This window comes from Chenopodium quinoa, unplaced genomic scaffold, assembly GCF_001683475.1.
Source record: "Chenopodium quinoa cultivar QQ74 unplaced genomic scaffold, ASM168347v1, whole genome shotgun sequence".
NCBI classification, from domain to species: domain Eukaryota; kingdom Viridiplantae; phylum Streptophyta; class Magnoliopsida; order Caryophyllales; family Amaranthaceae; genus Chenopodium; species Chenopodium quinoa.
The window spans coordinates 2,012,033-2,084,121 of record NW_018742651.1 but is presented as its reverse complement, the minus strand read 5'-3'; the positions used below and the strand labels follow the sequence as shown (position 1 = coordinate 2,084,121).

The 72,089-nt window shown below is 36.0% G+C and overlaps 4 protein-coding genes across 4 annotated transcripts; 2 read left to right on the top strand and 2 right to left on the bottom strand.

Moving 5' to 3' along the window:
* The first annotated feature begins 24,548 nt into the window (after positions 1 to 24,548).
* LOC110722106 (guanylate kinase 2, chloroplastic/mitochondrial-like) lies at positions 24,549 to 29,837 on the top strand. The gene is made up of 2 exons (XM_021901346.1): positions 24,549 to 25,685; positions 29,400 to 29,837. Exon 1 carries the CDS (start codon positions 24,739 to 24,741, stop codon positions 25,648 to 25,650), a length of 912 nt encoding a protein of 303 aa, XP_021757038.1. The 5' UTR covers positions 24,549 to 24,738; the 3' UTR covers positions 25,651 to 25,685; positions 29,400 to 29,837.
* A 2,478-nt stretch (positions 29,838 to 32,315) lies between these two features.
* LOC110722105 lies at positions 32,316 to 35,665 on the top strand. The gene is made up of 2 exons (XM_021901344.1): positions 32,316 to 34,692; positions 34,903 to 35,665. Exons 1-2 carry the CDS (start codon positions 32,644 to 32,646, stop codon positions 35,326 to 35,328), a joined length of 2,475 nt encoding a protein of 824 aa, XP_021757036.1. The 5' UTR covers positions 32,316 to 32,643; the 3' UTR covers positions 35,329 to 35,665.
* Positions 35,666 to 36,119: 454 nt separating this feature from the next.
* On the bottom strand, positions 36,120 to 54,825 carry LOC110722104 (probable L-gulonolactone oxidase 4). Its single transcript, XM_021901343.1, has 5 exons — positions 54,457 to 54,825; positions 39,767 to 40,189; positions 39,263 to 39,518; positions 38,743 to 38,844; positions 36,120 to 37,122 (listed from the first exon to the last, which is right to left on the bottom strand). The coding sequence occupies exons 1-5, from the start codon at positions 54,715 to 54,717 to the stop codon at positions 36,386 to 36,388; spliced, it is 1,779 nt and encodes a 592-aa protein (XP_021757035.1). The 5' UTR covers positions 54,718 to 54,825; the 3' UTR covers positions 36,120 to 36,385.
* A 657-nt stretch (positions 54,826 to 55,482) lies between these two features.
* On the bottom strand, positions 55,483 to 62,184 carry LOC110722103 (L-gulonolactone oxidase 2-like). Its single transcript, XM_021901342.1, has 5 exons — positions 61,822 to 62,184; positions 58,869 to 59,291; positions 58,276 to 58,531; positions 56,958 to 57,059; positions 55,483 to 56,421 (listed from the first exon to the last, which is right to left on the bottom strand). The coding sequence occupies exons 1-5, from the start codon at positions 62,110 to 62,112 to the stop codon at positions 55,688 to 55,690; spliced, it is 1,806 nt and encodes a 601-aa protein (XP_021757034.1). The 5' UTR covers positions 62,113 to 62,184; the 3' UTR covers positions 55,483 to 55,687.
* Between the last annotated feature and the right edge of the window lie 9,905 nt (positions 62,185 to 72,089).

The window sequence follows — 72,089 nt, the reverse complement described above, 5'->3', positions numbered from 1 at the left end:
ACCACTTTGATCTAGTCGAAGGGCTTTGATTTTCTTGCCAAGATAATTTTCCACTTCACTCTAAAATTCTTTGAATTCCTCAAATGATTCTTATTTGTTCGACATTAGGTAGCACTACAAGAAGACATCCAAAATCTATCGCAAAAAATAACAAAAACGATTGTCGCAAAAATTAGGCAATTCAAACATTTGGACTCCTGCGTATCCCTTTAAAAAGACTCCGGGAAAGAAGAAAGATAGCTTAGCTAAAAAAGGCTAAGGAAGCTTGAAAAAGGTATGGTAGTGATCTCACTCCACGCATTGCACACTCTTTTCGTCCAACAATCAATATCATAAGGAATCCTGTTACAACCAACTGCCATAATGGGTTTGTTGTAGTCAGATATATCGCAAAAAACCATTTATATGACAGTTTGATTGTCGTAAAAATTTATTAAGATGGTTTTACTAATTTCAACGACAGTTTATGTTTTGTCGCTACAATTATTTACGACAGTTTAAAACCTTCGCAACTTACAACAGAGAACAAAAAATGTCGTAAATTATGAACTTACCGAACACTGGCCATCGCAAAAAAAAAGTTAAAAAAAAGAAAGAAAAATCAACGCCCTTCCATTTCCCCATTACCCTCTAGCCCTACCTTTACCCAGGCGGCCTCCCTGCCCCCATTCCTACCCCACCAACTTTCCATTTCCCACCACCATGGACAACCCCTACACCTTAAACAAAAAAATACAAAAATACAACCTTTATATCTATAAATCAAATCTAGAAATCAAACAAAAAATAACCCAGCGTATTATACAAAGAAAAATGAAAATATAAAACAAAAAAACATAAATATAACAAGCATGAAATACAAATATACATCAACTAATAAAAGAACCCCAATAAAAGTGAACAAAAAGTTAATGAAAAACCAGAATTTTTCGGAAAAAGTACCAAATTCACACAAAAAATCCATGGTAAATCAAACGCAAAAAAACCCATAAAATATTCATCATTTAAATTGAAAAAAAGTAAATGAAAGTTAACATCTAAACAATAATAACCTTTAAATAAAGAAAATTCACCCCCATAAATCAAAGTTAACTTTGAATAATTGAAAATAAACACAAATAACTAAGGGCTTGTTTGGCATTGCTTTTGGTTTTCAGTTTTCTGATTTTTTGAAAACAAAAAACCAAAAACATGAAACAAGAAAAAGTTGTTTCCACTTTTCTGTTGTCAGTTTTCAAAATTATCATGTTTTTAATAAGGTTGAATAATTTTTAATTCATTTTATTACATGTATCATATGATTTTTAAAAACAAAAAACCAAAAAACTATTAAACCACAAAAATAATAAAATAAACAGCAATATAAACACAAAATAATGAAAATGAAACTAAAAAAAAAAATAAAAAGTAAACAAAAGCCACATCAATAAAAATGAAAAGTACAAAAAAAAAAAAACATACCTTCAAAAATTTCCTCTTCTTTAGCTTTTTCATGGTTAAATTCGACCATACAATACACTAGTAGAAAAAACCAAATTGGAAGCGGTTCAAACCCCCAAAAGGGAAGCGGTTTTGAACCGCTCCGGTTTAGAGGGCTTCCCTTTAGGCTTTGGAAAAGGAAGCAGTTCAAACCGCTTCCCTTTTAGAGTGAAAGGGAAGCGGTTTTGGCGCCAAACCGCTTCCCTTTTGGATTTTTGGCACCATTATGGTAAGGGAAAAGGGAAGCGATTTTGGCGCCAAACCGCTTCCCTTTTTTTTAATATATTATTTATAATAATAATAATATAATAATCATATTAGTGACCTGTGACAATAATAATAATATTACTGGTTAATAATAATATATATTAATTATTATTAGTATTAATATTATTATTAATTAGTAATATTAATTAATAATAATATTAATATATTATTAATTAATATTAAATACAACAAAAATACAAATAACATTTAGTTATCATAAATATCAAAATGAGTAACATCATTAACATATTTAATTATAAGTATTATGTCATTACACCAAAATATATAAAGATAAGACTCACAAATACTTCGTACTAATTAATTATAAGTAATTAACGTTAATATTACATTGACATAATAATATATATTTACAAACATAACTAATAGAATAATGTACGTTCACAAGTAATCTAAACTAGCTCGATCTCACTAGATGCCATCAAATGTCACGAAAAAAGCCCACATGTCGCGAATTTCATTGATTTCTTTGCTTGTTAACGGGCCTTCCCTTTGAATCTTGCAAACCTTTGAAAAAAAAAATCAACCAACCATTATTATATATCAGTATATCATGCGTATGAAATGAAAAAGTTTTTTTAAAAAATGTTTCTTTACACCAATATAGCAATTTACTAAGTTTTAGGACGCCTTACATCCAAAATGACCCATATAAGGCTTATACGACTTTTACTTTGCCCATTTTCTACATTTCTTATCAAATGAAGTGTTTCTCATAACATGTCAATAATACCTAATATTAAGTGTCTAATGTTTGAAATCACACCAATATATAGCAATTAACTAAGTTTTAGGACGCTTTACATCCAAAATGCCCATATAAGGCCTATACGACTTCTACTTTGCCAATTTTCTACATTTCTTATCAAATGAAGTGTTTTTTTCTCATAACAAATCAATATTACCTATTCTTAAGTGTCTAATGTTTGAAATCACATTAATATAGCAATTAACAAAGTTTTAGGAGGCCTTACATCCAAAATGGCCCATATAAGGCTTATACGACTTCTACTTTGCCCATTTTCTACATTTCTTATCAAATGGAGTGTTTCTTTCTCATAACATGTCAATATTACCTAGTCTTAAGTGTCTAATGTTTGAAATCACACCAATATAGCAATTTACTAAGTTTTAGGACGCCTGGCCCATATAAGGCCTATACGACTTTTTCTTTGCCCATTTTCTACATTTCTTATCAAATGAAGTGTTTCTTTCCCATAACATGTAAATATTATCTAGTCATAAGTGTATAATGTTTGAAATCACACCATTATACGCATTTCCATCGCATAAGGCACAAAGAATATTAAAATGACTTATTAACCAATTTTAGCAAAAAATACGCACCAAGTTCACATAAAATAACCAGAGTCACGAAAGGCTCACACATTCACAAAAATCACCACGACCACACCCCGGCGGCGATGCGGCAGCTGCCTCCGCCATTCCCTGGTGGCGCTGCAGCAGTTGCCTCGACTTCTGCCATGGCTGCTGCTACAGTTGCTTGGGAAGGCCTGCCATGGCTGCTGCTGCAGCTGCGGGAATGCTGCTACAGCTGCAACTGCTTGGGTAGGTGCCTGGGCTGCTGTTGCAGCTGCCATAGGCAGCCCTGCCTTGGCTGCTGCAACAGCTGCCTGGGCAGGTGCCTGGGCTGCTGTAGCAGTTGCCTGGGCAGGTGTCTCAGGTGCAGCTGCCTGGGGTGAAGCTGTCTCAGGTGCAGCTGTCTCGGGTGCAGCTGCCTCGGGGTCAGTATATAGTTGGGCTACTGCCTCGGGTTTTCTCTTTCCCATTTATGTGTTCGGTGCAATAATGGAAGATAGTATGGATCGAACGAAAAAAATAATAAAATAAGCCGATACATCATCAATGTGTTGATCTTCCGTGCAACTATTGACTATGTCAAGCATAAACCTCATCACGTATAACGCACAGTCAACTCCGTTGTCTTGTTGCGCACACTAAAATACCATGTGTTAATGATATCATGCATAGCCATTATCGATGTGAAGTTTATTAAACAATTCACTATGTCAAGGCATTAGCTTTGCATATTTCAACGTAGGACCCGTAAACGAATGACAATTTAGCTTCTTTATAACACTGTAGGAAAATAAGTTCAAAGTTAGAAATATAACTAGTTAATAACTTAGGTGGGGACATTTAACAAGGGGTTGCAATTTGTACCTATTCAGTAGGTTCTTCACTAGAAGCTTTCGCGGTGGACTCACACGAGTCGAATCAAAATGGTAGATTGTGTTATTGGAAACACAAATCACTAAAAGAGTCCAATGAGCACTACATATATATTAACTAAATAACAATCCATTAATGATTAGACGTCAACATAATTACTAAGCAATCAACAAAATTATGACATATTTAGACGTACTCCTCAAAGCATGGCGCTAATATGAACTTGTCTCGCGCTCGGGTTGATTCCTTAATACTCCGCTCGAGGTAATCTTGCACATCACGCGGGTTGCATAAGCATCTGGTAACGGAGGTCTGCTTAGGGCGTAACCACCCAACTGTAGCCTCAGAATTACCTTTACTAAGAAGGTGCTCTTGTAGTGACCTTCATGAAAGCAATGTGTGGATCATTTATTAAATGCACTATCTAAATTTGAAATGCAACAACAATATAATTAGAAATAGTGCCATAAAATTACCTCGCTCTCAACAACTGGATCATCCCCGACACCTTTTGGATGACTACATGACTCCACTGGATTATTCGAGGGCAACGACAAGATCGGCAAGTTCATGTGCTTCAAAATTGCATTGAATTGACTTTGCAATTGTTCTTGCACCTCTTTGCGTATCTCCGCCTTAAGTGATTGCTTTTCCTTCTCTTTCATACGGTGTGGCGAATTAACACTTGATCTACTTCTTCCTAATCTGGTGTATTCTGGACCCATCACCTTTTCCCACCCTAGTTTTTTTCCTCCAGATCCAATAACTCGCCCAGGGTGATATGGTTTTCCAAGAGCTAAGGTGAAAGGATCGTTGTCTATGCTTGGAGTGAGCTTGCCTTCAACCACTTCCGACGTATGCTCGAGCTGTAACAACACCAAAAAATTCTAGTGCAAAGTTAGGTTGTAGTTTATATGAAAATACATAATAATAAGGTTGTAATATTATCATAAGTATCATAGATTGCCCACAAGTGCATCTGCTACGACTTTAGTATCCAGACACAAGATGACATACTTGTCGGTGCCCTTGTCCATACCATGCACAGCACACCACAAATCAATTGCACGAACTACCAAGGTGGAGACCGTGGACGACATTGGTTCGTTTATCAGATGTTGATAGATTTGATGCGGGGTATAAACCCTCTTTGATCCACTTTAGTCTACTTTCCGCAAATGTCTTACAACCCATATGATGGTTATACAATTTCTTCCCCGCATTGATTCTAGCTTGCTCACTTTTCTCTTACACATTACGAAATGTTAGCATAATTATTTGTATTGAACCATATTTATTTGTCAACTATAATTGATAGATAGATAACTACATACAAGTGCAGTAAAAATAGTTGATTTCGCCACAAACTTCTCCCACTCCTTCACCGTTATTTGTGGATATACATCCCACGGTTTCCTCTCAGGTTCCTCTGGTTCTCCATTAGCTTTCATTTTTTTCTTTAAACTTTTCCTTCTTGTCTTATGGATCCATCTTGTTCTCAAGGAACTTTTGAAGTTTTTGAACCTCTCTTGTACAAATGTGAAAAAAGATTTTCTCTTGGCCGGCTCATCAACAATGTTAAACACACTCTGGAACAATATATGAAAACGTCCTCGTTAGGCAATGACAAAATACAGAAAAATAATAAAACATAAAAAAAAGGGACCACAAGCTGTCGCCCAGGCAGCTGCCCAAGCTAGTGAAGTAGCCCAGGCCAGCTGCAGCAGCCCAGGGAGCTACAGCAGCACCTCAGGCATCTGCCCAGGCCACTGCAGCAGCCCAGGCAGCTGCCTAGGGAGCTGCAGCAGCACCCTTGCCAGTTGCCCAGGCCACTATAATAGCCCATGAAACTGCCCAGGGAGCTGCAGCAGCACCCTTGCTAGCTGCCTAGGGAGCTGTAGCAGCACCCCAGGCAGATGTCTAGGGTGCTGCAACAGCCCAGGAAGCTGCACTGGGAGCTGCAGTAGACCCGGGCATCGGCTGAACCATCCCCCTTCATTTTTTTCCTCATGCAACATTTGCCACTTGACTAACCATTTACATATAAATAGCAAATCGGAAATAAAACCACTTACCATTGTATCATCCCAAAACGTCTGAAGCAATCCTTCGGGTACCTCCGCCCAATCAAGTGTGATGGGTATTTTACGAGTAAGTATGCCAATGTGATTAGAATATTGGCGGAGCTATTGGCCATTAGGTTGATCAAACTCATCCCACTCGAGAACCATGAGAACCCCGGGTTTCTTAAAAGCTTTTGTTGCGCCCTGTCCCTTTCTCTTCATCGGTGCCTTTACCCCCCTTCCACCAACGGTGGTCTTCGCATGAGTTTTGTTTGCCTTTGTCCTTGTGAATCAGTAACAAAATCAGTGACAACATTATCCGCAATGGGGGGGCACATTCAGCTGATCTCTCATAATCATCAAGCCTACGTAGCAACTCATCGTGAGCTTGGTCTTCTAGATCACCCAAATATGTCTCCTTATTGATATCACACGCCTCATCATTAGATTGAGAATTCCCATGGTCTTCATCATCCATATTGTCATGACAATGAAGGTATTCATCATCACTGCCCATTATATATACACACCTAACATCACAAGGAAACCAAATCATTAGTCATCATTAAAGACAATCAAATTAATGGTGAGTACCCAAAATAGACAAACAGTTACCCAACTTCTTTGTTTTGAAAACAAATTCACATCTCATTCATCTAATAACTCATAATTGGTATATATAACATGTTTATAAGTACAAAATTCTCACAAGTAATTGTTTTCAAGCTGCAGAAGCTCCTAGGAGCGAATTCAAATAAAAATGGCTCAAATGAGGTCTTAACTTCCCTAATTCTAAATAGTCATTAAAAATCACATGTAATTCATCTAAAAATCATATTTTGTATATATAACATGTTTATAAGTATAAAATGCTCACAAGTAATTGTTCTCTTACAAAAACAAGCTTCTAGGAGCAAAATAAGTTCAAAATGGCCTAAATGAGTTTCTCACGTCCCTTATTCTACATATTCATTAAAAATCACATGTAATTCATCTAACAACTCATATTTCGTATATGTAACATGTTTATAAGTACAAAATTCTCACAAGTTATTGTTCTCATCCAAAAACTATCTTCTAGGAGCAAAATAAGTTCAAAATGGCCTAAATGAGTTTCTCACGTCCCTTATTCTACATAGTCATTAAAAATCACATGTAATTCATCTAAATACTCATAATTAGTATACATAAGGCCCATATAAGTCCAAAATGATCACAAGTAATTGTTTTAATGCAATAACAAGCTTCTAGGAGCGAAATAAGTTTAAAATGCCCTAAATGAGGTTCTTACTTTGATTCAAATTGAAATTGCTTACAAGTACTTGAATTCATTCCCAAACAAGATTGTAAGAGAGAATTAAGTTCAAAATGGCAAAAAATAAAGTACGTCATTCGAGTATTCCCTCGTTGTGGTCACATCGAATATAATTTGCATCATTGTCTACATCATTTGATATATCAACTCTAGGAGCAGTGAAAGGGGGAGAATCATAAAACGCATCATATTCTTCCTCGTCTTCCACATCTCCAACCCCTAAAATCCTTCGTTTTCTAGCTAAGACGACAGACCATTTTGGATTGGCAGGGTCGGTTACATATAAGACTTGCTTAGCTTGTGACGCAAGGATGAATGGTTCCAAACTATCCCGCAAATGGCCAAGGTCTACAAGAGTGAAGTCTTCATGTCTTATGCTGCGCCTATTATTATCGATACATTTACACTTAAAAAGACCTACCTTGAACTCACGGTAATCCAATTCCTATATTTCCTGAATTCGGCCGTAGTAGGATAATAGTGCGTCAATTGGTGATGTATCATTTGCACTTGCAAACTCTCTTGATGAAGCCACTAGAGTCACACCACTATTTCGAGTCGATGAGGATTTATGATCCTGACGCTCAGTCCAAAATGTATACCCATTTATGTCATAACCCTCAAATGAATGAACATCTTCCTTTGGACCATAAGCTAACCACTTTATTGTATTAGAGACACTGTCATCCAACTGACGCATCCCTCGATCACGGAACCACGTCACAAACGTCTTATTATGCAACTGCATTAGTGCCCTTTCCCCTTTTTGATGGAAATTCAACTTGTAAACTTTCCATGTGCTCTTCTAAATAAGGGTGAACCTCCGCAACATGATGAAGCACAAATAGCTAAGATTGCAAGAATTGTTCTCGAGTGGGTGAGATCCGTTTTGACACGATTGTGCCATGACCATCAAGTCTCCCTTCATGTCGGGAAATGGGAAGCCCAATATGTTCGGCAATGACAACATACTCTGCAACAAAATTACCAATCTCCTCAGCAACAACCCCTTGAATCATACTACCTTCCGAATGAGCTAGATTTCTAACTTTATCTTGCAATGTACCCATGTGTCTTTCAAAAGGGGTAGCACCATCTCATAAAGACTAGACCGCACAACTTAATCTCACGAACCAAATGAAGAATCAAATGCACCATTTTGTCAAAAAGTGACGGCGGAAAATATATCTCAAATTTGCACAAAGTAACAACAACATTCGCCTGGAGATCATCAAGTGTAAAAGGATCAAGCACTTTGCTGCATATAGTATTGAAAAACGAACAAAGACTAGTAATAGCTTCTCTAACATGCTTCGATAAAATACCACGAATTATAATGGGTAAAATACTTGCATCATCATGTGACAATCATGGGATTTCATACTTGCATCATCATGTGCCAATTTGTTCTTGTACCCGGACAGGTTGTCATATGCTGGAAAATCATTAATGGTCCACAACAAGGCTGCCCGCAATAGGAACATCTCATTCTTATGGGCATCATAAACGGAAACTCCTTTGTCCCACATAGTTCTCAAATCATCAACAAGGGGCTCAAGGTAAACATCAATGTCGTTTCCAGGTTGCCTTGGCCCCGTTATCAAAAGTGAAAGCATTACGTATTTGTATTTCATACACAACCCCGGAGGCAAGTTGTAGATCACTAAAAGTATCGGCCATGTGCTATGTTTGGTATTAAGAGTGCCAAATGGATTCATACCGTCCGTGCAAAACCCAAGCCTTAAATTTCTTACTTCATCACCAAATGTCCTAAACTTCAAATCAATGTTCTTCCATTGTGGAGAGTCGGACGGATGCTTCAACAAACCGTTTTTCTTTCTTCCCTCTGCATGTCATCTCAAGTTCTTAGCGTCTTTTGGAATTGAAAATAGACGCTTTAACCTTGGAATAATGGGAAGATACCACAACACCTTAGCAGGAGGTCCTTTCATCCCAACATTGCAGCTTATTCGCTTGTAACACGACTTACCGTAACGTGGACACTCCTCCAACTCTTCATATTCATTTTGATACAGAACACAATCATTATGACATACATGCATCTTTTTATACTCCAAACCAAATGGACACATGAGTTTCTTTGCATAATATCAGGAATTAGGAAGTTCATTTCCTTCTGGCAACATGTCACATAACGCAGTCAACAAAGAAGTGAAACTAGTATCACTCCAGTTATGCTTTGACTTAATGTTAAAAAGTGTTAGCACAACCGAGAGTTTTGTGTATTCTTTGGACCCGGGATACAAAGGCTCTTTGGCATCCTCTAATAAGGACTCAAATACATCAAATTGGTCCCCAAAGTCACCTTCAACATCATGCATCATCTTATCCAAGTGATCAACGCCACCATCCTCGATCTCATCCCTCCCCTCATCCCCATCTCTACCGTCATCAGTCCCATATTCCTCTTCCACACGAATCTCGGCACTCTTATCATGCGTATCATTCCCAACAACATTCTCTCTATACGATCCCTTTTCACCGTGCCAAACCCACACAATTGAGGCCTAAACCCATGACATTGTACATGAACCATGATAGCATCAACACTATCGACCAATGTGACATTATTACAATTCACATAAGGGCAATAAAGGGCATTGACACCCGTTCCGAGCTGATATTGTGAAGCAATATTGCAAAACTCTTGAACACCATTGAAGAATTCCAATGTATCACGTCTACCATACATCCAACCGCGATCCATTGACGTTTTAAATTGCCTTTAAGCATACCAATACATATATGATTAAGCATACCAACACATTTATGATGTTAATTAGAGTACAATCCATATGTATCATTCATATTGCATAAAAATGAATGCTCCAAAAAGGTCCTTATCACTCCAACCTAACCCATCCTTGAACGGTTAATCTCACTAGTGAATATATGTCAACTTTCCAATTTTAGGGAAAATATGGCAGCATTTCCCCCCAATTCTCCAAGTACACTATGTAGGTAATAACTTACCTACATATGCACCCAAAGAACAAAGTGGGAAAATGATAAGCCAGGATAATCCTTAAAATCGAAAAAGAGACATACATTCACTACCTAAGTGAGATCAAACGTCCAAGAACAGTCCCAACCGGGGACTATTCAAGACTTTCTCCTAATGAGAAAGACTCGAACGAGTATCTAAGCAAATGATGATGCAAATATTCAAGTCTTTGCATTTATTTGACATTCAACAATACACAAGTTCATTCATTTATATAGTGTTAATTAGAGTAACTACAAGCAAACTAATGTTACTTTACAATCCATACATTTATTCATAACAATCCATTCATAATAAATTATATTTTACTAAGCAATTTTAACAAACTAACTAGTTAACTAACAAGTAATATATTCAATAAAAGTACTTTAAAGCTACTTTAATTCACACAACATATAAATATATAACATGTACACAATTAAACAAAAAATTAACAATATGAAATAAACAAACAATTAATTAAACAATTAAGTAAAATTTGTGCTAACTAAATTTGAAACCCTAACTTTTAAGATTGGAATAAACAAACAAATTATATCAAATGCAAGTTAAAATTGAGCAACAACTCATACTAATTTGAGAGTGAGAAAGAGATGGAATGTGGAGTGAGAGAGGGAGGTGTAGTGGTGGTGCTAGCTTAGGTACTTATGGCAGCAACACCACAGCAACAACCACGGTACAACAACCCCGAAACCACAGCAACACCACATGCATCAACCCACAACAACACCACAGCAACAACCCAGCAATAACCACAACACGAAACCCCCGCAACCACCTACGACCACCAGCAACCTCGCAACCACCTACGACCACCAGCAACAACCCATCAAACACCTACGACTCACACCAGCAACAACCCAACAACCCCCGCAACCACCTACGACCACCAGCAACACCAAAAATGAGGTTTAATGAGTGGTGGTGGTGGAGTGTCATAGGACTCAATTAAGAGGAATGGAGGGAAATGCTAATTTTTTAGAATGAAAATGAGAGGAATTGAAAACAGGGGGAAGGGTTTTGTGAGGGCGGCAAATTTTTTTTAAAAAGGAAGTGGTTTGGAAGCGGTTCGGTTCAAATCGCTTCCCTTTTCTTATCTTTGGTTTTTTTTGAAGGGTTTTTTTGGGTTTTTGGAAGTGGAATTGGAAAACCACTTCCAATTTAGGTCTTCCAAATTGGTTTTTTCTACTAGTGATAAAAACTCTAGAACTAGAAATTTTATGGTCGAATTTGTCCAAATAAACTCCAACATCACGAAATTGGACCTCCAAACATGAAATTCAACCATGAAACAAAGTGGACAGAGTAGTACAAAAAGAAATACGGACTGGAAAATGAGCTTGGCAAAGTGACTGACTCAGAGTTAAGAAAGAAGCTGAAAAGAGGAGAGAGAAATTGAGAAATAGTGAAAGGAGGAGGAGAGATAAACTAAGAGAGAGGAGAAAAAACTAAGAGAGGAGATGAAACGACGGATGAAATTAGGCTAGGGTTTGGGGTGGGGCATGTGGGATTGTTGGGTTTTCAAATACCCATAATTAATATTAAAAAAATCCACGACAACCTTTATTTGTCGCAAATTACGACGGTTTTTAAAATCATCCAATTTGCGATAGTTTATAGCTGTCGTAATAATAAATAAATTACATTTATATTTAATTTCTATTACGACAATTTTTTTGGGAGAAACCTTCATAATTCAACGACAGTTTAAAAAGCCGTTGTAATATTATGATAGTTTCTGAAACCGTCGTAGAATTTAAAAATCACAATAGTTTTGTTAGCTGTCGTAGAAAATTATTTGCCTGAATTCCAGTAGTGTAGACATATCCATATCTACTATAGTCGTCCGTGAAGGTGATAAAATAGCAATAACCAATCCTTGCGGGTGCACTCATTGGCCCACATACATCTGTATATATTAGGCATAACAAGTCACCGGGCCTTTCTCCCAACTTGGAGAATGGTTGTTTTATTATCTTGCCTAATAAGCATCCTTCGCAATTTTCAAATGACTTTAAGTCAAATAAGTCAACAATACCTTCTTGTTTTCTTGATGTGTTTGATGTTAATGTGGCCAAAACGATAATGCCACAAGTATGTCCGATTCAACGGTCTTAGCTTTCTTGGCAGTATCATTAACATTATAAACTTGTTTGTCTAAAAAAACATTTGGATAAATATGTCATGCCATGAAACATATAAACAAGACTTTAAAATAACTACTTGTTATAGTCTCGTGATCAAACTACTCGGCGTCCAACGCGAAAAGATCAAAATATGTTCGATGGTTCAACAAAACATAATAAAACTAAATAAGTTCTATTTCAAGAAAAAACAATGTGATTACAAGCTCGGTGGAAGGACTATCTTCTTCATCCACTTGTATATGCACATCCACTTATGAAGCTCTTCTCACTTGGTTCTTGAAATAGGATCATAAACCGAGTCATTTATGGTATCCAATATCTATGAATTTGCTTATACCCAAGTGTTAGTTTATAACAAAGATATCTGAGGTGGAGGTTACATATCCTTTCGCCTCATCTTCTCGAAATACAATGCATTCTCTTTTGTAGTGGCATTGCCTACTATAATAGAAGCACCACATCTTCTTTATGTCTTTGAACTTTTTCTTCTTAGCTTTCAATGAAAACTTGCTAACCTTAGGAGAATCAGCTCTACAAAGCTCGTGAACAACCTCTATCAAAGAGAGTTTATCCCGTTTGGCTGTCAAGTGCATTTTCAATGCAACATATCCTGAGTGGAGAGAGCTTAGTATCATATGTGCCGCTTTTTCATCTTCCTATGGCGTACCAAGGAGCTCCATGTGCTTGAAGAGCCTTGTCATTTGAAGCACATACATGAGCTTCAAGGGGCATGCCGGGTTTAAGTCTAGCATTATAGACCTTAGTCCACACTTGGTATCTTTCCCTGGATAGGTCACCTTCCTTTAGGACCTTGATCTTTATGTTTGTAAATGACCTAGTCAAGTTATGAACATGAAAGTCCCTAGTCTTGGAAGACATTGTGACAAGCTTCTTAAGACTATTAAGAAGCATGTCCGGAAGGTATGAGGTGAATCTCCTCTTCCAATCCTTCGGAAGGGAATCCTTATCAACTGTGTGACCTTGTCACAATCCAAGGACCAAGTTTCATGAGTTTCATCACTCATGATCCCCTTCAAGAAGAAGCTCAAATTGGTAGTGTCTAGAATGTACTCCATGGAACAATTCTGAATAGCTTTTTTGGAGTTTTTCTTCCCATTCCTTGAAGTTGGTCAAATTAAGACAAATTGCCAACTTCTCCAGGAGTGTCGGGCACATGTAGTTGTTGTCAGTATTAGTTGTAGACATGATTTTACAATTGAAAGAATTTGAAATGAAAAACCATTCATAAAACCAATAAGTTTGAATTTTTAAAGCATTCGTGCAAATATCAAGCTTATTAAGCATTTTATCCACACATTAAATTTTTCCCTTTTATTATTCTTGGTTCGATAAAACGTCGCATCTAATGCTTCCATGACATTTATCTCCATTGCCACGACATCTAAGGACTCCTTACTGATATTGTTGAGTTTATTCAAAATCAACTTATATAGCTAGCTTACCTTGTATTCCTAGGACTTTGCTTTGGCTGCGTATTCCATCACTATCCTCATTAGTTCAGTATAATGTGTTATTTTGGAATGACAAAATTGACTCAATTTTACAGGGACCTGGGATTTCTATGTTGGTTGATTTAAGTGAACTCAATCAATCATCGCAACAAATCCTAAACATGCATCTAACTTATCATTCATATATCTAAGCATAAATATATATAAAAAAACATAAGTAAACGATGCATTTGGAAACTAGCATGACCCGTTGAAACTTGAGTCTTCAAATATTCAAGGGCCTTCATTGCAACTTCATGGATTTGTTTTCTTAGAAACGTCATCTTCAAGACATAACCATAAATTATGCAACTACAACTCTACAAGTAATTAAGGCTAATACTAATCTAAATATTATGGTACAAAATACGCAACGGTTCGCATAACGTATTTAGATTTACAAAAATACATAACGGATCACAGTACGTATTATCTATCCTAATCGGGTCCCACTAGTTTCCATCTTTATAAAACATGTGATAGAATATTCATTCCATTCATCCATTCAATAATAATTGTGAATGGCCCATGCATTTTAAAAAGTAAAACAAGCAACAATGCAAAACATGCGCAAACTAGTAACTAACTTAGGTGGTTAATCCAATTAACACGCCTAATTAAAACTAGTCAAATTTGTTAACCTTATGTGATTTAAACGCAATAAAATTAGCTTAAATAATTAATGAACCTCCCACTAAATTCTGCATCCAATTTAATTAATCGAATTAATTAATCCGATAAATCTAATTTTGCTAAATAATTTTGCAAGTGCCGTAAAACAGAGGCCTAGCTTCGTTTTAATTAAAACAATTAAATAAATAATTACATCGGCAAAATTGTAAATAATAAAAAATGCCAAGTGCCTTGCCACGAGCCAAAAATTGGCTAGACACCAAGCATGGCATGCATAGTCGACCGCACGCACGTGGTTTGCGCACCAAGGCAGGCTTGGCGCGTGCCACTGCTAGCCGCAACAGCTACATATCAGCTTAGGCTTTGCGGCATGGTGCGTGTGCTCGCACCCCAGCCTAACATCACATGCTACGTGCTCCCGAGGGAATCCTAGTAGCAGTCGCTGCTGGCTGAACGGTGCATGGTCACGTACACTTGGCTTGCTAGTTCTCCGCACTATTCACACCAAGCAGCGCACCAAAGCTGCTCGCACACACGCACTCTCGCACGCACATTGACGCACCATCCAGCAACACTTGGCATCCACATGCGGGCTGCGCAAATAACTGAGCTAGCCGAGGGAGTGCTCGGGGCTTTTGTGCCTTGATTTGCTTGCTTTTGCCTTTTTTATCCTGATTTTTGTGTGACATAAATAGTGAATTATAAATTGATTTTAGAGCCAACTTTTGAGCAAAATGAAAATAAAACACAACTTAGATAAATTCAATTTTTAGTACACAAACCAAAATTAATTCAAGAGTCATTCTTTAAATTATTTTTTATTCAACTTGATGCTACAAAAATTGAAGGACTATTCTCATAATTAATTTAACCAAGCATAAATTAATAATGAGATTTGACAAAATTAAAAGGGGTTGGAAAAACAAACAAAATCATCCAATGTACACTTGTGTAAACTTGAAAATTTACATCTTCCAGTATGAAGATTAATTAGATTTCAATCACAAGTGTCAAGCTGTAAGACTTTAATCAACTTGAAAAATGATTAAATAAAAAATAGTTTAACATGAAATCTCAAAAGTTAAGATCCAACCAAATAAACAATTAAAGATGGGAACTTAACATTTTAGGGGCTTCGAAATTACAAATTCACCAAAAATATTCACCCTTGAAGCAATTAATTTGTTAAAAAATGTGAAATTGCAAGTTTTTGTGAAAAATGAACTCACCAAATTAAGCACCAAATATGACTTCATAAACATGCTTAATAAGGGTCATTATTGCAGTAGATTAATGATGTAACCATACACATAATTGACGTGGATCAAAACCCTCCCAAAATCTGAACACAAATTAAAGTAACTAAACATGCATATTAATTAACAACAACCACACAATTAATTAGCCAAGAGAGAAAAAGAGGAAAAGGCGATCATACCCTTGATGCGTCCTTCTTTCTTTCTTAAAGCTCGGACTTGAAAGCGTAGATCCCCCACAAATTCACAACCCTCCGACGACTCTCACTCTCGAGACTCGACCCAAACGACCCTTACCCCGAAGCTTAGTCGGGGCTAAACCAAAAGTACTTAGTGTATTAATTAGAATAAAAGTGTTCTCGCTTATGAAGATCCTTTTAAGTTCACAACTCAAGTGCTCTTTCCCAATGCCAAATGATTGGTATTTATAGGGAAATAAGCCCTTGAATTCCAATCTCCCATCAATATGGGAGAGTTTGTAAAAGGCAAAATACAATTTAATTTAATTTTAAAATCAAATTAAAATGCAAATGAAAACAAGTTTCAAGTGAAAAGCAAGGGGTTAGGTGAGAACCACAAGGTGGGGACCACCCTCCCTTTGTTCCCCAAGCAAACCCAAACAAAACCGGCTTCTCTCAAAGCACCAATGGTGCTACGCCAGCTGGCGCCGAACTTTGGGCACCAAGGCATGCCGCGCTGGCAGCCTGGTGCTTGGCTGGCCTGCCAGCCATGTGTTGTGCGCGTTCACAGCCCAGCACGCAAGCACACACAACCTGCAGCCCACGCATGCATTATGTGCCGCTGCGATACTCGTGCTAGGTGCAGCCTAGCACGTTGCAATCTCTCGTGCAAGGCCTAGCACGCATATGCTATTGGCCTTGCTTGCGATGGTGCGCGTTGGCTGCTGCCATGCCTAGCATGTGCGGCTAACCCTAGCAGGCCTTGCCTTGCACGCAAGCCTAGCTCGGCCAGCATGCTTGGCCATGCTAAGCTTGCGGTCGAGCCTTGCCTTGCAACAATGGCCGAGCCATCCTAGCCTTCAATTGGCTAGGCCAATACGAGGCTAGGATTTTTCCTGAGCAATGACTTTTTGTTGCTTGATTTCTTGCCTCGTTGATTCCTAAATTCGACTCGAATTATGACACTCAGTTGCGACGCTCTAAGCTCGGAATCTGACGTTTTTGTTCGTAATACTCTAATGACTCATTTAATCCTTTTGGATCAATTTGTTGTTTTAGTTTAGTTACTCGATTGGATCTGATCTGAAGGGTTCAGTTAATATTAAGCTGTAATATTTATTATGCATTAATATTACTAATCGAAAACAGCCTCCAACTAGGCATTCCGCTCACTTGACCTCACTGAATAATTCGTGTAGACACCTGATTTTGTCTCCCTAAAACCAAACCCAGTGATGAGTAATTTTCACGTCATTAATTATCGAACGAGGTGAAATGTGAAAGAGTCTAGTGATTTCTATGTTTTTAATAAAATAGTTCATTCTGTTTTCGAAAATCTTTATTTCCTTATCCTGTTTATGAAAATCGGTCGATCCTGTTTATCTTAGTCCATGATATAGGTCCAATAATTGTGTAGTGGGATGGGGCTTGAAAAGAGGTTTCCAATGATATATTTTAAGCAATTTCGATGAATGATGAGGAAGTTATGGCCAAAATGTTAAAGTGGATCTTAAATGAGTTTTATAGGCGACCCAATGATCAAGTGGAGGGTCCATTAATTATTATTCCTATAGCCATTAGGAATTACTTTGATTTTCTAGAATAATCTAGAAGGTTATTTTAAAATCTAATGGGATTAGGGTTAATAATTATACTTTTATTTAATTTTGGAAAGATAAAGGATTTTATTTGGAACAAAAAAAATGTTTTTAGACGATTAAATATGATTTTTTTTTCAAGATAAGAACGAACTCTTATTAATCCCAATTATATTGGAAAATGGACTCTGTATAGAAATTTATCATACAGCACCATCGTGCTGCGACAAGCATGTCGCTGAACGATAGGATTGTCGCGACGCGACATATCTGTTTTACTTCGATTGAAATTCTAACTCTTTTCTATCGTATTTGATCATTTTTCTCTATAAACAGGGTCGATTTTCCCGTTTTTAATCATCAACCTATTCTCTTCTATCTCTAAAAGCTAGAAGCTTATTCTTTTTCTTTCTTTCTAAGCCTTGCCTTTTCAAATACAATATTCTTCCATCACGAGAGTTAGACTCACCTAGCCAAGCTCGAAGTTGCCTTTTCCATAGACGTGAAAGGTTGATAATCTCTGAGGGTTTGGTCTCAAATCCCTATTTCAATTATTTAAATTAATTGTTTGAATTAATACTTTCCTTGAAGTTACTAACGTGTGTATTGTTTTGATAGAAAGAGATGCGAGACAATAAAGTGAGTAATTCAATTGTTATATTTCTTTAGAAAGCATGCTTAGATTTTACTAATTCCTAGTATCATGTTAAGATGTTATTTATTGCTTTCTAGTATCATGTTTAGGTTGCTTCATATTTCTTATATTATGTATGTCTTTAGTATCATGTTAGGGTTAAAGCTTTGATCTTTATTGTTTAGTGACATGCTATGATTTGTTATTAATCTTGTATCATGCCTAGGATCTTGCCCATAATTTTATGATTTGATGAGATTGAGATTATCATTATGATGATGATTTGTTGTATCAATATTATTATTGTTGCTTGGTATTATTGTCATTGCTTAATCACGCCCTGTTTTGCAGGTTCAAAGGGAATTTGTTCATGAAATCACCCTTAATAAGATAATTAATAATTTTATTTAGGCTAATATGATTTTAATTCAAGTGATCACTAATAATAGATTGTTTTTGCATTAATATTCAACCAACATATCTTTCAAAAAAAAAAAATCAACCAACATAGATTAAACAAGTTTAAGATTAATATTGATTGTATGTTGATCAAAAAGCGACACATGAATATGAGAAGAACAAAGTAGAAGCCTATTTAGGGCAAGTTCAATCTCTTTTAGGTTGAATTTGTACCTTCATCTATCCCCGGATATCCAATCACGGTTCAGGACCACTATGGAGTTAGCGATCTCACGGATTGTGAAGGGTGTAACCTTCACCCTGAACGGTTTACAAGTTCCTAAAACTTGTTGGCGACTCTTTTGCTCTAGCTTCCTTCTCTTTGGACACCATCATGCTTAAGTGTATGATCACAATGGGGCTTAAGAGTGGGATGCTTGAAACATTCCCTACAATTAGTTTTCTAATAATTCTGAACCCTTTATCACAATAATACACATATTCGAAGGACACCATTCCTTTCAGAAATAATATTATAAAATACAAAAATTAGCATTTTTATAGAGAAAACTGCTATCTGGAAAAAGGGGAGTAAAAGATAAGGCTCTGTGCATCACTTGTCTTGTTATAATTGGCCTATAGGTTTTTTTATATATAAAAAAACATTCTTTTTAGTGTTTTATGGGCATATGAGTATAGTATAAAAATAAATATTTATAACTAGGATAGCCAATGAGAGTATATGGGCAAAAGTGGGTATGAGAATTGGGCATGCATGAATGAAGTGGAAGAGAGAGATATTGATGCGGATCAAGCATCAAAATTCTAGTCTAGATTATGGTATTTGGTTATTTTATCTTTTTTATAGTCATATGATTTACTTAGGATAATATTTATCTTTTATAAGATATTATTAGAGTGCTGGGATTTATTTTATCTTTTAGGTTTGTTTATCCTATCAGGCATGGGATTGTTTGCCTATAAATATTTGTTTCATTAATGAGAATTTAGAGATTGATTGAGTATATAAAAACATGAAAATTGCGAGTTAGTTCGAGTGAATCGAATTAATTTCCAAACGTTGCTTTTCTTTCGAAAAAAAATCAAGATTTACGTTGCTTTTCTTTTTATTAAAGTCGGAAATATTAAAACTTTATTGAATTAGCTTTACCCTAATTGATGGTATCCCTTATTGTGGTTTAATCCACATCAGATATGTATTAAATACTTGATGATCACCATTATCTTTGGAAACTAATAACTTTGCTAATGGTCTTACTCTTATGGGCATTTGGGTCGTTCTTATGGGGAAGGAGGGAGCCCCAATTAATTAATCACCTAGATTTTAGTGGTGCGAAGAGAAAAATAATTTATTTTTTTTTAAAAAAAAGAATTCGATCCTTGCCAAAATTAGCACAGGTGGAGTAAAATTTTATATATTGTCATTTGATCTCTGTACCCCTCCCCCTTTTTTGGCTTATTTATCTTTGCGAGTTAATTAAATAAATAAGCCCTTAATTGTTACATTTTTCACACTTTGGGTACTCACTTTTTTTTTTCACTCTTTGAGTAATCTTATCGATTTTCCGACAATTAACCCCCTTTTAACCCACCGTTAACTCAAATTAATTAAAAATTATTATTTTTAAAAAAAAAAAACTAATAAGAGTAAATCACGTGGAATATCACACACACAAAAAAAAAATCTCGAATATTTTCCCTTTTTTCTTACTTGGAAACAATTTGCACACCTATTTCTTCAAATTTTTTCTCATCAATTCTTGCAAATTTCATCTCTTCCTTTGTCCTTTTACTATAAATACCTGATGGAGATTAAATATAAGTTCGAAAGCTTAAAAATGTAATTTTATATTTATTCTTTCTTGTCTTAATTATTAGACTTTCGTATATTACTTAAATTACATGAAATTAGGTAATTATAACAATATTGGGTGGAAAATTTTGAATTAATCATATATTTTGAAGTATTGTTGTTCAACCTTCACTAACACAAACCAAAGAGGAATTGATGAATTTATTACTTTTGTTGTGGGCTGTCTGGGCCTTTAGAAACTTTGTTGTGTAAAATAATACTTGGAGTAATTGTCTGGCGGGTGCTATGGGTTTTGTGAGGTTGGTGGAGGATTACCTTAGTACTCTGTAATAAGGTGGAATTTGATGCTGTTCTAAGGGCTAATGAAGGAGAGCTGTGTGCTGTAGCTATCCGCAAAGAAGTTGGGATTGATTTGATGAAGACACCAAAAGAAATGGCTACAAGGTTGGGCATCTCTTTGGTTGTGCGGCTTGGATACCGATGTGTAGAGCTAGAATGTTATTCGCTTAGTGTGGTTAAATTGATATTAAAATGCTGCTGCTTGTTTCTTCTCCCATAAAAAAATAAAAAAAATAAAAAAAAAATAAAAATAAAATCAATTGCTTCAAAACTTGTATTGTGCTATACATCAATTAATTTAACTCTTAGCTTCGTCAAAAAATAAATAAATATTAATTCAAGGTACTCAATTCTTTTTGGGTATTTAACTTTTTTGGAAGGAAAATGGGTTTAAGTACCTAACGGTGAAAAAAAAAGTGGAGTACTCAAACTGCTAAAAATTTAACAATTAAGGGCCCATTTGTGATGTTAACTCTATCTTTCTTACTAAAAAATACATCAAGTAGATTGATCCTTTCTAAAATAATCAATTTTCTTTTATATAAATGCTTCTTTTATATTGAACATAGTGACCCTAATATTAAATATAGTAACTTTATTTAACATAATAACATTTATTAAAATCTGTGTGATCTTTAATATTATTGCGAATTTGAAATACGAAATAATGTTGAGCAAAGTGACTCAAATTTAACATAGTGACCTTTATTATTCATATTGACCCGTATTTTAAAATCTTCATTAAAAACAAAATTAATCTCTTATGACCTTTATAAATAAAAAATGACTTTATATTAACATAATATCCTTTATTTTAATTTTAATATAGTAACCTTATTATTATTATTATTAATAGAATGACCATAGTGTCTATTTCTGATCCACAATAAAATAATGTGAACCATATCTATTTAAGATTTTGTATGTTTATGTGGCATAATTTTTTTAAAAAACTTTTTAATCAAGCAAAAGGTTTTATGTGAGACTAGATTCATCGTAAGTTCAAATTATACTCTCTTTGTATTTTATTACTTGGGCCATTTCTTTTTCTAGAAACCTTTCGCAATATTTTACTAATTTATTCTATGCTAGTTGACTCCCTAACTGGCAACTACTATACTTTAATATTTTCATATTCTCTTTCCTCCTAACTATCATGAGTTTTTCATATTATATTTCGACTTTTATATATTAGATTTTGATTTTATTTTATGTTCATATTATAATTAGATATTTATATCATATTCGAACCCTCAACCTCTTATAACAAAGACGACTATTTAAAATCTAAGCCAATAATTAATTATGCTATTATTATGTAATAAAATTTATATAAGTGCAAACCACAAGGTTCAATTTAAAAAAAAATATAAGATATTCAAAGACAAACTCAATTTTGGTTTGACAATGATAATTTCAGTTCTAAAAAGCTTTTATAGAAAGGAAAAATTATCAAGAATAAGCCAATCTTTGCGTGATTAGCTTAAAATAAGTCAACCATTGAATTAACTAAGAATAAGTTGACTTTTAAGAGGTATTTTCTTAAAATAGGTCAAATAACCTACAACCTACTAACCAAGTCATTTCTATCATTTTATTAATTAAAAATTATTTATTTTAATTAATTATTTAAAACCTTTATATATATTTAAAAATTAAAAAAATAAAAATAAATTCCACCTCAATTACTGACCTAGCCAACACTATCACACCATCACACCTCGTTGGCTACCGCAATTACCACCTCCCTTACCCTGCTCCTTTCTATCTCTGCCCTCCCACCACCAATCCTCCACCTCTAAACCCCTTTATCTTCCCTTCCCAAAACGCTGGCAAACCTCCATTCTCTTCCACATAACCTAGCCCCTTTCTCTTCCTCGTCCTAAACACCGGCCTTCGTCGGTCAAAACCAACCCTAGCCCGCAAATCCACATTGAAACACACCTCAAAACAACCGTACCCATCTCAAATCCCCGCCCTAGCCACCAAAATATCACCATATCCACACGCAAACTCGACCCTAATCAACGAAATCCAGGAACCCGAAAATAATCTACCCTCAAAACTCTACAGTATACCAACCTGATAAAAGCCAGTAAGCCACCACCATAAATTCATACAAAAAAATAACAGAGATAGAGAGAGAGATAGAGAAAGGACAATCATATGGCAGCAATGAGAGGGAGGGAGAGGGGAGAGCTGGTGGGTGTTTAGGTTCGTTGGGGAGAGGGGAATTAATAAAAAAATTAATCAAAAACATTTGTTTTAATTAAAAAAAATTACTTTAATTTAAATTTTAATTAACCAACCATATTAGGACATTTGGCATACTTAACCTAAGCAACAAGTTACTACCAAAATCAAACGGTCATGATTCATTTTGGGATGATATCCTATAAAGGTTGGCTTATTCTTATTTAATTGAAAGGTTGGCTTATTCTTAATTAATTGAAAGGTTGGCTAATTTTGAGTTAATCATGCAAAAGTTAGCTTATTCTTGACAAATTTTCCTTAAAAAATTATCGATTGCATGTCTACAACATTTACAACCCGGGACAACGTCCGGGCTATTCACTAGTGTTTTATTAAAAAAAAAAAAAGGATTGTGAATCTTATGGGGTAGGGTGAGTATAATATTCTAAAGGGATAGGGTGAACCATAACCCTTTGATATGACTTGTGTGATTCCATGTCTAAAATGCAACTAAACAATAAAGTTTATTGAATGCACTTTTAACTCCATTAGGGGTCGTTTGGTTGGCATGCGGTAATCGGAATGGAATGAACAAAGGGAAAAAAGAGATTAGAATAGAATGAAAATCCTTGAAACTTCTTATGATGTTTGTTTTAAAAAAACAAAGGGAATCAAACCACCAGTTCCACCACCACACAACAACCTATCTTCTTCGCTTCTGACCTTTTCTAGCCACCCCACCATTCGTCGCGCCTCTCCCACCACCGCTGCTCTTCACAACCTCTCCCCTCCCCCCGTAGAACCCTCCCCTTCCCTGAAGAACATCCCTCAGCCCCGAAAAACCCTAGAATTCCCTTTCGACCTGTGGAGGGATTGACGGACGGTGGTATTAGGGGGATATGGAGGGGTTTCTAGGGTGTTACGGGGTTGAGGATTTTTTTTTTTTTTTTTTTTTTTTTTTTTTTGTTTTTTGGGGAGAGGGGGGATAAGCGACAAAGGTCGTCGGAGACGCGGCGAAGCGTGGGGAGTGTAGTGGTTAGGTTTCTCGGTGGTATGTGTGGTAGGAAGGTAGTGATGTGGTGGTGTAGTAGTGGGTAGGGAATGAGAATGGAAATACCTAGTGGGGTGGGGAATCAAATTGGAAGGATTTGAGGTAGTGGAGGGAGTAAAGGGAATGGAAATAAATGACTAACAAACAACAACAAAGAATATCAGTATAATTGATTATCTTTTCCTTTGAGTGTTCTCTTACGTTGAAAGTCAGTTCAGTTCAGCTTTTAATTTCCTTCTCTTATAAAATATTCATTTCAATTCAGTTTAGCTCAGTTCAGTCAATGAGAACATGCCCTTAGTCTATTCCAATATACATTTTTTTTAAGACTTTCAAAAGTTCCAACTAAACTACTCTTAAAGGACTGCTCGTGCTCGGTATTAGACGGTTGATTGATTCGTTAATAATAATGGAATGAGACATGCCGTTAATTAAATTGGTAATCTACAAATACAATATGTAGGTTGTTCTTCTCACATCTCAAATTGACTGGTTTCAAAACTTGGCAGCTCTTCCCACACTCTCGCTCCACTTCTCTCTCCCCTTTGTCAGTCTTTCAAGTTGTTGCAAATTTCCAGTAATTTCCGCTTCCTCTATAAATTCGATGCTCGTTAGAAGATTTTCTGCCACTTTATCTCGTTTAGAGATCAACCCAATTTGCAATTCCTGCAAATTGCGCAATTTCCACCCAAACCCTAGAAAAATCACCCTAATTTCTTCCCAAATTCCTGCAAAATTGACCCTTCGAACCCCAGATTTCAAAACCCACAAATTCTACTCCTCAATTTCCCAAATGGGTGATGCCCGCCGACCCGCTTCGGTCCCAATACCGGACATCAACAAATCTGACCGGTCCGAGCTGCTTCGAGCCCTCGAAACATCGCTGGGTTCGTCGTTCAGCACGGTACCATTGGCTCCCCAACCGAACCCCCTTATCATAGTCATCAGCGGGCCGAGCGGCGTAGGTAAAGATGCAGTGATCAAGAGATTGAGGGAAGTAAGAGATAACATACATTTTGTTGTTACTGCCACTAGCAGACCAATGAGGCCTGGGGAGGTTGATGGGAAAGACTATTACTTCGTTTCGAAAGACGAGTTTTTGTCAATGGTGGAAAGGGATGAATTGTTAGAACATGCTTTAGTGTATGGGGATTATAAGGGTATACCAAAACAGCAGATTAGGGAGTTTATGGGTAAAGGGTATGACATTGTGTTGAGGGTTGATATTCAAGGGGCAGCTACATTGAGGAGGATTCTTGGGGATTCAGCTGTTTTTATATTTGTGGTGGCTGAGAGTGAGTATGCAATGGTGAATAGGTTGATTGGGAGGAAGACCGAGACGAGGGAGATGTTGTTGGTGAGGATTGCTACTGCTCGGGAGGAGGTTAAGCATGCCGGTAATTTCGATTATGTGGTTGTTAATGCGGATGGACAGCTTGAGAGCGCGGTGAAGTTGGTTGAGTCTGTGATTGATGCTGAGAAAGCTAGAGTTAGCCCAAGGAATGTTAGTATATAGCCTATGTTGAGCTAATTTTTGTTCTTATTGATGAGGTAATTTTTAATTTACTACTTTTATGTAAATGTGATTTCCCAATTTGTACCATGTTTGATGTTGTAATTCATATGTGAAGATGTGCTTCAGAATTTAGTTTGATGCTTTTGGCTTGTTATTTGATATGCAAAAAATCTAAGCAAGAGGTGGAGCCGCCTATTCTATTCAGAATTTGTTTGCTCTTTGTAGTTTGTACTCTTGTATTTAAGCTCTGTTATATCTAATGTTATCTGTCTAATATATCAATAAGATTCTAATTGCTGTCAGTGTCACCAGGAATCTGGTACATTTTGGTAATTGGAATAGAGTCAGGAATTCAATTCACTTCTCAGTTATGTAACTAGACAGCAATTGAATTACTGTACCATTTACTAGTTCATACGTCCCAGAAAGTGGTTTTCCATGAGGGAAGGGGTTGAGCAAATTAGATATGTCCCAGAAAGTGGTTTGCCGTAGGGGATGTGGTTCAGCAAATTAGGAGCATGAGCATGAGAACAGCTAAGGGAATAGTTCTAGACTACTTTGTCTAATTATGCATGAACATGGGCTTGGAAATAGCTTGGGTAGCCCCAATGGGTTAAGTGATCACACTGTTGTCGACCCGAGTTAGTTGTAGCAAAGTGGGCCATATTGTTAACATCACAGGAAATAATACGCTAGTAGTCAAATCATCATAGTAACTTCCCAGCTTGAATTAATGGCATCCTGGATGTGGATGGAATTTCCTAGATGGAGCAACCACCTAATAATGGAGTTGAAATTGTGGTTTTTTTTGGTGGTAGTCAATATTCAAATTAACCACCTAATAATGGATGTGAAGTGTAACTATTTACTAGTTTGGTAATACATACAGAGAACATGCAAAATAAATAATGTTGGTCTTTTCTGGAGTAATTAATGATTGAAAATTATAATGTGGTTGACCCTAGCCCATACTCTATTTTTTGAGGGCTTGGAAATACACGCCTATGTATTATTAAAGTTCTTATAGACTCTTGTCTAATTATCGACTCTTTGTAATGGGAATGGATGCTTGAAAATCTGAGAGTGAGTAGCTTAGATGGCAGTTAAAAGAAGCAGTGCATCATCCATCTTATTTGGATAAAGCAATAAGCAAATTTCTTGATTTAAAAACATTTGTAAGAGAAATTATCCGTGATGTGGAACTTTCTTGAATCCTGATCAACTGAATTAGAATTAGAGAAATTTGATAATGGCATTTGGCTAGAGTGAACTTTTGGCGACAGAGAGAAAAGTTTAGATTTCAAACAATGAGTTTGATTTCAAAACCATGCTTAAGGACTAAGGAGAACAACTGCCTTGAAAAAAGTGAGCTTCACATGTTGTTGGAGAAAATAATGAGGATGCTTTTAGGAAATGAAAGGGGAGAGGTTCAATTAGATTTATGGAAAAGTCCGGCTGTTTACTTTATGATCAGGGTTCAACTTTTTGAAAGGTGGATTTTACTACAGTCAATGGAGATGTAAGTTGAAGAAAAAGGGGTTTAGGTGGCCCCGAGGGAGAAATGGGCTGATTGGAGCGGGATGAGTTAGTTTGAAGTGATTCTTTATGTATTGTGAATCAAACACAACATGATATAACCTGATTGTATTCTTCTGTAGTTCTGTTTAATACTTTATTTAAACGTCTTGTTCAGTTTCACTTTTTTGGTTAAAGTCCCTCCCAGTTGTTGATTCCTTTCCTTTACCCTTCTGTAGACCAAATGAACTCTTAATATTGCTGGAGGGCGTTAGAATTGTCCTATTTGATTCACTGTCTATGATTATTTTAAAGTGCTGTTTTATCACTACATTTTCTTTCTTTCTTCACATCCATTGATGTGTAACAGACATGCCTACAATTTCTCAAACTATAATCTCCTCAAAGCTCATAAATATTGTTACATACCCATTTTAGGAAAACAAATATCTCCTTTCCTCTAAATACCCTATACAGCCTTGTTAATACTTGTTTCTCTAGTAAATGCTTACAATCACATGGACAAGTTTATAATATGGCTTTCTCTCTCTTCCTTTGTTCCATTGCCTAAAAACTTGTGCACTCCCCCATGTTGCAATATTAAAGTAATGGAGGAAGTAGCTGTGAATAGCCTATGCTCACAAACTTGTCACATTGAAAATTACGAAGGTCATGTTTTGTTGTAATCACCTGAAATTTAATTGTCTGTGTCATTTGTCATGTTATATATGTGTTAATATATATTTTTTAATTGATTTAGAATTCCCCAAGGTATGTTTAGTTAATCAATGGGACTCGCTAAGTGATTTGGATGATTCTATACTAAGTTTTTCTATTTTCTATTAGATGTCTAAACCAATTTGAACAGCTTTTTGAGGAGTCCGTTAGACGCCCAAATCTTATACTTAAAAGCCTTCTTGTTTTGGTAAACCCTTATTTAGTTACTTATGCTAACAGTTAATGATCAGCTGTGAGAGTATGACTATAACAAATTAGTATTTAATGTGGTTGTTGGTGAGGGACTGAGTATGCCATTAGTTTCTCAGAAGACTGAGCTAGATTTTTCAGAAGCAGAAATCCAGAATTAGATGTGTCACAAGACCTGCCGATATGAGCAGCAGGACTTGATCATTCTGTTTTCTTCCGTTCTTTTCTTTACTCAAGGCTCTTAAACTTGCAGTTTTTTTTTTACATATAGTCATGTAAAATTGCCCAGGATATACCTATTAAAGGGATTGTAGATATTCTTCCTCATATAGCTAAGGGTAATTGGTTGGTGAAGTTGCCAAGGAAGGTATTTTAAGCTACTAAAGTCATTCCAAATTGTCTTTATGTATGATTGAGCAGAAGCCACTTGTGTAAAATTTTTTCATTTTGATGATGGCATATATGATTATGAATATGTTAACAAAGTGCAAATGTCAAAAATGTGATGAGACTTGGTGTGTGATTGTGTTGGGAATCTTAGGATGTAAAAATAGCTTGATGGACTCATGATTTGGTTAATTTCTGAGGATTAGTCTTGGGTTTTCTTGGTGATATTTCCCGGTGGTCATAATGGCATGGGTTAGACTGTTCAGGGATTTCAGCTGTGACTTGCTAAGAGTAAACCTGAAAACTAAGTTCTTACATTTTTTAAACCTCCTCCGGATTGACTTCTATTTCCTCTGATGAATAGCTGTATGATCACTTTTACAGTAATAAATTAATTTATTCGCCATAGTAATTATATATTCTGCTGCTAATACCTTGATTGTTTGCTAGGTCTTGTTTGAGAGGTAGCTTTTAATAAATGATCTGCTAGACATTTATCTGAAAAGTTACTATTTGAAAGGAAAATGGACAAATTAGAGGCATTTCCTCTTACTCCATGTCACTTATGGATGTATGTATGATACAACTATTAAGCACAAGGGAGTGTCATACTAAATTATCTAATTTTGTTCTTGCATATCCCCTTCTCTATGTGTATGTTCAGCAGTTGCTTGCTTAGTTAAATGGCATGAGGCATACTTGCTGAATTATATTTCTTCTTTTTACTTGCCTTTGCCTGCATTCTTCAAGTCATGCTTACAATAAACAGATCAGCAGATAAGTGGGATGCCCAGCTTTGCTTATTTTTCCGAACTTAGTCTTAAGTTTGATTTGCCTGAATATTGGCCAATATTACATACTTGAATCTTTGATTCTACTGTCTTGAATGCATAGTACCTGGTGCTAATGTGTTTTCACAGGTGAGAAGGAACGTGTTTATTGACTAGTGCTGACTCAAGTTTTGGTGAGAAGCAAGAGTTTAAAGACAGGAATGCACTCTTTGCTTCATCCTTCAATTTTTTTTGTTGGCATACAATGATGTTCAAGTGATACACATCTTTTTGGCTTCCACTTCTATTGCTCCCTCTAACCTTGTAAGATTTCTAAAGTGATCCTTGAAAAATCTTCATTTAAAATTTTGTCTTGTATTCATGTATGATGTATGTATCCTTTTGCGTTGGCATAGAGTAATACAATAGTCTGTGTTTCAGAATTTGGGGTTTAACTTCTACTCTTGGGGGTATACCACAACTGTTCCTGCTAGATAATACAGGATTCAACAAAGAAATATCGGATGTATCTTTTGGTTGTAAAATGTCAATACCTATATCAAAGAAAAGTATAACGAGTTTGATATATGTGACTTTAAATTTAAACAGAATGAGTATTCTTTTCTTTCTACACGCGACTTAATTCTCCCATAAATTGGTAACTTAGTCCAAACTTGCATTACTTCTCCCCTTTCTAAATTTGACCTTGAACTTCAACTTCTACAAAACTTGGTACTTTCTGAAGTATGCCCTTGATAGCTCAGTTGCCGACCTTCTTGCAACTTCCAGAAACTTGTCACTTCGTATGATTTTGCTACTCCACAGAACAACATTCAATAGCTTAGAACAGTTGACCCCTTCGAACATCACTCATGTACAAATATGGTCTAGAATATAAGAGGATAGAATGGTGTCCCATTGAAGACATCTCGTCCTTCTACTGGTCTGGCTCGTGTTCGATTCTCATCGGAAACACTCCTTACATTTCTTGTTCGAAAGGAGCCATTTGCCTCAAGGAAGGCTGCAATACCTCAAAGCTTCCTTAATTAAAAACTATTGTAGGGAGTTAATACAGAGAATCAAATAATTTTAACATCATATTAAGTTTTTGCATGCAATATGTAAGACGTAACAATTTAGGGTATACAATGAAATACTTGGACATAAAGTATTATATTAATTAATTATTGTAAAGTACAATATACCCAATAAAAAAACCTGAAAATATTGTTTTAATGCGAATTTGGAGTTTATTTAATAATATCTCGACGAAGTATGAACTATGAAGCCACCAAATTTAGAGCAACAATTACGTGAAGAGATATCTTATCTTAACTACTTTTCAATTCATCATCAATGAGTTTATGGCCAGAAAAACATCTTACAATAATTTGTTTACAAAGAAATTGTGACATGACCATACTTTTGAAATTTCTTAGACACGAGACATTATAAATAAATAAATAAATAAATAAATAGATAAATCAATTTATAAATAATTAAAAAGACAATTTCCCGTACACTCAAAGAAAATTATAGGGAATAAGGCCATTTTGGGTTGGGACCCTGCAATTTAAGGGAAACAAAAAATCTTTAGCTTTACACAAGAAAATTCCTAGTAATCCTTCTACTATTATGTACATCATTCAATTAAGCCTAGATTGGTTTACAAGTTGCAACTTTATGGTTTGGAAACAATCCAGCTAGTTTATTTATTTTTTAATTTTTGTTATAAATTGTTTGTAAGATTGGAATTTTGTGTAGAACTTTCAAAATAATCCAAGGAAGTAAAGTTACGATGAAAATTAGAGCTCACGTTTTTTCTCATAAACGGAATTGACATTAATGCTCATTTTCATCATATGACATTTGATAAATTTAACCCCACGACACTTGTAAATGTTACACAAGATCATCCAGAAGCAAACTAATCAAGATGATGCTATAATTGATTAGATATTCTTCCTTAATCTAAAATCCTCCTAATTAAAGGGATGTTTTTAGGCATTTAATTCTACTTGTAGCATTGATGAAGACATTAGATATGACGTCGATTCCATTGATACTCATTGACATTTGTGACAGGGTATTCACTTGAATTGCTTAATTAAGGAAGTACAAGTCACATCTCATGATTAACGGAATCGTACCATACAATTTCACGTCTAAACTAGCTGGATGTGCATATATGTCAACTAGTTTAGCTGATAAAGTTTTGACGTAGCACCCAGGACATGAGATCGAATTCCTTTTGCAAGATTGCAACTCACATATCAGAGCCAAGGATTTTTATAAATTTAACATGGGACAGAAATTGGCTGTATAATAGGCCTACCCTTGGGGAATTGAAATGGACATGCATGGTCAAAGAGAGCTTTCAGTTTGACCTGTTCGTTTGATAGCTATAATGCCAAGACTATCCTTTTCCAAGTCTTCTGTTCTCCTTAAGGCGTTAGGTACAATTATTGGAAACAGGATGAAATGTAAACAAGTACTAGGGAGGAAATAAATTATTGAACTCTTATAATTTTAGTTTGATATAACTATGGAAATGAATCGTTTAAACTTATGCATATGAGAAGGGTAATAATAATTGTTACTATAAACAATAGAAAAGTAACAATTGTGGAAACTAGAAACCATTACCCCCAAATAAATATGATTTTTGTCTAGATTCTCTAATCAAACATCCAATAATGGTAATGGTTTATTGAATCCGCTTTGAAACATACAAACACCCTTAACAAACATGCTTAAGATGATGTCCATCAGTCATAACTCCTTGACATTTCATTTTAGGCCCCATTTTGTTCAATTTCGTTCGATTTTTTATGACAAAATAAATTCAGATAACTTCACATGTTCAAATGTTCAATTAATAAGGTACAGAAAGTTGTGCTACATTGAAAATAAGTTGGCTAACAACTTAAAGATGCTTCGAAACCGAATTGATGAGTCTGAAAATTCTAGTTATGAGAAGTACAAATGGTCAAACAACTTTTCACTTGTGACATTGATAGATAAGGAGACTTTAAGATTGATGATTATTGCTTCTGTAAGAAGAGATAATATATCAGGCCTTAACATACTTCCAAGCATAAACCATAAAAACAAAACCCTTTCAAGCAAAATAAACTAAGTTATGAGACAAACGTGTATTGTTTAAGAAGGTACCAAACATCAGCACATATAACAGAAAACCAATTTTGCAGAAAATATTTCAACAAAAAAGACAGCAACATAATCCTACACTCTACCTCATACCGCCTTTTTCATATACAAAATAAATATATATAACCAACTATTTGTCTGCAATTTTAATACAAAACCAACAGATTAAATCGCATTTTCGACCTACCCCTTTTGATCAGCAAAATAATACCCTGATTGCAAAATGGACCATACTAGTCCTAAGGGAGAAGATAAGAGTGTACATTTGCCAATATCTGAGCTGAAGAGGCTTAGTGATGCATATAGTCAGAGCGCGACAATGTTTGAACCTGTGAGCAACAGTAGAGAAGGCAGTGCTGAGACCCCTACAGGAAATCAACCAGCAAGGCCATCAGTTCCTGCCCCTGAGAAAAAGCTGACACTTTTCGCCCTTCGCCTTGCTATTCTTGAGAAGGCAGCTACAGGGTTAGGGACCCTAGGCTTTATTTGGGCAACTGTTGTTCTTCTTGGCGGGTTTGCCATAACTTTAGATAAGTCAGATTTTTGGATCATAACAATTATACTGCTGACTGAAGGAACAAGGATTTACAGCAGGAGCCATGAACTTGAGTGGCAGAGACAATCCACATGGTCGTTTACAGGTGCTGGGATCAACAGTTTCCGTTTTCTGAAACTGGGATCGAACAAAGTCTGGAGCACGGTTAAATCAGTCTTCAGACCTCGGAATCAGAATGGTAGACAGATAACTGACTGCAGAGAAGATAGACAGCGGAAATGGGATAAACAACGTCAGCCAACTCGAAGATGGGCTAGTTCTGATGTACCTGTATTACCTTATGCTTCCTGGCTTTTTCTGTCAAGGAACATCAGCAAGATTCTTCAATTTCTCCAGATTGTAGCCGCGGTTGCATGTGTAGCTCTTTCGTTGATGAAGGTCATCTGGCGTAACTTTGGAGAGGTGGCTAAGGATGATACAGATAAGAAAAACAGAAAAGATGCTCTGCTGATATTCTACGGATTGGCCTTAGCTGAAGCTGCATTGTTTCTGCTTGAAAAGATTTACTGGGAAATAAAGGTAACGTGCTGTAAAGTATTGGAGCGGGTCAATGAAGAGTGCGAGTTTGGACCTTCCGGTATGATTTCAGTCACGCGATTCTTCTATGATGCCTATTCTAGATGTGTGGATGGAAGCGTATTTGATGGGTTGAAGATGGATATGGTTTCTTTTTCTATGGAACTTTTAGCTTCAAATTCACCAGAAGAGCAGCTTATGGGAGCCCGGGTTCTTAGAAGCTTTGCAATGAATCCGCGGTTTTCTGATGACACTCTGCAGAAAATAGGAATTACTTTCACAGCAGTTGAAAGATTAGTAGAGATGTTAAACTGGAAGGATCCACAAGAAGAGGAGATCAGGAAATCAGCTGCAGAAATCCTGTCAAAACTAGCAGGAAAAAAACAGAATTCCCTTAGAGTTGCAGGAATTCCTGGTGCTTTGGAATCAATTTCATCCCTTCTGTATGTTAGCAAGACTTCAAGTTCAGAAATCGACGAAGTCTGTGAGAAAAGTCTTATTCCTGATCATGAGCATTATAGTTTCTGGACATTCAATCATCTAGGACTACTGATTCTCAAGAAGCTTGCTCGAGACCATGACAACTGTGGGAAAATAGGGAATACAAGAGGCCTTTTACCAAAAATCATAGACTTCACACATGCTAAAGAGAGGTTGTTGAAAGATGATAATATCGCGGCATCTCAAATTCAGACAGTGAAAAGGTCCCTGCAAGTAATAAAAATGCTAGCTAGCACAACAGGAAGCACAGGGAAACAGCTTCGGAAAGAGATATCAGAGATAGTCTTCACATTTTGCAACATCAGGGACATTTTAAGGCACGGGGAGAAATATCCTGATCTGCAAAAGCTCGGGATTGAAATACTGACAAGCCTAGCAATGGAAGACGATGCAACAGAGAGGATCGGAGCCACAGGTGGGATTATTAAGGAGTTGTTGAATATTTTCTTCAAAAGTGGGATGCCAATAGGTCAGGTACATGTTAGAACTGCAGCTGGTGAAGCACTAGTCATGCTTGCTTTCGAGAGCAAGCAGAACTGCAACTGTATCTTGAAATTAGGCGCACTGGAGAAGCTCATGAAAGCACTAGAAATCCCCTTAGTTCGTTTAAATGCAGCAAGGATTTTAAGAAATCTGTGCACCTATAGTGTGGATGATTGCTTCCAGGAGTTAAGGGGAGTTTCTGCAGCAGTACCCTCAGTAAGTTTTATCAACTCGTCAGAGATTTTATTTATTTATTTTGTTTAATATGCATTCAATCCATCACTTGAGCTCTAAATTGAGCATGAGTAGCCCTTGTTTGAATTTTCTGAAACTTGTCAGAACTTTTTTTCATGAAACTAATAAAGTGAAAATAATATGTATGATGACAAGAACAAAGACTGATGTGTTCTGTATTATGCTTTGCAGGTTCTTAAGGGCATCATGTCCGAAGATGACAAGCTACGTGAAGTAATGGTTGGATTAGCAGCACGAGCATTCAAGTTCATGACATACTCCGAATCAAGCATCATGTTTGAGCAAGCAGGAATCAAAGAAAATGAAATAGCAAATGTACTAGTACATATTCTGAAGAAACACACATACCCACCTGCCAGATTTCCTAGGATACGCAGGTTTACCATAGAACTTGCAATCTGGATGATGCGAGACAAGGAATCAAACATTCGAGTTTTCAAGAATCTAGGACTCGAAACAGAGCTGGAAAATGTTCTAGATACAACCTCAGAGCTCGAGAGCTTCAACATATTTTCAGGAACAGTAGGATTAAGCAGATTCAACACATCAATACACTCATTGGTTGAAACTGCACAAAACTTGCTGTCAAGTGAATGAATATAGGAGATTCACATTATTTATTTATTTTATTTTTTTCAATTTTTAACACCTATTTCTGCATTATTATTTCTTCTAGATGCTCAAAAATGTGCAACTTTTGGGTTTAGTATACATATACATTTTTTCCTTTTACTGAGGATTAATAAATGAAATTGTATAGAGTATAATTCGTTTACCAAGTATTTTTATATACACCCACCATATAATTTTCAGTGTGCAAATTTATGGGCAAATTATTACATGATCCCCAGGCCAGAGCATATAGCTTTGGACCTAAATCTTTTGATATAAGTATTTAAGAAAGTTCTAACCATATTTGTGAAACGAAGGGAGTAATTTATAAAGGGCGCCATGGCAAAGGCTTCCTTGTGCCACAACAATTGGCATGGCTCCAGTAGCAAAGATAGATCACAGAGTCCCAAACAACCAATCCCCTAAGAAATTGTCACAGTCCATGAAACTTGGGTCCTACAAGTATCTAGCAAGCATTTTTATTTGGTAGATAAGAAGAGTGATCCTACCATGTCGGAATCTTGGTCAGGCCCGAGTTAGCAGGCAAGACAATTTGGAAGAGTGGGAAAAAGGTAAAAGAATCTCCTTTTTTCCCTAATAATCCTTAGTGGAGATTAAACCCCCAACCTCGTGATTAGAAGGATTTCCTTTTTCACAACCAAGCTTAGCTTGGTTATAAATATCTAGATAGCAAGCTAGCACTACCAACATGCCTTCTAATTTGGGATTTTTAGCTAGACAAACAAAATGTTAACAAAATCATGAAATACATTAACAGTTAAAGCTATTAGTATCATTACAGACCATACAAACACATAGGTAACACAATATTGGTCCGTTCAATTAACAAATCACATATTAATACCAATTTATGTATACTACATGTTTATATATAATTTAATAAGTATAGCAAATCATTACAAACATATTAGTAAATTTAAATCATGAGCATTGAAAAAAATACAATATCTAATGGGAACATTCACCTTGATATAATTATAAACTTCATATCCACTTTTGCCTTATAAGTATCCTTTGATTTTTACCCAATCAAGCATTCATCACTAATGAGGTTGCTTCTCTTCTTCTTGCAAACTTTAGCCTTGGCATAAACTCGACCGCTCCCACAAGTGTACCCCGTCCCACAATCATCATCTGTGTTACATCTACACAATCCTTCAAGTGCACAACCTGTTTTATCTATGATTATTCCGTCTTTTAATCCTAAAACTTGATCAGTCCATTCACTTGAAAACAATCCCAAAGGATCATACCTTTCCTTAACTCGTAAAAACTTTTCACCATCCTTATACTTACTAATCACACCTTCAAACGCTACATTGCGGTTTTTACCCCAATGTGGCACGCCACCATACTTAAAAATCGCTATTTGCTCAATCTCATTTATTATGTCCTCGTTAAGTTGAGGACTTAAGGCTTCTCTAGGTCGATAATAGGTAATATCGAAGTCTATACCATCCTCGTCTTTTCCTAGATAAGCCGAGGAGACCTTGACATATCTCATTAGGATACCCAAGTATTGATCAAAACCACAAAAGGATGTAGGATCCATATTAACCAATTTTTTAAGGTCTTTAATGAAACTTGTTAACTTGTTCATAGGCAAAGTAAATCCATTGCTAGAAGAGAATTGACCTTTTATTCTTGGATCCCATCCACAATAACCATCAACAATGTTATTTTGATCATTAAGACAACTTCCGGAAGCTTGCATCTTATTTTGATATCCAATAACCGGGTAGCCAGTGAATAACACACCTAGTGACATTTATACCAAATGAACATGGGTAATTAAGTTAGATAAGCTAAATAAAAACGGTATATATATATATATATATATATATATATATATATATATATATATATATATATATATATATATATATATATATATATATATATATATATATATATATATAGGGGAGGGATCCGGTGAGAATAGATCCATATGTGAGAATTCATACTTATATGAGAACTGATTTAAAATTTAGAACATGTGGGTAAAAATTTAGAACATACGAGTTAAAATTTAGAACATGTAATTCAAATTAAAATTTTGAACATATGAGTAATAATTTAGAACATTTGTGTGAGTAATATGTTAGAACATCTGATTTAAGAATTAGAACAAGTGATTAAAAATTTATAAAATTTGCTTTATGAAATTTTAAACATATGAGTAACATTTAGAACACTTGATTTAAGATTATGAACATGTGAATAAAAATTTAGAACAAACTGATATTGAATATAGAAAGTGTGAGTAAAGAATTTAGAACATACGAGTAAAAAAAATAGAACATACGCTTTAAAATCTGGAAAATATAATTAAAAAATCTTAAAAATCTGGAACATATAATTAAAAATCTTAGAACACACGTTTTAAAATTTAGAACATAAAAGTTAAAAGTTTGGAACAAGTTATTTAAAATTTATGACATCAAGCTTAACTAATTTATGGTTTAGAACATGTGAGTAATAAATTAGAACATTTGATTTAATTTAGAACACCTGAAAAAAAGTTTAGAACATCAGATTTAAAAATTAGAACGTACGAGTAAAAATTTAGAACATAAAGAGTGTTCTCACATAAGAAAAATTCTCATATAAGAAAAATTCTCACGAGAGTCTTCCCCTATATATATATATATATATATATATATATATATATATATATACTAGTTTTGTGTTCGTGCGATGCCCGGGTTGTTTATTGAATAAGATAAATTTTTAATCTATATGTCAAATTTTAAAACATATCATTGATACAAAATTAGTTAGGAATTGATGTGTTTTTGTGATGATTTAAACTATATAGTAGGCATGTAATGACTAATAATAATAACATTGGTGAAAAACATTTCTTGACCTGTAACCTGAAATAATGACCATGCTGAAATGACTCGTAACCCGACCCGATTGACAGGTCTACACACAGTAATAAAATTATATTAGATTGTAAAGTATATTGTTTTAATTGATTAGAATATATTATAAATAATGGATGTGGTGCATTTTGAGTTAGTTCCTTCGCTCCAAAAAAATACTATGATTAATAAAATTATAATTTAATTTGTACATATGAAATATTGGTATTTTATCGAAAATAAAATTCTAAATTAAAAATTTTATCCTAAAATTTTATCCAAATTTGATTGAAAAGAATTGGAACACCAAGTGTCGTTATCTCGTCGTCTGGCTAAAAATTTAGCATATATATATATATATATATATAGCTAATAAGTAAATAAGTAAATATAAGCTAATTTGTTCCATATAAATAGCACCCTAAGTAATTGACATCTTCATAATTGCATAACCAAAGCAACAACTTGATAAGAATATAACAAAAAACAAATAAAGGAATGGGACTATTACCGTTATTTGTGAGCCCAAATGCACTCCCAGTAAATAGTGTCACGGCAGCGTTAGCTGATATGCATCGTAACTTGCTGCAACCATGTGATTCTATATTCTCCTCTGAATGATGTAATGAACCAATAATTTAACTCGTTAGAAGAATAAATATTCCTTACTATTCCTTAAAATTTGATTAAAATCTGAAAAAATTTAATTGTAGTCGTTACTGATAGAGTATAAAACATATTCCTGGGCCTCAACCATCAGCTTAATCTTTTGGTTGAGTTGGTCCACTAACATGGTATCGGAGTTAGCGTGACACAAAGGTCACAGGTTCGAATCTCATCCGCCCCTCCTTCAAAGTGGAATTGATTCGCACCCGGTATGGTTGGGCCTGTGTTGCATCCACATTTCAAGCCCAAAGGGCCTTTCATGTGAGGGGGGTCCACTAACAGTTACAAATATGACTACTATAATATTTTAATGATTATATATATAATTCATAATTTAATCAAATTAAAAGCCTCGTATACTTTACCTGCTTTTCTAGAAGACTCTATAAGAGCTTGTGGTACAGATCGGAAGCCCAAGTAGTCATAAACACCATTACCGGGGGTTGTGGTAGGAACTCGATTGTCAATTCGATATATTGCTTTACCTTCGGCTGGTAGCCAAGCTATATCGGCAAACTCGTTTTGGAGCCCAAATTTTAGGGCTTCAACCTCCAAGTCATGGTCTTCTCTTGTCATGTACGTGAGGTTCCGCTTGAAAAGTGGTTCCAACTTAAAGGTTACCTTCACAAAATAAGTTACTTTAAATTTGTGTGTTTAGTTATGGTTCACTATATATGTATTGTGTTTTTAAATTATTACTACGTTAAGAGAATTTTAACAAAATTCCACAAGATTGTGTTTTTTTATAAATCATAAAAGTTATTTAAAGTAGATTTTTGTCAAAAAAGTCATATCTCAAAACGTGTTAACAAATTAAAAACAAAGATAGATAAAGCAAGTCCAAAGAAAATCAAGTTGTGCATATATACCTGTGAGATGACACCAAGAACACCAAGTGAAACCTTTGCTGCATCAAGGTCTTCATCACCAACACTAAGCGTCCTAACTTTAACATAACCGTCATCACGTTTGCCAGGGCTAATGATCTTAAGGCTAACAACATAGTCATGAACCGCGCTTCCACGACCCCATAGGGAGCTTCCATGAGCACCCGTTCCTAGCATTCCCCCGACAGTTACACCAGCCCAATAAGGTGAATTTGGCAATGCTAAGTTCACCTTGGCCGCCTCATCTATCAGCTGCTTTAGCGTCATGCCGCTTTCTACCGTCATAGTTTCTTCTACCATGTTGACACTTATAATCTTGTTGAGATTTTCTGTGCTTATTACTAGACCATCTTCTCCATCAGGGCACACCAACTTTGTCGCACTGTGACCGTATTTGGTTGCTACCTATTGAAGTAAAAGTCATCTTTCATGTGTCAATTTTTTTTTTTTTTTAAAATTTCTTTTTAAAATATTTTTTTTTTAAATATTATCTTCAAATTTTTTTTAAGTTGCAATATTTTGATTTTTACTTTTTGACAATTTTTATTGTTCTTTCTTACTCATAATATATAGACTATAGTATGGACTACGGAGTACTCCGCATTATTTTTTAAAAATTGGTTTTAAATTCTATAATAATTTTAACTTTGAGAGCCTTTTCTTCTTACAGCCCATGATGATTATTTTTTTACTATACATAATGAAATTTTATTCTATAATAATTCTCACATGTAGAAGGAGTTCTCACAAGAGCCTTCCCCTATGTTCAAATTTTTTTTTAATGATTATTCTTATGTGAGAACATTATACATAGGGGAATGCTCTTGTAAGAACTCCTTCTATATGTGAGAATTATTCTTATGTGAGAACACTCTTTATGTTCTAAACTTTTACTCGTATGTTCTAAAATTTAAATCTGAAATTCTAAACTTTTCCTCAGGTGTATGTTCTAAATTAAATCAAATGTTCTAAATTAACATTCACATGTTCTAAACCATAAATTAGTTAAGTTTGATGTTATAGTGTTAAATAACTTGTTTCAAAGATTTAACTTATATGTTCTTAATTTTATAACGTATGTTCTAACATTTTTAATTATATGTTTCAAATTTAATTTAAAAGCGTATGTTTTAAATTTTACTCGAATGTTATAAATTTTACTCACATTTTCTATATTTTATCATAGGTTTTGTAAATTTTTATTCACATGTACGTTTGTAATCTTAAATCAGATGTTCTAAATTTCATAAAGCAGATTTTCTAAATTTTTAATCACATGTTCTAAATTTATGATCGGTCCTCATATAAGTATGAATTCTCACATATGAGTCTATTCTCACCTAATCCCTTCCCTATATATATATATATATATATATATATATATATATATATATATATATATATATATATATATATATATATTTCTTTGAAGAAGAAGAAGATTAAATAGATTTTAGTGAGCTAGTATTAATTAAGTTTTAAATCGAATATAATTAAATGAATTGTTTTTTTCCATTCCATTTCCTTTTGAATGTCTTATTTGTAATTTTGAGAGATTCAAATGCAAATGAGATTTAATACTTTAGGATAAATATATATATTTTAAAATAAAATTATGGGGGATTTTATTGAATTCATCTTGATTTTTAGTTTTCAGATATTAAATACATACTTTGTTAAACACAACTACACTAATCTATTATCATTCCTCCCTTGATCCTCTCCACTATCTCATGTATACGCCCTCCATGTTTTTAAGTGTCATACAATGACTTTTGCATCTATACTATATACTAAATTAATCACCAGAATTATCTCTAAAATACACATGTCGCATTTACAATAAAAAAAATTTCCGGCCTTTTTTTTTCTTACAAAATAAAAAGTTACAATAATTTATAAAAATATAGTATTAAATTATCTATCTATCAAAAGAGTTTAAAGGGTATATTCAAATTCTAAAAAAAATAGAAAAGTTATATAACTCATTCCATTTAAGCTAACTTTATTTCAATTGACTTTAACTTTAAGATTTACAAATCTTATTATTATAAGCATGCACGGAAAAAAAAAAAAAAAACTAATTATTCATTATACCACTTTGATCAATGAATTGATTATGCTTTATACATAAATCAAACATAGTCATCAATTCAACATATGGATACTTATTATTATATATCGTTACAATATGTAATGTATAATTTTTGAAAGTCAACTCTTTGTAATTTATAGTTATTGCTAATTAAAGATACTCTGTGTTTTGGGTGTTTTTGTCCCTCGGGAGAGTTACAACACGAAAACTGATCCGGCGTGAGCTGTACCTATAAAACAAATGGAGACACCGGTTGGGTGGTGCTCCGCCTCCGACGCACAAGTTAGAAACTTGAAGGGAGAGAAAAAAGGTGCGGAAATTTAGGTGGGTATCTGCTCGGATTCCAAGCTCAGATGTCTGTATCACAGGGATTGTTTGTAATAAATGGTAAAACGTGTCCTCGAAAGGAGGAACATCTCCTTATTTATAGGGTCTTTGGGATTTGTGCCCCTGATTAGGTCACTGAACCCTAATCATTGGTGGGCTGCGCAGTTTTGCGGCTTTCTCGGGATTTGGGCCTGAAGGCCGCCTTTTTCTCTTAATTTCTGGAGTGACACGTGTCAAGCAGGGATTGGTCCACTTTGGGCCATCCTGAGGCTGACACGTGTCATCCTCTGATTGGACCACATGGCGGGGTAAAATTACCCTAAACATTTGCCCCTCACAGATGTGACGTGGCACGCCACGTGGCATCTGTGACATGTGTCACGCTCCGATTGGTAGTAATTTTACCATAAAGAAGTAACCGTTCACCTTCCGGGTAAATTACGGAAATGCCCCCGTATTTACCCTCTATATATAGCCAGTTTACCCTCATAATTTTGTACGCTTACAAAAATTTTCTAGAGAGAACTTTGAGAGAGCAGAAGTCATCCGTTCAAGTCAGGCGCAAGCAAGGAAGCTCGTTCTCCATCAACCCAGCCGGACCCGCCTATCTTCAGATATCAAATCCAAAGGTACCGTCTCTTCCTCTCTCAGCTCTTTTTCTTGTTTCACCGCTTGTACATATTTCTTGCAATAAATGGATGCATCACCAACACACACGGCACAGCCTAGGTTAGAGTCCAGCCGGTCACCAGGGACAACTGAGTCTAGGACTGGGAGTGCCGTCTCGGGGTGTTGGGACCACCCTTTGCCTTGGATTTCGACCAGTTACGTGTCTGTGCAGGACACAATGGCTCGAATAATGCAGACGGCAACTGATCCAAATTACAGAAGCGAAGGCTCAGGCGGCCAAACGCCTGAGGGAGAAACGTCTGGTCAGGGAGATCAGACGGCTCTGGAGAGATCCCCTCCGCGCGCCCCCTCAACTCCCACTGACTCCTTTTTGGAGGAATGTGACCAAGGCGACGATGAGGCCGTCTCTGTCCCCTTGACCCAAAATGAGGAGGAGACGGAGAGTGACAGCTCCGCCTCTACCTCTGAGAGCAGTGACGATTTACCCCCGCTTCAGGATAGCGAGGAGGAAGAAAGGAAAAAATGGAACGAGAAAGACGATCCCTTCAACATCCACGTCTCCTCCAAGGACCGGATCCAAATGGAGGAAAACTTAAAGAATTTTACACAAATGCACCCGCTAGGAGACGGGTATAGGATCCGGGTGCCGCCTGAGAATGGCACCGTCGCCTGGGAGGACGATCAAGAGAACGCCAACAACTATTTCGGCTGTTATGAGGCGGCGTTCAAGGCTGGTCTTCGCTTCCCCCTTCACCAGGCGGTGAAGGAAATTTTGAGAGGCTACGGCCTCGGAGTCTGGCAACTTACCCCCAACTCTTGGACAAACATTCTGGGGTATGTTGCTGCCTGCGAGTTCCAGGGGCTTAACCCCGGCTGGGAGGCTTTTGCTAGTATGCATTATCTTAGCAGAAGCCCAGGCGGCTGGAGGGCGTGGTATACTCTAACCACGCATCCCCAATACATGATGACCTTGGACAAGGTCTCAAAATTCGACGGCTGGAAACACAGGTTCTACCTGATGTCAGCTCCAACCAGACGGGAGAATTATGAGTTCCGTCTGTACAATAAGAAGCCCGACTTGATGGGCCGAAAGTGTGCTCTTCCCCGGATCCCAGAGGAAGATTTTGACAAGATCATTGAGGCAGACTTTTTCGGCCTCACAGACGCGACCTTGTCAACCGGGGAAATAATAAAAGTCCCTAAGAACTGGATCCCCAAGAGCGCCTGGTTCAGGGACGAGTGCTTCCTAGCCGCCTGCGGGCTAGGGCACATGTTTACCAAACGTATGCGCCTGAGTTTATATCCGTCTGTAGTATCTTTCTATCACAATTGATTTATGATATAGATCAATTTCTCTTTTTTCAGAAGAAGCATTAAAAATGTTGCAGACGGAGAAGACTCCCAAGCGGTCCTCTGAAGTCATCCGCAAGGAGCTTGCGGAGAAAGCTGCGGCTGAGGTCAAAGCCAAGGTAATAAACGCCTTACCCTTTCGTAAATTGATCTTAATAATTATTTTTCCCGGATGCTAACTTTAACTTGGTTATTTTTGCAGGGAGGAGAGGTTGGAAAGACGTTTGAGAAACAACTCAAACGGGCTAGGGAAGAGACCCCCTCCGTTCTCAACAAAATAAAAAAATCCACCTCCGCGTCAACTCCTGGCGCCTCAGCCGGGCATCAACAAATGCGGATAGCGGGGCGAAACGAGAAGATAGGCGGCAGTCTGTGCCTTGATCTCGTCAATCCCTTATCAGCAGCCGCGGGGTTCACCACGCCTGCAAGCGGTTCCCGCTTGGCCGGCTCTGAAGGTAAGAACCCTTTTGAATCCCCGCTTGAGCTGGGGTGGCCTTTGCGGGTGAAATCCCACTCTCAACAGACGTCATCTTCAGACGGTCGGCAAAAAATAGGTGCTGCCTTAGTTTCGCAGCACTCACGTATTGATTGTGGTGCAGATCAATCTCCCCGCTGGCCAGACGTCCAGAAGCATGCCAAGGCCATGCTTGACGCCGTCCGGAAGAGGGATAAAGACAACATTCCTGGGATAAAGACGTTCAATTTGGAACGCATTCTATCCCTTCTGGATGAGGTAAAAAACTTGTCAATTCAATTTATTATTTCCAAGCATTTTATCCCGCCTGCAATACTTATACCGCCTGCCTTTTGCAGGCCATGCTGCGGGTGGACGGGCTGAAACGTCCATATTCCCGCAAACGGGAAGAGGTAAAAAGGGCCAAGAAGTCCGCCTTAGACGCTGACAATATTACTTTACACTCGACTATCGTAAATGAACTTGAAACTAAAGCAATCATTATGACACAGGCGTCTAGAATCCAGCAGCTGGAGGCAGATCTGGAGACGGCCAAACAGCGGGCGGGTGATGCTGAGACGGCCCAGAAGAAGGCAGAGGAGGGCCGGAAGAAGGCGGATGAGAGCGCCAAAAAGGCTGATGAGGCGCTCAAGAAGGCCCAGACGGACCTTGGCAAACTTCAGGGTGTTTCTGAAGAGAACACTAACCTGAAGACCAAGGTTGAGAAGCTAGAGAAGGAGGTTGCTCAGGCTCAGAAGAACTTTGCAGCAACCCTGGAGGCGGAGCAAAACCGTCTAGTTTCTTAAAGTGACGTTGACAATGATGCCCGAATGAAGATTGCCTGGGCTGCCTTGTACCCATCTGGGCACTGGCTCACAGGTATGCCGAGGATGTGGTGTACCTGAGAGAGAAGGATGATCCAGAGCCTGAGTTCTTCAACGCCAACAATGAGCCCCCCGCGCCTCAGCTACCTGGTCCGGGTGAAGCACGGGAGATACCCTCAGATGATGAGGAGGAGGACCAGGAGGCACCGTCTACAGGCAAGAAGTGACCTTTCAGCGGCAGTATGTCAATCTCTGTTTTTTATCTTTTCTTTTATTTATTCAGCGGCAGTATGCCATAACTTGTTTTTCCGGCCTGCGTGCTGAGTATATTTGTATTTACCGGCTAAGGAGTCGGGTTAATTAACAATTTCTCTTTCTCCCGGGCGGGGTCCGGTTAACATTTAATCCACTACAACCGTTTGGTTGGGTGGACTTTAATGAATGCACCGACTGAGTCGGTTTTGATCATTTTGTGTTTGCGTTTGAATTTCAATTTTGCGAGTTTTAATTTTTCATTTTTGCCTAACTTATCAAAAGCATGCGGCGATTTTTTGCCTAACTAATCAATAGTCCGGCTGTCCTTGCCCCTAGACGGTTGTGTGATTGGTTTCAAGTGGAGTTGGTTGATTGACTTGGAAACGTCTGCTGCTGCAAAGAGCATGATATGTTTTGTAAGTCAATCAATCACAATAGTGATTACCCCAAACCAAGTGCATAACCGTTCACCAACATGCGTTCCAGGTACTACCCAGGCATTGTTTTGTCCGTCATGGTAGAGATTTCATAGCCATTGAACAACTCTTTTGCCCTGATTGGGATAGAGAGTGCAATTTTGGAATAAATAACCTGTGAGAACTTCAACCGGAGACCGATTGATTCCCCAGGGCATCTGGTATTTGGTAACTTGATCGTTCATCACAGATCATTCTGGTCAGACGGCTATGAGTTGACCAATTAGGTCGTTCAATTTTTGTCGTCTGCATGGGTACGTAGAACCGACAAATATTCTGTTCTCTGCGACGATTGCACCCGGAGGGGTGTCGCCGGACGCCTTTGTCCATGATGGGACAGGCGATTTTATAAAATGAGCAACCCTCCGGCCATTTCAGCCTTTGGTCTTGTTTAGGACCGGTTGTATAGCCACTAAGCGTTTTTGTGCTTAGTTTTTAATCGGAGCATTGGCCGATTTACACCAAGTGTCGAACGTAGTTGTTTAAACAAACGAATCTATCTGGGTGTTACCTAGACGGACAGGCAATTATTTAATCATACCAAGTATCAAAATTAGTTAGGTAAATAAAAAATCCGTCTGAGTATTACCCAGGCGCAAACTTAGTTAAATCAACAAAGTATCAAACTTAAATAAACAAGGGATCCGAGTATTACCCAGGCGGTCAAACAAAGGTAACCTTTACTAAGTATCAAACTTAGTTAGGTAAATGAAGAATCCGTCTGGGTATTACCCAGATGGATAATCAAAAAACAAGTCAATTTTGCAAACAAAGTCTGAATCTTCATTAACTGACTCACTGTTTACAAAAAATTTACATTCTCAGAAGTAGTACTTTTTCAGATTGTCTACATTCCAAGTTCTAGGCAGGCGCCTGCCGTCTGGAGTTTCCAGGCGGTAGGTGTCGTCCCTTACTTCTTCATAGATCCGGTAGGGGCCTTCCCAATTTGGAGTTAGCTTCCCCAGCTCATTGGCCCTACCGGTTGCCTCCATTTTTCGTAACACTAAGTCGTCAACTTTCAAGGGACGCTTGTGTACTTTTTTGTTGTAGGCTCTAGTCATTCTCAGACGGTAAATCTCATGACGCAAGGCGGCATTGCCCCTGCCCTCCGAGAGTGAATCCAATGACAGGCGCATTGCTTCCTAGTTTGCCTCTTCATCATATAGCATGACTCTGAGAGTCGGCTCGTAATGTTCAATGGGCAAGACGGCTTCAGCACCGTAAACCAAGAGAAATGGGGTTTCACTGGTTGCCCCCTTTGCTGTTGTTAGGATGGCCCATAGGACATGGATTAACTCTTCTGCCCATAAGCCACCGGCTCTTTCTATTTTCTTCTTAATGCCGTCTGAGATGAGTTTATTGAAGGCTTCAACTTGGTCGTTTGCTTGGGGCCGGCCAACAGATGCAAAATAACTTGAGATCCCCTGATCTCCCAACCATGTTTTTAGCTGAGGCGTCTCAAATTGAGGACCATTATCAAAAACCATAGACATAGGTACCCCATAACGGGTGATAATGTTTTTCCAGATGAAAGAAATCACGTCTGAGGTATTGATGTTTTTAACCGCCTCAGCTTCTACCCACTTGGTGAAATAATCCACAGCCACCAAGATGTAGCGCTTTCCTCCTGGAGCAGGCGTGTAAGGACCTAGCATGTCCATGCCCCACTTTGAAAACGGGATTGGGCTGTGGATGGCCGTCAGGTCAGTAGCCGGACGGTGAATGAGTTTGCCAAATTTTTGGCACTTGTCACATTTCTTTACCAAATCCTTGGCGTCTGCCTCAAAAGTGGGCCAAAAATAATGTCGTCTGGCTCTGACGGCTAGGGACCTGCCGCCTATATGGGAGGCGCAGAATCCCGAGTGCAAGTCTTCGAGAACTTCCTTCCCCTTTTCTGGGGTGACGCACTTCAACAAAGGCTTCAGAAGCCCCGCCTTGAAGAGTTCTCCATTTTTCAACTCGAAGCTTGCAGCTCGCTTTTTCAGGACGGCTGCTTCCTGTGGCGAATCAGGAAGTGTACCGTCTGAGAGATAGGCTCGAATGCCATCCATCCAGGTAGAGCTTCGGTCCAGAATTCCAATGGGATCCTCATAGATGCTTCTCTTTTCAAGAACTTCCCAAAAGACTGAACGAAGCGTATCATGGCAGGCGGAAGACGCCAGTTTTGACAATGCATCCGCCTGGTTGTTTTCCGACCTAGGCACTTGACTCAACCGGAATTCCTCAAGTGCCTTGGTCTCTTCTTTGACTGCCTGAAGATATTTGATCATATCCGGATGAGTAGCCTCGTAGCTTCCCTCATACTGGCTAACAACCAATTGAGAATCAAAGTAGGCGTCAATTTTCATGGCCCCTGCCGCCTTACACATGCGAATGCCGGCTAGCAGGGCTTCATATTCCGCCTCATTGTTAAAGGCCTGAAATTTGAAGCGTAGTGCATACTTAAATCTGTCCCCTTCAGGAGACTCGTAGATTACGCCTGCACCACAGCCGTTCTTTGTAGAGCTCCCGTCTACATACACTTTCCAAACCTGATCAAGATTATCCGGAGCCACTGGACGGGTCATTTCAACAATGAAGTCGGCAAACGCCTGACCTTTCACTGCCTTTCTTGGTTCGTAAGTGATTTCAAGACTTTGCATTTCAATAGCCCATTTCAACATTCTCCTGGATGAGTCCAAGGTAGACATTGGCCGCTTGAGTGGCTGGTCGGTGTAAATCACCACCGGATGTGCCAAAAAGTAAGGCTTCAGTTTTTTAAAAGCCATATACAAAGCAAGGCCAAATTTTTCAACCATGGGGTACCGGAGTTCAGCATTTTTAAGAACATGGCTAATGAAGTAAACCGGGAGCTGAACGCCGTCTCACTCAGCAAGGAGAACGGCACTGAGGGCATGATCTGAGACAGCTAAATATATGTACAACGTCTCCCTAGGCAGAGGACTGACCAACCTAGGTAGAGAGTGTAAATGCTCTTTCAACCTCTGGAATGCCGCCTCAGCATCATCCCCCCATTCAAATCTGGCCTTCTTCCTGATTGCTTGGAAGAAGTAGAGGCACTTGTCGCCTGACCGGCTGAGGAACCTCCCCAAGGCGGCCAGACAACCGGTGAGTCTCTGCACTTCCTTGACAGAACGGAGTGACTTCATGTCTATCACTGCCTGTATCTTTTCAAGGTTAGCCTCTATCCCCCTTTGATCAATCAGGAATCCGAGAAACTTCCCAGACTCAACACCAAAGACGCATTTCTTTGGATTTAACATGACCTTATGCCGCCTAAGGGTGGTGAATGTTTCTCGGAGATCAGTAAGGTGATCCGTCTGTAGCTTGGATTTGACTATCATGTCATCAATGTACGCCTCCACATTCCTCCCAATTTGATTAATGAAGACCGTATTAATCATCCGTTGGAAAGTGGCAGGCGGATTTTTCAAGCCAAACGGCATCACAGTATAACAGAATAACCCCTGATCAGTGACGAAGGCCGTCTTCTCTTGATCCTTTTTCCACAGAGGTATCTGATGAAAGCCAGAGTAGGCATCCATAAAGCTCATCAAGGCGTGACTGGCTGTAGAATCGACCAGACTGTCGATCTTTGGAGCGGATAACTGTCCTTTGGACACGCCTTGTTGAGGTCTGTGTAATCAACACACATGCGCCAGGTCCCATTCGGTTTCTTAACAAGAACCACATTGGCCACCCAGTCGGGGAAGTTACAAGGCCGAATGAACCTGGCGTCTAGCAGCTTTTTGACTTCAGCAGCTGCCGCCTGACTTCTTTCCTCACCGTGGTTTCTTTTCTTTTGCCGGATGGGCTTCTTTTTAGGATCCATGGCGAGCTTGTGGACAGCAAGATCCGAGCTGACGCCTGACATCTCTTCCACTTAAAAGGAAAAAATGTCTTTGAATTCTTTTAGCAGAAGGTGCAAGTTTGCACCCAACTTAGCATAAGCAACCGTCCCAACCTTCACGGTATGCTGCGGACGGCTGTCGTCCAGAGGTATATCAATATGTTCACCAGCCGGTTAGGGACAGAGCTCATCTGACCATTCACCGGTCAGTGATTGCTATTTATTCTCTTTCTTTACCTCCACCAGCAGAGGTGCCTTTCTTTTCTTCCCGGCTGTTGGCAGGGCAGGCGCTGGGTCGGCATCCTTGACATTGTCAAGGTCTAGGCCACAATGTCTCTGACGGCTGAGAGATAGCACTCTCGGGCCGTCTTCTGATCCCCATTTAGGGAACCAACAGTGCCGTCATCCCTCTCATACTTGATGAGCATGAGGGACGGGATGATTACTGCCTTGGCTACGTTGAGGGTCGGCCGGCCAAGGATAATGTTGTAGGTGGTTAACTCCTCAACGATGCATGCTGTTGACATTGTATTTTAGCTTTTGCAGGCACCGTAGGCTGATGATGTCTGATGAGCTGCCGGTGTCAATAAGGATCAGTCCAACCAGCTGGTTGGCAACCTTACATTCAATGACGACCGGGTCATCATGCGGACGGCGGACGCTGCCCCTATCCTTCTCAGTGATCAAGACGTCTGGGAAGGAGGTGCTTGCAGACGCCTGCTCATCATCATCCTTGTCCACCTTTCGAAGATGGCTCTTGGTGCCCCGAATGGTAGGGCCACCACAGGAGAACCCGCCTGCTATTGTGTAGACCGACTCCTTGTCATTATTCGAGCTACTAGCAGGCTGGGGGGTAGTCTTGGAGGATTGACCCTTATTCTTCTTCTTTGCCCCGGCTAGGGACTTGGAAATGTAGGACTTCAGCATTCCCTTGTCAGCCAGACGGTCCCACGCCCGTTGAAGGCTGAAGCAGTCGTTGGTGTCATGGCCAACTTCCTCATGGTATTGGCAAAATTTATTTTTGTTCCTTGATTGAATGGAACTTTTCATTGGATTCGGCTTCTCTAGGGACAGCCGATCCTTAATTTCCATGAGGATGGAATTGCAGTCCTTGTTAAACTCGTACTTGGGGACGTACGGTTTAAACTCTTTCTTCTTTTTCTGGGACGGCTGGTCAGAATCACTAACTGCCCAGATTTCTTTTCTCTTCTTGCTATCCTCTTTCTTTTTGGCCGGCTGGGCAGGCCGGCTGTCTTTCTGCTTGTTGGACCTTTTTGAGTCCGACTGGCTACCAGGCGAGCAGAGGTCGGTAGCTTGAATGTAGCTTTCCGCCTCCCTCAGGGCCGCCTGCAAGGTGAAAGCCCCTTTTCTGACTAGGTCGAACTTAAAAGTTGACCCGTCTCTTAGACCTTTGAAAAAGTCTGTAAAGGCTACCTCATCAGACAGTCCTTGAATCTGAATTCTAATCAGATTGAACCGCCTAACATAGGAGCGCAGCCCTTCTCTCTCCCCCTGATTAATGGTGCTCAAGTCCAAGGTTGTTTTCTTAGTAGGGATGTTCATTGAGAAGTTGGAAGCAAATAGGAAGGCAAGCTTCCTAAAACTGTCAATGCACCCGGCTGGCAGGTTACCAAACCATTGTTGGGCGATGCCCTTCAATGTAGCCGGGAAGCAACGACACCAAGTGGCATCATCCAACCCCTGTAGATACATGAGGTTGGTGTAAGCCATGAGATGGTCTTCCGGATTGGTGGTACCTTCATAGGTACCAACCAACACATTCTTAACCTTGGACGGCTGTGCCGCCTCTGTTATCTCCCGGGTGAACGCAGAAGGTTGTTCACCCAGGCGAAGCAGTCGAAGCTGCCAGCCCAGTGGTTGGACATTTTGGTATGCCGCCTGACCTCCAAAGAGAGCCGGCTGCATGAAATGAGGGGGATACTGGCCGTAGACCTGAGTAGGCACATACGGTACAACTCCAATCATATGAGGGCCAGAATGGACGGTATTACCGCCTGTCTGACTCTCATACAAGGAAGATGCATTCCCGACAGAGGTATTGTTAAAGCTGTCAGGAAAGTTTGCGGACTCAGACAGCTGCTGATTTCTCTTCCGGTTGATGATCTACCGGGCATCAAGAGATGACTTCTTACTTCTCACCGGCTGTTGAGTGCGGCGGGGGTTATTGTTATTCCCCTTAGGAAAAAGAATTTTGGACCAATCAATGGTCCCGGCTACCTTCTCCTTTGGATGAGGAGTGGGCTGTCGATATTTGACTGACTTCCCCTTTTCCAGAGGAGTCTTCTTGGCCGACTGACCTCTACTTGGGCCAGCCCGGCTCTGGGTGATCAGCTCTTTAATTTCACCCTTGAAACTTTTCATGAATATCATGAGCTCGTCTCGGGTGACAGGCGCTGATCCAGCTGCCGTATGGGTTTCCCCTTCTGGCTGCCCAGGGGGTCTACTTGCACCTGCCTGGGAGGCACACCGCTCCAGAGTCTCTCTGGGCTGGATGCGCTTGATTCTGAGAGAGTCGTCCTCGGCTGTAAAGGTTTCGACTTGAGGATCTTCATCCTCATGGTCTGTAAAGACTTTTGGGTCTTCGCCCACACGGTTAGGGGGTGGTATAGACTCTTGAACCATCTTCGAGGTACTCTCCCCACAGACGGCGCCAAATGTTTTGGGTGTTTTTGTCCCTCGGGAGAGTTACAACACGAAGACTGATCCGACGTGAGCTGTACCTGCAAAACAAACGGAGACACCGGTTAGGTGGTGCTCCGCCTCCGACGCACAAGTTAGAAACTTGAAGGGAGAGAAAAAAGGTGCGGAAATTTAGGTGGGTATCTGCTCGGATTCCAAGCTCAGATGTCTCTATCACAGGGATTGTTTGTAATAAATGGTAAAACGTGTCCTCGAAAGGAGGAACATCTCCCTATTTATAGGGTCTTTGGGATTTGTGCCCCTGATTAGGTCACTGAACCCTAATCATTGGTGGGCTGCGCAGTTTTGCGGCTTTCTCGGGATTTGGGTCTGAAGGCCGCCTTTTTCCCTTAATTTCTGGAGTGACACGTGTCAAGCAGGGATTGGTCCACTTTGGGCCATCCTGAGGCTGACACGTGTCATCCTCTGATTGGACCACATGGCGGGGTAAAATTACCCTAAACACTCTGTATATATAACTGGCCAAAGTTTGGAGTTAGAAAATGCGTTGGTTAATTAAAATGGAGCACTTAAAAAAATAGAGGGAGTATTAATTTATTTTTTCCATTGTAAGAGCAACTCCAATTGTTGTAGCTAGGGACTTGCTTGCAATTTTTAAAAGTCTCTAGCTACTAGCTTGACTATTGGAGCTAAAAAATACAATTACCTTCAAGCTAATCTGCTTGAGAAAAAAGTTTCCAAAATTTTAGGAGATTAATATATTAAATAATAAAATTTATTTGAGAAAGTCAAGCTTATTTAATTAGCTAGATAATAGCCAACCATTGAAATACAAATCAGCTAAAATGAAGGTTAGCTTAAAAACATACGTGGCATGACAAGCTAATTTTACAATTAGCTTACCATTAGAGATGCTCTAATATGGTCTTAATTGATTGATCCAATTTTATTAGAGCAACTCCAATGGCAAACTAATTGTCAAATTAGTTTGTCATGCCACATAAGCTTTCAAGCTAATTATCTTTGTAGTTAGTTTGATCCCAATGGCTAGCTATTAGCTTACTATTTAAATTATCAATTTATTATTTTTATCTTAATTACTAATTGACTTTTAGCATTTTCTTTTTGGCAAGTTTTATTCAAGCAAATTAGCTTGGCAAATTAGCTTGGCAAAGCTAATTTGCTTGACTAAGCTAATTACATATTTTTGCTCCAATGGTCAAGCTACTAGCTAGGGATTATTTAAAATTGCAATCAAGTCCCTAGCTACAACCGTTGGAGTTGCTCTTATTTGACAAAAATTTTACCTTATTTATGTACACTAATCTCTTAGAAAAAAAATATATATACAAAACGGGATTTCACTAAACTTGTATTAATATGTATTTTTCATATATGAAATGTTCGTACTTATACTTAGAATGAAAGCATATGAAAAAAAAAAAGTATAATGTATTCTATATTAACTGAGCCAATAAGTCATGTCCGATTATGATATTCTTTTAAGGTTTAAAGTTTCTAATTTCAACGAACAAAAATGATCGGAATGAAATGCATAAACGTTGTAGATCGACCTCATTTTTATTTATTTATTTATTTTTATTTATTTATTTATTTATTGAAGAAAAAGCACATAAGAATTTAGGATATATAGTCTTCTTTCAAGATTACAATGTAGACGACCGACTTCATATGTATAATATATATAATGTAACATGGACAAACTTTAGCTAAAGTTAGCAACCAATACCTTGATTTTTCTCTCCATCTTGGTTGCATCTCTAACGTAGGAGATGAGTTGATCTTCATTTTCCGGGTACACGGCGTTGGCAGCATGGCAAGTACTCCGGTCAGGGAATGAGCCATAAGAATTGGTGATGATGCAATCGGAGTTTCCGTAAGAGCATTTGATGGGTCCTTCCGGAGGATCACAATTAACACCATTTTTGCAAAGTATCAAAAGAGTAACCCAAATTGGTCCTAAAAGACTATTAAACCATCTTCCATACATAGCACAAGGAAAAAGGTCAACGTATGTAGTTTTTTGATCTGATCGATCAAATGGAAATATGGAATGTAAAGATAATACGTAGTATTCAACTTGAACAAGTTAACGAAGGTTTGGACTTTGGGGTTATTGTATGCATGTAATACAAGTATATAATACTAATAAAAAAAAAACTCGTAACATTAATTATTACTAATTTAATTAAAATGAGTAGAGATATGAATAATAAGAGTAACTAAATCATCTAATTCAATGCAAGTAGCCAACTATGGATCGATTATTTTAAGAGACTTTATTATTAATTAATCATTAATACTGATAATACCAATTAACCAAATTCTTACTCCATAATTATTTAACCTTAATATGATCATAAAAGGAATACTCTCTCATAGTGTCATCGCTTAAAAGTCTAATGTTGACATTTTTGTGAAATAATTTTTTATATGTATGTGTTGACATTTTTAACAAATCATGAAATAATTGATAATGAGACAAGTAGTATTATTGCAAATCATTATAATAAACATAAGCTTCAGGCATGGATTATAAATTAATATATACATCATTCATTCAGGATTAACAATCATTTACAATATACTGGGGCTAGTAATAATTTTATTACAGTTTTACATTAAGAATTCTCCTCATAAGAAAGACTTTTAAATGTTTATTTTATTTATTTATTTTTTTTAACGAGTAATGTTTATTTTCTAGTAAAAGATATCTATAAACTTAAAATATGGATAATAACATACATGTACATCATCCGTCATGGATTAACACCACCACCTATTAACACCAATTTACATATACATTGACTAGTACTTAGTCTTACAAATCATTACAAACATATTTTTAAATTTAGACCATGAGCATTAATAAAAAAATATATATATATACATATGTATACAGCATCCAACTAAGATTAAAGTCACCTTGATATTATAATTACAATTTGCCTTATTGATTATCATCCAATCAAGCAATTATCAAAAATAAGGTTGCTTTTCTTCTTCTTGCAAACTTTAGCCTCATTATAAACTTTACCACTTTCACAAGTATACCCCTTCCCACAATCATCATCTGTGTTACATCTACACAATCCTTCAAGTGCACAACCAGTTTTATTTATGATTATTCCCTCTTTTAATCCTAAAACTTGATCAGTCCATTCACTTGAAAACAATCCCAAAGGATCATACCTTTCCTTAACCCTTAAAAACTTTTCTCCATCCTTATACTTACTAATCACACCTTCAAACGCTACATTGCGGTTTTTACCCCAGTGTGGCACGCCACCATACTTGAAAACCGCTAATTGCTCGATTTCTTCCATGATGTCCTCATTGAGCCGAGGCCCTAACTCTTCTTTAGGTCGATAATAGGCAATATCAAAGTCTACTCCATCTTCGTCTTTTCCGAGATAAGCCGAGGAAACCTTGACATACCTCATTAGGATACCCAAGTGAAACTCAATGCCACAAAAAGATGAAGGGTCCATATTCACCAATTTTTTTAGGTCTTGAATGAAGCTTGTTACCTTGTTTAAAGGCAAAGTAAAGCCATTGCTATTAAAAAAATGACCATTTATTCTTGGATCCCATCCACAATAACCATCAATAATATTATTTTTATTAAGACAACTTGCGGAAGCTTGCATCTTATTTTGATATCCAATAACTGGGTAGCCTGTGAATAACACACCTAGAGACAAGCATATGAAATCAACATAAATAAAATTCTTACTTTATAATTTCTCAAACAAAAAAAAAACTACTCCCTCCGTTTTGATGTTCGTGTTTCGCAAGTCGATGTAAAATTTTAACCATCTTTGAGCGCAAATATCTTTAATCTCACACTAGCAAAAATTATAAAAGTTAGATATTAATAATCTACTCATTAAGACGAATCAAACTAGATCCCACGTGACTATATTTGCTCTTATAGATTAAGAGAAATTTAGAAGATTCTCTTTTTTTTAAAAAAGTCAAAGATTCCAAACAGAAACATCATTGTGGAACGGAGGGAGTATATTATGTTGGATTAAAATTTACAAAAATTGTATAATATAGTTGTCATATTTAAAACAACAACTACGTTATGAAAACATCTGTACAAAAACAATAAGAGCAAATAAACTACTCCATATATGTTTAGATATTTTCAAATAAGATTAGGTGATAAGAATGAGGTGAATACATACACCCTTGTAAAACCAAATAAAGAAATAGGAGTGTTACCATTATTTGAGAGTCCAAATCCGCTTTTAATAAGAAGGGTCGTGGAAGTGGTAGCTGTGATGCATCTTAACTTGCCGCAACCAAGTGATTCTTGAATATCCTCTGAGTGGTGTAACCAATGAACAAAAAATACAATCCATTAGAAGAAGTGTATAACATCGAAATTGTGAATAGAATGATACCGCTCACCTCAATACAAAAGTCCCGGTACTATGCATACGAAGTATATATAAACAGTTAGGGACTTAGGTTTACACCAAAATACAAGATTAGGGCTTGTTCATATTTACTGAACTGAGCTGAATTGAAATGAACTGATTGGAGCTGAAATGAATTTTTTATGAGAGAGGAAATTAGGAGCTGAAGTGAACTGAACTGAATTGATTGGAGCTGATCTGAACTAATTAGAGCTGAACTGAACTGAAAATAAGTAAATGTGAACAGGTGATACAAACTATGAAGTATCACTCTACCAAAAATTGACTATTCTCGTATCCTATCTTGATTATGTCAAACTTACTATCTTTTACCAGAGACTCCATTGCTTTTCTAAGTTGATTGGTGGTTTTACATTATAAATCGCACCCGAAAAAAAATAATAAATAAAAATAAAACCCCTTTACACAATCAGAATTAGCTAATAAAACTTGCTATAAGACAAACAACTAAGTACAAACCTCTAATTACCAAATTAATAGGGTCATGATAATGATAAGACTAAAATATTCAATTCACATAACCTGATTTGATTTGAATTTTTCTGATTGATTTGATATGATCTTTATATTTGACCAAATTTTAACCTAATACTCTGATGCATAAGATTTCGTCAAATTTGTATACTTGTATAGTTTTCATATATGAAATTTTTATGACATTTTAAATAGTAAACAATTAATAAACGCAAATAAAAAAGATAAGATCTGATCCAATCTGATCTGATTATTTTTAAAGTAAGTACTCCCTCCGTATTTTAATAAGTGTTACAGTTTGACTTTTTCCACTATTCACATAATGGTTTTGACTTGATTAATATACTAATATATAAAAAAACAAATGTTATTGCATAATACATTATTAAATTCGTTAAAATATATACTTTTATAATATCAATTTTTCTAAAATTTTATTAACATATGATTAGATAAATTAATGGTCAAAGTCGTGTCTCAGCATGCATATTTGATCAAAGTGTAACACTTATTAAAACACGGAGGGGGTAGATATCTAAGTTGAAGTAAACATAACCGAAGGAAACTTTAAATAATGATTCCTTACTCATAATTTGTTCAAAGACCTCATCATATACATTACCTACCTGCTGTTCTAGAAGACTCTAAAAGAAATTTTGGTACAGATCGGAAGCCCATGACGTCATAGACTCCATTTCCAGGTATGGAGGTAGGGACTCGATTGTCAATTCGATATGTTGCTTTACGTTGGTTAGGTAGCCACACTATATCGGCAAACTCATGTTCCACCCCAAATTTTGGGGCCTCAATCTCTAAGTCTTGGTCATGTCTTGTCATAAACGTTATGTTTCGCTTGAAAAGTGGTTCCAACTTAAAGGTAACCTTCAAAAAAATAAGTTAGGTTATGCATTTATTCGCACCATATAACTTAATTTCCTTTAAATTTTTAGTACTATAACTTCTAAAGGTTCCTGAATTATATTGTCAAACGTATAATTAGTTAATAAAAATCGATTAGCTTGTAACTTTAGTAAAATAAATATCGATTAATTAAGAGAATATAAAATTATAGCTACTATACACAATCATTATATCACGTAGCATAATATTAAAAATGATTAGTTTTCTAGTGAAAGTTTTTAACAAGGGTTTCTAGTGAATTTAAAATACTACAAATCAAGTGACTCTTCCAAGTAATAAAAGGTTAAAATGTGCATACCTGTGATATAACACCAAGAACACCAAGTGATACCTTTGCTGCATCAAGGTCTTCATCACCAACACTGAGCGTCCGAACTTTAACATATTCGTCTTCCTCTTCACCGGGGCTAACCATCTTAAGGCTAACAACGTAGTCATGGACCGCGCTTCCACGGCCCCATAGAGAGCTTCCGTGAGCACCCGTTCCAAGCATTCCCCCAATGGTTAAACCTGACCAATAAGGCGAATTAGGCAATGCTAGGTTCACCTTGGCTGCCTCGTCTATGAGTTGCATTAGCAACATGCCACTTTCTACCGTCATTGTTTCTCCTGTCACATTGATGTTTATAATCTTGGTCAGGTTTTTTGTGCTTATTATTAGACCGTCTTCTCCATCAGGGCACACCAACTTTGTGGCGCTGTGACCATATCTGGTTGCTACCTGTTGAAAATCAAATTAAAACTCGTATATGATATGCCTAGTCCTACAAAGTTAGAATACCGTGACTATTAGTTTTGTATGCAAGAAATATCTTAGACGTCGACCGAGTAATCTGAATAAATAACTCCGACTATATGGTGTACGTATGAAACTTTGTGTTTTAAATAATGATATGATTCCTTTTTTTTTTAATATCATCTTATACTACCTTCTTTCCAATTATACTATCGTAGTCAAACTTGTACATATCATTATCCAACTTTCGTACATATTGTGTACATATACTTACAAATGTTTATCTAGCTTTCGCATAATATGAACAAATCCTCACGTAACTCTCTTTACAGATTTTGTACACCGTAATATATTTGAATTAATAAACTTATAAATTAATTAACTTTCCTAGTTAAGCTAATACGGAGTATATATATAATATATACTTCCTTCTTTCTTTTTTACTTGACACGCTTTGACTTTTACACTATTCACTACTCCTCCTTTGACCGTCTTTTGTGAATAATATGTAAGCAAAAACATATTCATGAAAGATCTTTTGGAATTCGTCTCAATAAATACTATCATAATATATAACATTTATGATTTTTACTTATGGAGAATTGAAATTATTGATCGTTAAAGTTTTGTATTGGCAAACGTGATAAAAGAAACAAGTCAAGTAAAAAAGAACAGAGGAAGTAATAGATTATTATATATTTAACCAAATTAAATGTCGTATGAACTCATATACTTTCGCTTTAAAGGGTGACAAATCGGATCGATTGAATCAAGTTTATATAATCTGGGTCATACGATTTGGCGTGGTGGCTAGGGAGGACAAAGGGACGGAGAGAGTGGAGAATTAGAGGACCACAAAATTAAGGTGAAGGAAAGGAAAAAACATCTATTCCCTCCAGGTTTTTTAAGTGTTACATTTTGACCGGCATATATTTTTAGACAATTTAATTGACTTAAATAAAATAATAGGTAATTAAGTGGGGTAATTGGAGTATTAAAAAATTGTATAAGAAACATAGTGGGGGTTAATAGTTTATTGAAAAGTAATGAATATGAGAGGATAGATATAATTAAAAAGTAGTACTTCGTATTAGTTTGGGTGGGGACCATGAGAGGAGAGAGATATTATTTTTTAATGTAGCTTTTTGCCAAAAAAAAAAAGGAAGTGTAACACTTATTAAAATACGGCCAAATTTGATAAGTGTAACACTTAAAAAAACACGGAGGGAGTATATACAAACTGATTCAAGTTATAATTCATTGTGAATACCAATTTACTATATATTTGTTATATGACTTATATCCAAAATAGTATATGAGTAAATGTGTAATATGACTTTTACTATAGACAGAGGGAACAATCGTATTTAGTGGGAAATTTGTCTGGATTCACTATTTTGTCTGAAAGGACCTTAAATTATATGTTTAAAGTGGTCTAAAAGGATCTTATAAGTTTATTTAGTTGTTTGGGAGGACCTTGAGGTCGGAATCTGGCAGCTATTGACTTTTTCTCCGACGCTGACCTCTCACATAACCTAAAAAAATGACCCCCTTTTTTCATCGATTTTCCTCTAATTCCTCCTTGTCTCTCTTCTAATTCCCAAATGACACAAATTAAAATAAGTGAATTTGAGGGAAATCATGGAAAAAAAAATAAAAGGGAGTCATTTTTTAAGGTCACATGAAAGGTCAACGTCGGAGAAAAAATTCAATTATTGTCGGATTCTAACCTCAAGGTCCCCCAAACAACAAAATTAACTTATAAGGTTCTTTTAGATCACTTTAAACATATAAGATCCTTCCAAACAAAATAGTGAACATATATGTCCCTTTTAGACAAATTTTCCTATATAGTATTATGATTTAAACTTCAGTGGAAAAAAAAAGGAAAATTTGTTTGAAAGGTACTTATGTTTTCACATTTTTGCGAAGAAGGACCTTATTATATGTTCAAAATTATGAAAGAGGTCCTTATAAATCACTTTTGTTTTGATCGATGAAGGACTTTGATGTCGGAATATGGCCATTGACTTTACATTTTCGGTGTTGACCATCATGCACGTGGCACGTAATGTTGTAAAAAGACTCATTCATTCATTTTTTTTTCCCATGTTTTCACATTCTCTCTTTCTATCCCCAAATTTTCTCTCAAAATCCCTTCTCTTTCCTCAAAATCATGGGAAATTAAGAAGGAAAGGACATTTTTCAAACATCACGTTTATGTCAATGATGATCAATGCCGAAAAAGTGAAGTCGACGGTCATATTCCAATATCAAAGCCCCTCCTCACAACAAAAATGACTTATAAGGACCTTTTTTACCACTTTGAACCTACAAGGTCCTTTTTCTCATAAAAGTGAACATATAAGTACTTTTTAGACACATTTTCCAAAAAAAAAAAAAAAAAAAAAAAAGGAATAAGCAAGCACAATGTGGTAGATTTTGTATGTAAACTCTACTAGGGCAAGGACATCTATAATATATCAAAACAGGCGAGCAAAAAACCAATACATACCTTGATTTTTCTCTTCATCTTAGTTGCATCTCTAACATAGGAGATGAGTTGCTCTTCATTTTCGGGGTACACAACATTAGAAGCATGGCAAGTGCTCCGGTCAGGGAACGCGCCATACGAATTAGAGATGGTGCAATTGGAGTTTCCGGAAGAGCATTTGACAGGCTCATCTGGAGGATCACAATGAACAACATTGTTATTGCAAAAGATCAAATAGTACAAAAAAATTAGCCAAATCGGCCCTAAGACACCGTATGTTCTTGTGCTATAAACACTAAAAATATTTGACATCTTCAACCAATCAAGAAAAAAGATCAATGCACGTAGAATTTCTGAGCAAATATGAAAGATAATGTTATTATTGAGCTTGAGAAAGATAATGAAGGTTTGCAACATGTATATATATAATAATATAGTTTAGTTATTGATTGTGTAACGTAACAAACTAAAAGGCGGTGACAATTACATATTCAGGAGCTCTAGCAACTATGGTTTATTGAAGGAGCCACATCCACAAATGAATTTTATATTTTTTTTTGGAACTTCATAATATATTTAATTTGGTTTTCACTATTTAAATTATAAAAAATGGGACACGTATATAGAAATTAGTTCTTCAGCAATCTGAGTTGTGACTTTGATTATAAATTCAAAGATTTCTAATCACAAAATTACTACTGTATATGTTGTAGAGGACTAACTTTGTCAAAGATTGCTTTGATACATAATCACGTATCCTATTTTTTTTTTCCTTCTGCGACTATTAAAATAAAATACTACGTAATCACTAGAGTGTGTTTCGCGCAACGCTCTGCATTGTAATTTTCGTATTTTTTTGTCTGATGATGAGAAGAAAATTGACATCATAACGTGATCTTTGAAACATAACTATTGAAAGTTTATGAATTTTTTTAAAAAAGTAGGGCGGTTAATGCGCACTATAGCTAGTCATGTCCAGGGAAATATATGGTTTGGTCTTAGTTAAATCACCATAAAGGTGTTGATAACATTAATGAGAAAAATATATACTCGAATAAACAAATATTTTTTTAGGGGTATAAATATTCGTACAAAAAAGAGACAATTAACATTAATGAGGCAAGTGAATAAATATTTTAGAGGATTGATAATAACTGCCAAATAATTTAGGGTTAAATGTCCGCACATTATTCTTTAGTATTAAAATAAAAAGGGTAATGTTATACGCAACTCTTAGAGCGGCATATAAGCATTTAATATACTTCTTTTTATTAGTATTAAGTTAAGAATATATCGGCAATTCACGAGTTAATTGGTATAATAAATGTTTATTTATTGTCTAATTTTCACTTTTAACTTCTTATATGCATCCCTTGGGGCTACATATATCTTTTTCAGTTAAAAATGGGGCAATTGTCATTAATAAAAGCAAATAAGCATAAATAGTATAAATAATATAATTATTCGAACACTATAGTTAAGAGTTATCTCAAACTTTTTAAAAATTAAGGATATAATTTATATGACCATGAATTGAAGTAATTGAATGTCTATGCTACTTGCTTGTTATTACAATTAAAAATGTTAGAGATATAAGCTATCAAGCTAAGGTACTTGTTAAACTCTTTTATAAATTTACTCCATTTTGAATAAGTGACACGGTCAAACTTTGCTAAAATACTGATGCATAATTTTGATCTTATATTTGTATAACTAAATAATAATATAAATTATATGAAATATATATATATATATATATATATATATAATATATCATGAAACTTTAAAAATCATAGCATTGTCCTAAAAAAGTTTATATTATGAAACTTTATACAATACATATCTAACAACATAAAATATGCTTTTATTATGTTAATAAAAAATTATAATCAAAGTTCATACATTAATAGTGATAAAGTCAAACCTGGAAATTATTTTGGGACAAAAAGGTATATTTGTAAGAATTTATTATCTTTCATTTTACAGCAATGCTATATGTAGCCTTAAGGGCTATATATAAACATTAAATTCACTCTTGAAAAGTGTATAAAATTAGGAATTATTAACAAAAGCACACGTAAATTTGTGTAATTAGTGTTTATAATTTTATGATTTCATAACTTCTTACGATTTTTTAGTGTAAATTTAATACTTATATGCAGCCCTAAGTATAACATTTTCTTTCTTTCTTTCTTTCTTTCTTTCTTTCTTCTTCTTCTTCTTCTTCTTCTTCTTCTTCTTCTTTAATTGATTACATATTGTATGATACCAGTACTAAGGTCTAATTTGATTGCATATGGGAACAGACTCTTAGTATATATAGTTAAAATATCAATGAAATGTATTATAAATATTATATTTTTAAATTTCATATTAATATCAATCTAAAAACATATTGTATGATACTAAGGTCTTACTTGATTGCATATGGGAATTAAATACCCAAAAGAAGTTACAATTCCTAAGAAATACGGAGTACTAAAATCATGTTTGGTTCACATAAACAAAATTATATTTCCCATAAATTGACCATTGGTCAACTTTAACTTTAATAACTACCCAAAAATATGTTACTAATGATTTTAATTTGTATTTTTCTCATTATTGAAGTGCAACCAAACAAGCCTAAATTACTAACTACCATACTTATTACCCAAAAATTATGGTCAAAGGTAGGAAATAAGAAGAAGTAATATAAGTCAATATGTGTCAATTATTATGAAACGATTATTTTTTTTTTTTTTGAATGGGTGTATATTATAAGAATGTTCAATCTCATTTGTGTGTGTCTTGTTTTTATAAGCCCATTATATTTCCATATACTTTCATGTACAAATTTTTGCCTACATTTCGGGGTAGGTAAAGCTGCATGTACCCCCATTCCTTCCTAATGGCATCATGTTGGTTGTTTTTTCAGTTCTGAATCACCTATAAAATGTTCATTTTCATCACTGTCAATGTTCACTTTTGTATTATTAAATGTTCATTTCTGTAGAATAATTATTAAATGTTTAATTATATGCAAATACGACATGATATATTCGAATTATTATATTTTTGTATTTGTGTTTCTAGATGACTATTTATAGTAGTACTCAAGGGGGAAAAGTTCATTTCCTTCTTAATAAAATCAAATCAAATTGTATACCACCAAAAAATTGAACAATTGGATATTAAATTAATGTACAATACAATTTCACATGTATTATCAAACACAATAAACTTCTTGATCCAAATCGAAAAATTCAAGCTTGTGATATTGGTTCATGTCGCTTGGCGACTCTATGCCTTCTTGGTTTCCTCCTTTTTGCCTTGTTCCTTTTTTCCTTGCTATTGTGCGGTCTAACTCACTTTATGTACAATTCTTTATTAACTGATAAAAAACTATTGTATTAGATTTGAGCAAAAATAAATGTTGAAAATGAATCAATATCCATATGAATATAAACATGGATGAGTATAAAATGGTTAATATGAAAATTAACATCTATTAGAATATAAAATGGTTAATATGAAAATTAACATTTATATATTAGTATATGAAAATTAATATATAAATGAACATATATTAGTGTGGAAATGATCATCTATTAATATGAAAATGAACAACTATTAATACAAAAATGAACATATTTACGTAATTTAACATGGATATGAACATCTATTGATATATACATGAACATATATTAGTTTGAAAATGACCATGAAAGATCATAATCGATGAACATATGCATAAAATATATACATAAATAAACACCCTTGAAGCTATGAATATGTGATTGACCATATGTCCACATAAGAAAAGACATATATTGAAATTCAAAATTGAAATGAATTTGCAATATTTGAAGAAGATGACAAAAACATGAACATACATCATAAAAATTTTAATAATTGTATGCTAGTATGTGAAATTGTGAATGACCATATACTATTATATAATTGAACATCTACCAAAATAAAAATAAACAATTATCAAATATTTTGCCACTCCAAACTATGATAAAGAATGAATGCATGTTATTAATGAATATTTATATATATTATTTATCTATTGATATGTTAATGGTTGTATACTAATATATAAATGAACATTTATCAAAATGAAAATGAACATTAAAAAAAATAATAAAAAAAAAACAAGGATCACTACGAACTAAATTTATTAATACTTACATTTCTCCAGAATTCTTGTTTTCTTCTTTGAAATTGTTTCCTTTGTTTTGCAAAAAAAAATAAAAAATTAAATAAAAAATCAAAAACTTTTGTATACATCCGGTTTACATTAATATTAGTGTACATCGAGCAGTATAAGGGTAACTTTTAGCTAATTTTAGGGTAACTTTTTGTCTTTTTTTGGGTAACTTTAAACATAATACAATTTTTATTTAAATCAACAACAAGAAAAGTTTTATAAAGTTAATTTAATTACATTCAATCACTAATAATTGATTTTTAGTCATTTAAAATGTGATTCTTTACTAATAAAGCGTAGATAATTTTTATTTGAATTGGGTTACTTAAACGCATATTGGGGTAACTTTTAATCACTTTAGGTTATCTTTATAATAGATGTACAATAATTATTGTACACTCGATTTTTAAAAAAGTTTGTGATAAAAAATAAAAAATAAAAAAAATAAGAAATAAAAATAAAAATGTATTGATTTAATTTACTAATTTTTGAACAAATATTACAAGAACTATAATATTATACTTACCTTGAAACATTTTTCATGGTTGATTTTCCCATTATGTTCTTGAAATACAATCGCAACAAAAAAATTAGTAAAATCTTGGGTTTATACTCTTTTTCGTTCCAAACTTGAACAAAATAACTTACTCTTTTCAAATTTCTCCTTTGTTTTGATGAATTTCAAAGTGATTGAACAAGTTCTTGTGATAATTTTGTAACAATTTTGCTATTAAAGCTTTTGATGAGAGAGAAAATGACTGAGAAATGGGTGAGGAGATAGAAAATGGCTAAGAAATGGGTGAGGAGAGAGAAAATGCAAATAGAAGTTTTGGTTTTTTTTTTTTTTTTTTTTTTACTTTGTATATATAGGGGTAAAATGACTAAAATCAGTTAGTGTGCAATGGCCAATGGGTATGGAGATAAGATGATTAAACGTAGTGTTTTAATAGGGGTGTAGGTAGAGCTAGAGCTCCCTACTCTAGGGGGTAGGGATAGATAATCAACTTTCATGTTGTAAACTTGTAATTACATAGTTACATTCATTTCCACTATTTAATCCCATTATATTCAGCATTTCAGCATGCTTATTGTTAGTTTTCTTGAGTTCAGCTAGGGCTTATTTCATGAGTCCACTTTCAAGAAATAATAGTAGTATATTTCTTGGGCCCATATACAATATGTCCATGTCACATATACATCTCACAGGCTTCATTTAATTTTGTATAAGGCCCATATCTGGTTGGTCTCAATTTAGTATGACCATTTTCACTTAAATGCTAGGTCCATTGCATAAAATCAGATGAAGACTTTTAAAAGCATTCTCATTCACCTTTGACAACGTGGATGAACTATGCTGATATTTTAAGGGATGAGAGATATGCATTAGCTACAAGAAGGTATGCCCTAATCCCATTTCCTTGGGAAAATGGTATGAGTTGATAGCATCAGGAATAGAGGTGTTACTTCGAATAACCGGATAAAATTTAGGTCGGATCTATTTGAGTCGGGTCTGTTTGGATCGGATATATTCGGGTCAAAATTATTCTTTTAATTCGGATCGGGTCGGGTTTGGTCAAATTCGGGTCAGATCAAATTCGGGTCATGGTCAATCGATTCCGGGTTGGATATGGGTCAGGTCAACTTCAGATCGGTTCACATTTGGATTGGGTTCAAAACAGGTTTAATCGGGTTATTTCGGGTCGGATGGATTTGGGTCGAGTTTATTTCGATTCGGATGATTTCGATTTGGTCAACGTCGGTTTGATTAAGATAAGGTTGATCCGTACCATTAATTCATTATTGTTCAATTTCAATTCAATTCCTTTTTGTGTTTTGCTGGATTTTGGTCGAGTTGACCAAATTCATGTCCAAATAAGGTTATTTTTAAGCTAGAGTTATTATTAAGTTTTTACCTTATTATTGGGTTAATTCCAATCGTATCATATATTTTTATCGTTTGATTATTAAGTACGAAATTTTAGTTTTCTCATTAGATCAAGTTAAGTGTAATTTTTATCTTTGAGGCAAATTGAAATTGAATATTATCGATGGCTTGAAACAATAAATGATGAGCTAGTGATATATTGACAAATGATAGTTACATATGGTGGTATATAGTATACAAGTAAGAATGTCATCTTTTTAAGGTTATTGTAAATCTTCAATTGTACAATCTTCAATGTCATCTTTTAGATGAGACGAATATAAAGCTTACAGAGTAACTTTAAATAATTGGTATGTACATGAAGTAAACTTGTTATTCTGGATTATTTATTTGTAGTAAAGTAAGTGAACTTATTAATAATTAGTAAATATAGTAGTATAAGAACTGGAATAAAAAAAGTCGATAATTAATTGTGGTCTAATTAAATTCGGATCGGGTAAAAATCAAATCGAGTTAAAATCGGGTTGGGTTGATATCAGTTCGGGTCAAAAGATTAGATCGGTTATTTTTCGGGTCAATTTCAGATCGGGTTGAGCTCGGGTCGGGTAAAATCGGTTCGATTTAAGTTCAGGTCGGGTCAAATCGGATTGGGGTTGTGTTCAGTTCGGATCAAACCGGTGCCGGGTTAATTTTAGATCGAGTCAAGTTCGGATTCGGGTCAAGTTCGGCTCGGTTACATATCGGGTTTGGGTCTTGATTTTCTCGGATCAAATCAGATCGGTAACAGTTCGAAACGGATAATTTTTTCACGTCAGTTCGGTTTTGACACCTCTAATCAGGAACTACAAATTGGTATTTGGCCCCCAAAAGAGATTTGAGTTTTAGATCCCGGAAAATCCTTGGAATAAAAAAGAATGACTCATATGATGAGAGCAATTATAGTAATGTTGTAATTAATTTACAACTTTAAAAAAGGGAATACTTTGGTTTTTTTTTCTTCTTTGAGGCAAAAAAGGAATACTTTGTTATTAAAAGATATTGGAGAATTGAACATTTTAGGTAGGCTAATTCATGTTTGTGTTACACATATACTTCCTCCATTTTTTTTAAGTTGACACTGTTTGACTTTTATGCTATTCAAACATTAAACTTTGACCCGCTTTTGTGATTCATAGATACGATGAAATATAATCATCTGGGATTGATAGGTTGTCGTACACCTGTCAAAGATAAATTCCTAACAAAACCAACTCACAATGTAGTAGGGTAAGTAGGGTCGAATCCACAGAAAGATGACTATTTAATCTAACCTTTAAGAATTTGGTGAAACTAAACTATGTCACGAATTTGGGATAGAAAAGTAGTCTAAATTAAAAATAAGAATAAAACAATTATAAAAAGATCTAGGGTTATGGTTCACCATGTTCATAGTTCTAAATCTATTAAATATCAATAATAAATCAATCAATCAATTATCTAGAGAAATTGTTAAGCCTACGGTCGGGTCTTAACGCTCTCAATTAAACATATGTAGTTCGGTCGCTAAAATAATCAGGATTGCTAATTGTAGGTAAGCCTTTAAAAGTAAGATCTTTCGATTCAAACTCTTGTTAACAATAATTAATCAAACAATTGATCAAGTTGCAAGATTAACAATAAAACAATACCAATTAGAGAAATCAATAATTAAAATATCAAAAACATTAATCAAGATTCATAATATAAATATGGATTCCCAAACCCTAGAAATAAACTACTCTAGCATGAAATAAATAATAAAAACTAGAAATAATAAAGAAAGCATAATTAAAAGTAAAGAAATAAAATTACCTCTATAAATTAAAGTAACAAATTAAAGGAAAAATCCATGGAGGAATCTATGGAGTTGTCCATGAAAAACTAGGGCTAGAGAGAAAACTAAAACGAACGTAAAATAAAAAGTATAAAAAGGCCTTTGGGAAAAATAATATCTCTTGAGTATTTATATTATCTTAAAATTAATCTAAAGATAAATAAATAAAATAAAATCAGAAAAATAGCAATTACATAAGTCGTGATATGATTGATCGATTGAAAAAGTTATAATATAATCGATGTAGGATTAATTCCTAGTAGCTTGCGCGCACACCCCACCCATCAGGCGATGGGTGGCCGATGGTCGGACAAGCTGCACAAGGGGGAGTTCTACCAGCGGGCGCTGGTTTTCCATCGCCCCAACCAGCAGCTCACGGCCGATCGCACAGCACGTCCATCGCCCGATGGCTGGGTGATGGATTGGCAGCTTCGCTGGGTCGAATTCAAAGGCTTGTATCTCCAGATCTAGGAAGCGTATAGGGGATTGCAACTATCAAAGGAAAGATCTTCAAGTCTAGTTTCTAATGCAATTTGAATCACTTCATTTCAATCTTTAGAACTCAAGTTATGATCAAATGAGTGACCAAAGGTCTGTTTTAACACTCTGTAGACCATTGTTTTCCTTCATTTCTAGCTCAAATTCATTTCCGAAAGATACATAGCGACCCTTGTGGATGCTATATTCATTCCACATGCATATAAATCTCAAAATAAGATTCCACAAACATATATTCTTCATTGAACAACCTCGATTCATTGACTTTTCATCCTTTCATTGTCCGATTCTTCCAAAACCACTCTGAAAGCGTCCACATAGTTATAGAAACTACTTGAAACATTAACAAAAACACAAACAAACCGTAATAGAGCACAAAAAGGACAACATATGCATTGCGACCTAAAAAGAAATAAAAGACTCAAAAAGCAACTATATAACTAGCATAAATGTGACTATAAACTCTATATCATAAATGTGACTATAAACTCTATATAAATGTGATTCATCAAGGATCTTGTTTGAATCGTCTATATGTATATATTATTAATATCCACTTTTTATAATTTTTCAATGTTGATAATTGAAGTTATTAAGCGTTAAAAACATGCGTTGGCAAACATCATAATAGAAATGTGTCAACTAAAAAAATAGAGAAAGTATTTCGTATCACATTTATCATGAGAGTTGTCAATATAGTCTAGCTTGCATCATACTCTCACGTTTTATTTGTCACATGTGGTCTTGACCAATTTTCATATGCACCACTTTGGCTAATATTTGTGTTGTATACATAAGATTAAACATAGTTTTGTGGGTATTTGTTAGAATCGTCTTAAGACTCTCAAAGTATAGTTTTTAAATATTAAACAAGAGAGTGGGGGGTAGCTCAAGTGATTAAAGCTTCCCTCCCGGCTTGGGATCGATTCTCATCACCCCTGCCCTTGTGGCTCTCTAAACACCTATATATATATATTATATAAACCAATATTTTGGAACAACGCTCATCTTCCCAAAATGTCGCACCAAAAATGTCCACCCCATAGACCTATAACACTTCCAAAAAGAAAAACGCTGAGTAAAACACCAAACACTAAAAACTAGCTCCATTAACGCTTCCCTCTCTCCTAATATACAACCAATCTTCAAACTCATTCCTCCCATACCAACCAAAAAAAAAAAAAAATTATGAAACCACAAAGCCAAATTAAGTAACCCTTTTGACATAGATAATTAAAGATTCGGTTAAGCTAACTTAAAATCAATTAACGTCACAACTCCCGAGTATTCTTTGTGATCTCTTTAAGAGATATGATTCTGAATCTACACATAAAAAACCCACAAATCTCACCAAATCGAAACTTGCCTAGTAAACCATTACCTCTTCTCCACACTCATCGCCCTTCCCAAAGTCTCAGCAAGTATACCCTAATCACCTTCAAGAAAACCACAAACTCTAAGTAAAATACCCAGCACAGAGTGCGAACTTCATTAATCCTCTCCCTCGATTCACAATCAATTTCGAATCCGGTTCTCCAAAATCAGCAAGTCAAAAATCATGAAACCTCATAACCAAATCAAGTAACCCTTTTGACATAGATAATTAAAGATTTCGGTTAAGCTAACTTAAAATCAATTAACGTCACAACTCCCAAGTATTCTTTGTGATCTCTTTAGGAGATAAGATTCTGAATCTACACATCAAAAACCCACAAATCTCACCAAATCGAAACTTGCCTAGTAAATCATTACCTCTTCTCCACACTAATCTCCCTTCCCAAAGTCTCAACTAGTATACCCTAATCACCTTCAAGAACCACAAACTCCAAGTAGAATACCCAGCACAGAGTGTCAACTTC

Coding starts and splice junctions, on each gene's coding strand:
- LOC110722106 (XM_021901346.1), top strand. CDS start 24,739: ATGCTCGTTAGAAGATTTTCTGCCACTTTATCTCGTTTAGAGATCAAC.
- LOC110722105 (XM_021901344.1), top strand. CDS start 32,644: ATGGACCATACTAGTCCTAAGGGAGAAGATAAGAGTGTACATTTGCCA. Junction 34,693..34,902: donor TTTCTGCAGCAGTACCCTCA/GTAAGTTTTATC, acceptor TATGCTTTGCAG/GTTCTTAAGGGCATCATGTC.
- LOC110722104 (XM_021901343.1), bottom strand. CDS start 54,717: ATGTATGGAAGATGGTTTAATAGTCTTTTAGGACCAATTTGGGTTACT. Junction 39,519..39,766: donor TTCTTGGTGTCATCTCACAG/GTATATATGCAC, acceptor TATTTTGTGAAG/GTAACCTTTAAGTTGGAACC. Junction 37,123..38,742: donor ATTTGGGCTCACAAATAACG/GTAATAGTCCCA, acceptor AAATGTCACTAG/GTGTGTTATTCACTGGCTAC.
- LOC110722103 (XM_021901342.1), bottom strand. CDS start 62,112: ATGTCAAATATTTTTAGTGTTTATAGCACAAGAACATACGGTGTCTTA. Junction 59,292..61,821: donor AGATGAAGAGAAAAATCAAG/GTATGTATTGGT, acceptor GATTTTCAACAG/GTAGCAACCAGATATGGTCA. Junction 58,532..58,868: donor TTCTTGGTGTTATATCACAG/GTATGCACATTT, acceptor ATTTTTTTGAAG/GTTACCTTTAAGTTGGAACC.